Genomic DNA, 50844 nt, shown 5'->3' with positions numbered 1-50844 from the left:
CAAGCACATTGAAACATGGCAAATTATATATGGTGTCAAGCCTCAAATGTACTCCAGAAAAGCTGTTTCCAAATTCTTGTAGAAAAGAATAATGTTAGAGGCAGATTGATGATTATAAAGCTATTATAACATTCTCTTATTCTATTATTGTCTCCAAGACCCTTTGTAAATATGGATAGGCATGGCTAAATAAGCAGTGGTTCAAAAAATTAGACCAGCTGGATTCACAGCCATGCTAAATAATGTATTAACTACATGGGTTGGATTTTCAGTTGCTACTTTTTCATAACAGAATAACAGAGATGGAAAGGATCTTGGAGGTCTTCTAATCCAACCAACTCCCAGTTCAAGCAGGAGACTCAACAATGGCTGTCCAAACTCTTCTTAAAAATCTCCAGTGATGGAACACCCAGAACATTTGAAGGTAAGTTCTTCCAAGGGTTATTAGTTCTCACTGACAGGAAATTTCTTCTTATTTCTAGATTGATTCTCTCCTTGATTAGTTTTCATCCATTTCTTCTTTACCTGCCTTCAGATGTTTTGAAGAATATGTTGACCCCCTCTTCTATGTCGCTGCACAACAAATTTAGGAATACTGCTATCATGTGAACCCTAGCCCTTCTTCTCAATAGATTAGACATACCCAATTCCTGCATCTGTTCTTCATATGTTTCAGCCTCTACATCACCCCCAATCATCTTAGTTAGTCTTCTCTCCATTCTTTCCAGGGTCTCTTTTTTTTAATCCTGGTGAGTAAATCTGGATAATATATTCCAAGTGTGGTCTTACCATACATTATTAAGTGGTACTAACCCTTCACATGACCTTGATTCTCTCCCTCTGTTAATACAGCCTAGGACTCTGATGGCTATTTTGGTGGCTATAATAAAAGAAGTTCTAGTAATCTGGATGAAAGCAATGGGTTTAAATTATAAAGAAGCAGATGTTGATTTGGTATTAGGAAAAAAATTGAAAGAACTGTTCAATGATGGACTGATCCAGGAAGTAGTGGACCATCTTTTCTAGAACTGTTTAAACATGGGATGGACAGCCATCTGCTGGGGATACTGAAATAATGGATTACTTCATGGGCAGAACCACTTTGCTACAGTGGTTAATGCACCAGTCTATAAACTGAGATATTCTGAATATTAGTCCCAACTCAAACACTAAGTCAATTGGGTGACACTGGAGCAGTCTCTCTCTCATAGCCCTAGGATGTGGGCAATGGCAAACCACTTCCGAAATCTCAACAAGGAATCTGCAAAGACTTGTCCAGTCTCTCACCTGGAGTCATGATAGACTAAAGGATAGATACACCTGCTAGAGATAATAGTACAATAGATAGTTTCCAAGGCTTTCCCTATGGATTCCATTCATGATTCCATGAAATTGCTGATGGAAACACAGATTTGGGGGAGCTTTAATCTAAATTATGATTCACCACATGAAAAAAGCCACTAGAGAATTTCACAAGAAAGCCAAGACCTTGAATTAGCTTCTGGAAGTTTTCATCTTCAAGATCAAACTGATGTCCAAAACTCAAAGCACATATGACATTAGAAACTGCATTTATTACTGGAAATGAAGGGTCAAATAGTTGTCCTGCCAATGAAGATATTTCATAATCAGTTATTAAAGAACAGGATTTCTAAGGGGATGAGGAGAGATTTGGGAATCAATTGGTGCAAAATTTTAAGAAAATAAAATCATCTGCTTTTGTTCAAAATACACAAAATGGAACATTTAACAGCAGACGTGGACTTGAGCCATTACCCTAAATTACATACTTTTTGTTTGTCCAAAAATCTCCACCAACATCTGATCTCCATCTTCTATTGGATGCCCAATGTTTTGTTTCCCCAGTTCCATATTCAAATTGAAAATTCAATAACATGCAAAAATCTTTAGTGCAAATCTCAAGTTACCCTATCAAATATTTCCTCTCTTTTCCCCTTAATATCTACAGTCTCAAATTTGAACTAATAAAGTTTTTATTAGTTTTTTATTATATCAATTAAGTAAAAATAGCATTGTTACATTTATCAATAATTTTTTAGCGTATACATATCCTAGTTGCTTTAACATTCAATCTTTATAGACAATCAATGTCCTGTTGTTAGTTTGTCCCAATTTTTAGTTTCCCATTACTATTAAATTTAACATTTGATATTTATAATTTCCAAGTTTTAGGTAACCAAAGTTTCCTTTATCACAATTCATAATAAAGTCTAATATTTAAGATACACATCTTATCTATTTGAGTATATTCTGTTTTCTACCATCTTACCTCATCTAGTTAATAATACAGTATAACATCCTTATTTCCAACTAATTTCTAAATGTTTTAAATTTAATGACCACAATTTCTCCTAATTCAACATCAAATATTTCCTCTTTTTCTCTTAATATTTCTTTTATTTATTTTCCCCAATTTTTAAATTTCCCATCACTATTCAAATTTAACTTTTAAGATTTATACTTCCAAGTTTTAAGTGACCCGAATTTTCTTTATCTCAATTCATAACAAAATCTAGTATTCAAAATACATATCTTGTCTATTTGAGTATACTCTATTTTAATTAGTAATATAAAATCCTCTCTAATAAATTAAACCCTCAATTTTCTTCAGCCTTATTCTGGCTTTCTTCCTTTGGCAGCTCGCCTTCCATGTCACTGCTTTTAAGTCATCAAATAGATCTCCCTCTGTTGTTATATATATATATTATTTGAAATAAAAGAGACCATCCAGTCACCATTTTTTGGGAAGGGCTAGTGAATTGTCTCTCTATTATTCCAGATTCCCATAGTTATCCTGATATGTTTGTCTTCCCTTCAGTCTAATCTTCTTCTTCCTCCTCAAGTTTCTTCTTGAGGAGATAAAAGAAAAGTAAGACACAGAGTATTATATAGTATGGAACAAGGTGTATGTTTGGTTGGAGACTAGAAATAATGGAGGAGAATAAATATGGAAAGGTCGAAAGCGAAAATATGTTTACAGTAATGTATAATAATAATACTAATATGAATTATTCTTAGTAAGAAGTAGAACATGAAGGAAGAAAAATGTAAATAAGAAATAATGGGGCTATAAGGACAAATATTTAAAGAAGAATAAGGGGGAATGTAAATATTAGATCACCGTTACGTAATTGCTGTAAAAAAAGGAGGAGTATATATTGTGTGTGTATGTGTGTTATGTTTTGCTTTGTTCTGTTTTGTCTTGTTGGTTAAAAATAAAAATTAAAAAGAAAAAAGAAAGAAAGTCTTTTTCATTTTCAGTGTTGTCAGTCCCTTTTCTGGATTTTCCAATGACTGTATTTGTTGGTCAGTTGAATCCTCTATCATAGTATTTAATTGTTCCACTTCTTCTGTTTTCTTCTGCATAGTTGATTTTTTAACTGTAGTCAAAATTTGGGTTCGTATATCTAGGCTGACATCTTGTTATTTTTCTGTAGCATCATATTTCATCATAAGCTGAAAGAATGGTTTCATATATTGCTTTCAACATAAAAAGAATCTGTTCCTCGTCTTCATCCATATTCTCTTAATGGTGTGTTAAATTGAGGGCTTTAAAGTCAGAGAATGAAAATAATTTTATAACTGAGTGTAGAACATAGCTGAGCTTCTCACAGCTGATATTTGTCAAGGTTGAAAAAGTTGTATCTGTAGTCTGGGCTTCAAGCCAAGTTTCCTTTAGACAATAACAACTTGTAATATCAAACTTGGCCACAGGATATCACCAATGCTATTAAACGTTTTTAAGTCCATATTTTTTATAATCCTTTTTCCAATTTTATTTCTTTTTTTGTAAATAAAAACCAAAGTCTTCAGTAAAGATAATAAATTTTTGGTCCCCAAATTTTAGAAGCATATAAATCTAGTTAGATTAAGGTTATTCGTTCAGTGTTTTAACTCCCCTGGATAGTCAGTCACCGCTATTTTTAGAGGATGGGATACTTAAGGAATTCATCTCTCTTAGAATGACATATGTATTCAGAATCTTTTCTATTTCTTTAACCATATTCAAACAAATGTTTCTTTTTAAAATATTCTCTCTGATAGATCCCATTATCTATTTTCTTAATGTTCACTTTGATCTTTTTCCTTTGACCAATATCTTTCTTGATCAATGTGTTTTGCTGAATCAAAAAGTTTTTCCATATATTCATGACTGTTGCTGTAGGTATAAGAAATAAATCGAATAAAATGTCTTTATGTGAGGTTTTTGACTTTCTGTGTTTCTTGAAAATGTTTTTCTCTTTCTCCTTCTTTGCTTCTCTTATCATTTCCTTTCTCTTTGATGTTTTCAACATCTCTACATTCCATTTTATCCAATCTGTTTTTTTGTCCTCACATTTATTTTGTAGTCTTAAGGGATGAGTTGGTTTTTCCATTTCTTGTAAAAAATTTCCACTAGGATTAAATCATGTTTTCTTGCTTTATTAAATTCTGTCTTTGAGTCTCTAATTTCAATTTTATGTCCACTTATTTGATTTGTCTGCTCCTTTTCTGTTGTTATTTCTTGGAAGTTTTGTTGTTGTTGTTGTAAAGTTAACTTAGAGATAGATTGATTTGTATTTTCAAAGTTATTTTGGATTTCTTTGTGATTTGAACTCAGTGTTATTTGAATTAATTGCAGTATACTATATATCTCCTCTTGAGAGGTATTTATGTTTCCTTGATGTGTTCTGTCTATGTCTCTGATCCATGATAGCCAAAAGTTGGAGTTTTCCATCTTATCTACAAATAGCTTTAGAGTCCTGGTTAAACAGATATTTGTAATCCAAAGAGTTCAAAACAGATTTTTTTCTAAAGTTTATAATTCTCTCTTTCTTTCTTTTTTTTTGTCACAGCTGTTATTTATTATTAAAGCTTTGAAGGTCACAAACACAGATTAGCTTTTCCCAGGTTTTGGCAAGTTCTCTATGGAAATCAGCTGTCATAATCTTCAACCACCGCTAGGTGTCAGCATCTATTTAGTTTTCAATATGAACAATGCTCTTTAAAATGAGAGTCTTGACCATTCAACCATCTTAAACTTGTGCAAAGTTAAATTTTAGCTTTCAAGTTTATGCATTTATTTCACTACCATATATATTCACTACCATATATCCTCCATAGAAATTTTAATTTGCCGCTTCTGTTAGTATAATGATGGGACAGAAGTCCTCCGCCTTCACTTTCAGAGGCATTTTGCTTCTTGAGGATCTTTTCCAGGAAATTTAGAATAGAGAAGAGAAAATCAGATTCCTCACCCAGTTTCAAGCACGCTGTTTATTGTAGTGCTGGTTAGTTCTTTTGGACGCCAGTTGCAAGTAGCTTGGGCTGATGGATGAAATAAAGCCTTTCTCCTGTTGGGTTAGAAGGCTTTCCCCAAGACAAATGGAATGACTGCCATCATTCCAGAGTTGCTGGGGTACCCTTCTTTCTTCATCATCTCTCCGGGGCGGCTTGGATCCATTAGGGTCTTTAGGCAGGATGAAAGTTGGCCACAGGGGTGGGGCAGTCCGCAAGCCTGTGACCAGTCACTACCGCACAGGACTGGAAATCCGGGAACCTGATATATTCAGGTATACACACTGATTTATGATTTTGCTTTTCCTTAAAGACTCTACTTGCCAAAGCAGCATCCCTGGTCAATGCAACTCTATACCACATTGTCTTCCCTTTGTTGAAATGTTTCCTCTAATTTCCTTGTGAGTCTTCCCCTGGCACTCTAATGCATTGCTGTTAAGGTGGTTCATCTTAGGCTCAATACTAGAAGAGGTCTGAAGATCTTGAATATTTGATTGACTCTTCTGAGCTAGAGGTGTTGTTAGACTGTTCATGGCAGTGGGTTGATCCAAAGTTTTGTGAATTTTCTTCTGGAGTGGCGTTTAGTTACCCAGCAGTCTCTTTGGTACAACCATGGCATCAGGGGAAATGCAGTTGTTTTTTTTTAGTGATGCAAGATCAATCTTTCTTCATCTTTTAAAATTGCCAGATTGTCTTCCTTCTGTTTACTCTTCTGTTGAAAATCCTCACTTAAGTCAAAGGGTATCAGAGATTACTGAAACTGCAGTTACAATCGGGGTTGTTTTCTTTTATCTGATGCTTTAGCTTTTCTTCCTGATGGCTGTACTCCACTGATTGCACATTAATAGCAGCCCATCTTTTGGTGCTCAGTCAAATCAGTGTTGGTATTTTGTTAACAAGACATCAGCCCATTAATTCACATACCTCTGATTATGTTTCACTTACTGTAAATAGGGGAATTTTTAAATGAATGGCAAGGCCTGGGGTAGGGGCAAAAGCAGTTAGGGAAAGAAATCCATGTAATTGCATATCACCTACAGTCACCTTGGTGAATAGCAATAGCAATAAAATTTAGATTAATATATTACTTTACTGTGTTTTACAGCCCTGTCTAAGCAGTTCACTGAGTCAGCATATTGTCCCCAACAATCTAGGTTTTCATTTGATCAACCTCAAAATAATGGAAGGCCGAGTCAACCTTGAGCCACTCACAATTGAACTGCTGGCAGTGGGCATAGTCAGCCTGCAATACTGTAGTCCTCAAAACACTGCAACACCATGGCTCTGAATGAGATAATTTATACATTGAGTAAATAAGTAAATTAAAAACAAGCAAGGAGGTGATTCAAGGAGAGAACTGGGGGATCCCTTTCCTTGAGGCATGGCCTGGCACCCAATTACCATAAAGGAGGTCCTATGAAAGAATAATTATGGAATGACTCTAGAAATCAAGTGAAACACGAGTCATTCTGAGTTCTGCTGTGTTCCCACGGAGAAAAAGTAAACACCTGGAGCTCAGGAACAAGGGCAGATGTGAACTTCAAAAAAACTTCCAAAGATTCAGTCTGTGCTCAGAATGAGATACATCATGACAATCAGTTATATAGTTGTAAGGAATAAAAAGGATAACAAAAATATTGGACCATAAAGCAAAACAAAATATCACAAAGGATAGCTAGGGCCTACTCAAGCCGTGTGGTCTCTATTGAGTCTAATATTACTTCAGTTAGGTAAATTTTTGCTGCTAAAACTTTAGCATGTATCATATTCAGATGTGCTAATGGGTTAGGCAGCTGATTGGTGACATAGTTTTTAGGTAAGTATTTCTAAACACTTATAGCTCTTGATCTATAATTAGATGCTTGGATTAAGGGCACCTTTCAATCAATAACAGATGTTGCAGAATCTATTACAACAGCCCTCCTTATTAGCACAAGGATTACACTTAGTTTAGTTGCAAAAGGCTTACTCTGTTCCAATATCTCAGGGGCTGCCACAAAGAAGAGGGAGTCAAGCTATTCTCCAAAACCCATGAAGGCAGGACAAGAAGCAATGGATGGAAACTAATCAAGGAGAGAATCAACCTAGAACTAAGGAGAAACTTCTTGACCAGTGGAAGAACCTGCCTCCAGAAGCAGTGAATGCTCCAACACTGGAGGTTGGAGAAGAAGAGACTGGACAGCCATTTGTCTGAAATGGTGTAGGGTTTCCTGCCTGAGCAGGGGGTTGGACTCAATAACCTCCAAGGTGCCTTCCAACTTTATTATTATTGTTGTTGTTGTTGTTGTTATTAAACTTCCCATGAGTTGACCTGAAAAAACAAGTTGTTTAAAGAACTGGCCACTGAATCTCATGAGTTATTTTTGTGGCATGTGATCAGAGGCAACTTCATTAACCTGAATTAATGTGATAGTATCTTCTTGACAAAGTTCCAGCACAAATGAGGCAGAACATCAGCATCATGTTGCTATTTGTATCTCATCAATGGAGTATATAAAACAGGAAGAAAAAAAAGCATCAGACAAAAGGATACAACCACCTTCAGATCCACAAGTGAGGATCAAAGAAACAAAAACCAGAAAAATGATGGCTGTAGGGACAATTTTGTTTGTTTTGCTGCTTGCTCTGCTGATTCTCTTCTTCCTGAGACAACTTTGGATCCAAAGACATTTGCCTCCTGGTCCTTTGGCTCTACCTCTCATTGGGACCTTGTGGGCTTATGGGTTTTGGTTTCGTGAAGATTATTTTCGTAAGGTATTTCATTCTCAATAATTAACCAACTATATATAAAATCATTCTCAATTATTTTCTCTGTAACATAACTGTAGAAAAATGTATTAACCTAATAAATATTCTTGCATGATGAGGAATGTAATTAATTAAATGATAGTGATGACACTTGATTATTTTCCTCTTCATGTCAGAATATCTAAGCCAAGATCTGCTCATCACCGTTTCACAGAGTAGGATGTGAAATAAATGGGGCTGAGTTTTTAGGCAGCAGATTCTAGTTCAGTCTTACCAAGAAATGTTTGAAAATGGAACCAGTTCTTCAGAGAGGAGAGGTTTCTCCTTCATTCTGCCTAAATGAAGCTAGACATTTTATAATGATTTCAAAAGCTCTATGGATCTTTGTTGTAGACTAACATCTATTTCTACTATCTGCATGAGTCATAATATTACAAGGAAGTATTTTCTCTTTAAGTTGGCTATTGAATGGTAGGAATTTTTCATTTTTCTGCCTACGATCTGCTGATTTTGCTTCCAAAGCTGGTTCTCTGGCAGTGCTGCTCCCTGGATTTGAATGAGAGCACTTAGAAATGAGCCAAGATAGCTCATGAAGGGGAGTTGTGAAGATTCCAGGTCCCCGTGGAAGTAGTCAGAATGTTACCAATCATTTATCTTCCTCTCATTAGTTCGTTTTTTCTTAAGCATGCCTGGGTTTTACCTTCACTTTTTGAATCTTTTGTTTTACTTTGCCTTTTATCTTTAAAAGTAGACTGGCTGGCAGAATGCTGATTTATTTTAACCCCTTGTTGGACTTTATCTTTTTTTCTTTTTCCCTTTGATTTATGTGGTTGTTTTGAATAAGGTTTGCTTTTCTGTAAGGAAATATAGCATGTTCTTGGATAGTGAAAATATTTTCATCTGATTTACATCTATATTGGACTCTCACCCTAGGGTTTTTGCATCTTATTAATTTTGCAAAAATATTTGGAGCTTATTTTTTTTTTAATTTTAACTTTTATTTTATTTTAACAAACAGCCCAAAAGAGAAAAAGACTCCAGCACCTCTCCACCAGGAATCAGCACTCAGATCAGCATAGATTAACTCCAAGGTCAACTTCAGATTAACAATGCAGTAAGGAAAACCCCAATCAAGAAACTGCCACAAAGCCATTAGTAAACAGCCCCACCAAAGAATCCTAAGACTGCGGTTCCCACCCAGATATGAAAGACATCAGAACATAAACTGACAGCAAACAGCACTCCTTACTAGCACTGATGATCTCACCTAGTTAGGGTAATGAAACGAAAGAAAAGAATACAAGCAAGCTCAGAGAGCACCAAGGACCCCTTATAAATAATCTGTTTTATTTGATTATAACATTTCTTAACTTTGATTCTCTTGGCAGCCTGTAAAACGATATGGAAATATATACACCATGAGTGCTGGACCTCAGCTTCTAGTAGTGCTGTCTGGATTCAAAACTGTGAAAGAAGTAATGACCAGCTTCCCAGAGGAATTCGCTGATAGATCAGAGGATGCTTTCATGATCGCTGTGGGGAAAAAAAGGGGTAAGTGCAAATAGTAAGGAATTGTATCCAAATAACCACTGTTACCATTTGTGTGAATAATGGTATGTCGTGAGAATGGCTGATGGTCGGATTCCAAAAGATGAGCCAATGATTTGTTGAAGCTGACAAAAAAGCCAATGTAGTTCTAGGCTGCATCAACCAAAGTGTACCATCAAGATATTGAGAACTGATTGCACTGCTTTACATCACTCTGGTGAGACCACATTTAAAATACTGCATCCAGTTTTGGTCACCACGAAACAAAAAAGATATTGAAACCCTTGAACATGTGCAGAGAAGAGAACAAAAATGATAAAGGATCTGGAGGTTAACAGGTATGTCTAGCCCAGGGGTAGGCAACCTTGGCTCTTTTATGACTTGTTTACTTCAAGTCCAAGAATTCCTGAGCCAGGTATGCATGGTTTAAGTCCACGAGTCATAAAAGAGCCAAGGTTGCCTACCCCTGGGCTAGCTATCGAAGAGAAGGATTAGGGAGAAAGTTGTCTTCTAGCACTTGAGGCTGTCAGAAAGAAGAAGGACAAGAAGTACAGGTTGACATTTTTGAATTTCTTTTTAAGTCTAATTCTGGGTTTCTTTTTATGCCACACAGGCATCCATAAAAGTGCTTCCTTTTCAACCAATAAATCCATTCTTGTTGCTTGTAGTAATCTTTGAAGGAATATAAGTCCCTTCCTTTGAAGTAAATTTCTTTTTTCCCTTTCAACCAATAAATCCATTAGTTAGATGATTTTTTTTGAAAGGCTATTAAGGATAGCAATTATATAATCATATACATACATATATATATATATATATATATATATATATATATATATATATGTTCAGGAATTGAAAAAATGTTCAGTTATGGAAATGGATTTTGAAATGCTTAAACTGTTTAGGTGATTTTTGATAATAATATAATCTGATAAAGTATGATAGTTAATTTTTTTTTCTCTCTTTCTTAATTAAGTTAGTTACAATTATACACATATATGTTTTTTTGTTGTTATTGTATGGAAATTTTTTTGGAAAAAGATCCTTGGCTTTATGGTTGATAAGGTATGATAATTAATTGAAAGGAATTTGAAATTTGTGTAATGAAATGAAAGCAATTAAGGTTTAACATTGTTTTTTTTAATTAAGTTAGTTATTATTGGAAGAAGAAATGAATGAGATTGATGATAAAAAGAGGGTTGAGAGAGATTAAGAACTTTAATATACTTGGTAGAGATATTTGAAGTGATAATTTGTTGATGTAAAACAATATTTGATTATGGTAATTCCAAATTGATAAAGCTTTAAAACAAGCTGAGTAGTAATAGAAACTTAAGCTAGAAACAGAATATATTAAATCTATTATGTTATCTGTGAGAAATAGAGAGATGATAGTGAATGTATTAAGTTGAGCTGTTTTTGTATGTTTTTTCCCCCTTGGAATGTTTGTTTACCCAAACACCACAAGGTGTCTTAAATACTTTTTGTTAAAATTAAAAAAACAATAAAATATATTCAAGAAGAAGAAGAAGAAGAAGAAGAGGAAGAGGAAGAGGAAGAGGAAGAGGAAGAGGAAGAGGAAGAGGAAGAAGAAGAAGAAGAAGAAGAAGAAGAAGAAGAAGAAGAAGAAGAAGAAGAAGAAGAAGAAGAAGAAGAAGTGGAGGAGGAGGAGGAGGAGGAGGAGGAGGAGGAGGAGGAGGAGGAGAAGGAGGAGGAGGAGAAGAAGAAGAAGAAGAAGAAGAAGAAGAAGAAGAAGAAGAAGAAGAAGAAGAAGAAGAAGAAGAAGAAGAAGAAGAAGAAGAAGAAGAAGAAGAAGAAGACGAAGAAGAAGAAGAAGAAGAAGAAGAAGAAGAAGAAGAAGAAGAAGAAGAAGAAGTAGTAGTAGTAGTAGTAGTAGTAGTAGTAGTAGTACAGGTTGACATACAACCACAGTTGAGCCCAAAATCTATGTTGCTAAGAGAGACATTTGTTAAGTGAATTTTGCCCTATTTTACAGCCTTTCTTGCTACAGTTGTTAAGGGAATCATTAGTAACACGTTTGTTAAGCGCAACTGGCTTCCCCATTGACTTTGCTTGTCAGAAAGTTTCAAAAATGGATCATGTGATCTCATGACACTCTACATAAATATGAATGAGTTGCAAAGCATCTAAATTTGTTTAAAGAACATGAGAATGGGAATGCTGCATGGCTGTAAGTGTGAAAATGGTTATAAGTCACTTTTTAAAATGGCAATGTAACTTCAACTGGTCACTAAACAAACTGGTGTTAGTCAAGGACTACCTGTAATGGATGGAAACTTGTCAAAGAGACAACTGATGATGTTACCTAGTTCGTTGAATGAAAAGTCTGCAAATGACTATGGAGATTCTCAGTAATCCAGGGATTCCGTTTGAGATGAAGACATCACAGACTCATCCCCAACAGCCCACACCTGTCTTCAAAAGTGAAGGGACACAGGGCAGAAAACATCCTACAGCCAAGAAGGCTTCACACACATTTGCACTACTCAGGTGACCCTGAGGACACAGCTAAACCTCCAAATGGCCTCAATGACTCTCTACAAGAATGCAAATGACCGGACTTCCGGTGGCTGTGCCGGTGAAGATGGCAGCTATTTAACAGCTGTCCGTCACAGGGAAGCGTAAAAGCCAGCAAAACAGCGCCGATCAGCTGTTTTGCAGCTTGAAACCTTCCTCCTGGGCGAAGGGAGGAAGGCGAGCTTTTGCCTGGATAGAGGTAGAGCCTCACAAGTCTCCCAGTCTTTTCCTGGGAGACGAACAGTGAGAGCTCCCTCGGAGTCTGGGTGCTGCTTCGTTTTCCTGGATGCCTTTGTTCTCCAGTGGGAGAACGAAGCTAGACGCTGCCTCCACTGCTGCTGTTTAAATTAAAACAGTAAGTCAACTTAAAAGCAGACAGAGCGGTCAGGAAGACAAGAATTGGATGATTTTATTTTAAACTTAACTCAGTGTGAATTAACATCTTCTCCTATTATTGTTTCAATTGGAGTGAAGAAATATGGTGGAGGAATCCTGCTTCTTTGTTACTTTCTTTGTCTGAAAACTTTCACTTTTTACTTTCCATTCACTATCTTTAACTGACAACAAAGTCTTAACAATGTAACAGACTTGGTTTACTTAAAGAAAAAAAATTCCTTTTAAAGGGGGGATTGCTTTTTCTTCTCCTTTATTCTTATTTAGGGGGGAAATCCTTTCTTTTTTTCTTTTTTAAAATGGCTTCAAAACGTCCTGGACCTTTTTCTCTTCCTAAAACTTCAACTGCCTCTCCAGTAACTCAGACTGTACAACAACCTAAACCTAAGGATTTACAAGATGCTTTAGATAAGACTCTAGAAAAAACAGCAGAGCTCCTGGCTCAAAAAAATAATGAGCTGAGGAAAGATATTATGTTTGCACTCCAAGGGCTTGCTGGCCTTGTGGAAAACATTTACGACCGGGTGGACAAGGTGGTTGGTAATGTTGAAATATTACAAGATAGAATTGAAAAAATAGAAGATAATGTGGATGTTGCACAGAATGAAATTATAATGTCACAATATAGAGAAATGGAGTATGCTTTGAGAATAAGAGGCTTGAAGGAAAATGTTCAAGAGAATTTGAAAGAAGAAATTGCAGTAGAACTGGCTTCTATTTTGGAATTTGATCCTGAAGTAATGTTGAGAGATATAGAAAAGATCTTCAGAGTTAATTCGTGGGTTGCAAAACAGAGAAAATTACCAAGAGATGTGGTGGTTTACTTTGCGAGAAAATCACTTCGTAATGAAATTATACAGGCCTTCTATAAGCAAAGATTTCAGATTGCAGCTCAGGATGTGATAGTTTTAAAGGAAATACCTTCCAAAATTCTCAGAAAAAGAAAAGACTTTGCTTTTTTGACTGAAGAATTTAAGAAATGATAAATTCAATTTAGATGAGATATACCTGTGGGGATAGTGGTGACCTATGTTGGCACATGATATCGTCTTAATACAATTTCAAAAGCAAGAGATTTTTGTGTTACTATTTTAAAAGGAAGTCCACCACCATCTCCAAGATCAAAAAAAGATGAGAGCGAGGCAGAAGCACAGTTGGCTGTAGGTTCAATGCCATCTTCGGGAGAAGAATTATTGGTTGAATCTATGCAACAAAATTTGCAAATAATGGAAGACCCAAGGAAACAGAGAATTACACATGCTGCTCATAAACACAGAGAAAGACAACAACAACAACAACAATAACAACAAAAGGTACATGATGGAGTCTCATCACAGTCTACTTCAGAGCCAGTGGGAGGAGCAAGGCCAAAGAGGTCATCGACTGCAAATCTAGAGGTTTTGTTCCAAAGGCTTCAACCTGCCAAGAATGGCAAAGCTTCTAATTTGGAATGTTAATGATCTTAATTCACCACAAAAAAGAAAGAAAATCTTTCATTATTTGAAACAACGCAGAAATGATATTATTTGTTTACAAGAGACTCATATTATTTCTAAAGATCAAAAATATTTGTTTAACCCCTGGCTGGGGGTACATTTCATATCTCCTGCTTTGCAGAAAAAAGGAGGTGTAGTTATTTCTGTGAGAAAGGAGCTTTCACCGAAGTTAATTGATTCTGATCCACAAGGAAGATATGTTATTATTGACTTATTAATAAATGATAAGAGAACTCTTCTTGTCGGATTATATGCTCCCAATCAACAACAAAAATATTTTTATGATTCACCAGAAATTAACTTCTTTGGATTACAAGTCAGTTATTATGATGGGAGATTGGAATGGTGTTTTAGACTCAAGTAAAGATAAGAAGGGTTCTTCTAAAGTTTCTAATCATGCAAGACTTCCTAAAGTTTTTTTTTTATTTAAAGGATGATTTGGAACTTAGAGACATTTGGAGAGAACGGAACATTGAGGAAAAAGATTTTACCTTTTTTTCAGATAGGCAGCAATCTTATTCTAGAATTGACTTCTTTTTGGTTACTAATGATTACTTTTCTAAGGTGAAGAATATCAAGATATTTCCTAGAATAATTTCAGATCATAGTCCTGTATGGTTGGAAATCTTGTTGGAAGAAAGGACTAGAAGGTCTTGGAGGTTGAATGAGAACTTATTTAGATATGAAGAGAATATACAGAGATGTAGAGGTTATTTAAAGGAATTTTTTGCTTGGAATATGAATAAGGGTACGTCGATGCCAATGGTATGGGATTCTAGTAAAGCATATATAAGAGGGATTTTGATTTCTATGAACAACGCTCATGGACATAAACAGACTCAGAAACGTAAAGATCTTGAAGATGAGATTAAATGTAAGGAAAAGATTTTAATATGAAACCCAATGGATAATAATTTAAAGGTTTCTATTACTCTGCTGAAGGAGCAATTTAATATGTTATTAGTGGATCAGATGGCAACTAATTTGAGGTATGTGAAACATAATACATTTTGTAATGCAAATAAACCTGGTAGATGGTTGGCTTATCAATTATGTAAGAAACAGAAATAGAGGATTATAGATAAAATAATTTATAAAGGTAAAGAAGTCTATCAACAAAAATTGATTAAAAAGTCTTTTTTAAATTTTTATTCAAAGTTATATGTTAGTGAAATTATACAAACTTCAGATATAGAAAAATATCTACAGGAAGCACATTTTCCTAGACTTACGAGTGACCAACATGATGGGATTAATGGTTTAATTACCTCTGAAGAGATTATTTCTGCAATTAAACAATTGAAGATTGGTAAGACTCCAGGTACTGATGGGCTAACAGCAATTTATTATAAGATGCTATCTGAAGAAATGATAGAACCATTAAAGGAACTTTTTAATGATATTTTGTCCGGAGCAGAGTTACCTCCATCTTGGAGAATGGCCTTCATATCATTGATTCCAAAGGAAGACCAGGATCTGTCCCAACCTAGAAATTACAGGCCTATATCTCTTTTAAATACAGATTACAAGATTTTTGCAAAGATATTGGCAAACAGATTAATGCAGGTTTTGAAACAATTGATTCATACTGACCAATCTGGATTTATAATGGGAGATGTATGAAAAATAATGTAAGACAAATTGTTAATTTAATAGAGTATTTGGATAAGAACAACCAAATCCCTGCTGCTTTAATATTCATAGATGCTGAGAAAGCTTTTGATCAATTAGACTGGAAATTTTTATTGAAAGTCGTAGAGGAAATGAACTTTGGAGATAAATTTTTGTGTGCTCTCAAGGCCATATATCAGCAACAATCGGCACAAATTATAATTAATGGGGATTAACAGACATATTTAAAATAGGAAAAGGTACAAGACAGGGTTGTCCTTTATCCCCCTTGCTATTTGTATTAACAATGGAGATTTTACTTATTAAAATTCAAGATTCATCTAGATTAAAAGGAATAAAAATAAGTAAGATTGATTACAGGCTGAGAGCTTTTGCTGATGATTTGGTTGTGACGTTATCCCATCCAACCGATTCGGTCAAAGATTTGGTTGAAATCTTAGCACAGTATGGACAGGTCTCTGGTTTTAAGATAAATAAGAATAAAACTAAAATATTATTGAAAAATATGTCTATGAAGGGAAAAGATCTTATAGCTGAAGCAACAGGTTATGAAGTAGTTAATAAGGTTAAGTATTTAGGAGTATATATTACAACATCTAATGGAAAATTGTATAAGAACAATTATGAACGCTTATGGGTTAAAGTTCAAAAAAATTTAAATGATTGGCAAAAACTGCAACTATCGTTACTGGGGAGAATTTCAGTAGTAAAAATGAATGTTTCTTTTTTTGTTTCAGATGATATCTATTTTAAAGAAGGATGCTAATTTGGATGAGTGGCAGAAGGGTATCAATAAATTTATTTGGGGGGGGGAAGAAATCAAGGGTAAAGTTTAAGATTTTACAAGATGCTCAAGAAAGAGGTGGACTTAAAGCACCTCATTTGAAATTATATTATGATGCGGCCACTTTAACTTTAGTAAGTGACTGGCTTAATTTAACAAATAAAAATATTCTTGTTCTTGAAGGGTGGGATTTATTATATGGTTGGCATGCATACTTAATTTTTGATAAGAAAGTAGATTGGGTCTTTAAGTCACACATTTTAAGAAATGCTCTACTTCGAGTTTGGAAGAAATATTATTATAAGTTAAATTATAAAATACTATTTGGGGGATTCCTGGACAAGCAATTCAGGGGGTCTCTAAGGGGGTGAATTTTGACAACATTTCGTACAAAGAATTACTTATTTGGTTGGGTACTGATTGGCAGCTAAAGTCTTCAGATGTGTTAAGGCAAGAAAATATTTTACAATCGTGGTTTCAATATTTGCAAATAGTGCAGAGGTGGACTTTAGATAAGAAAGTGGGAATTACTTTAGTAGATGAAAATTTGGTAATTTACAATGAGCTAATAAAATTGGATTCAGAAACAGAGTTAGTAAAAGATTGTATGATTAAATGGGCCCAGAATATTCAGGAACTGATTTCATTGGACCTATGGGAGGTAATTTGGATTAGAAATGTTAAATTTACGCAGGCTCAAAATTTGAGGGAAAATTTTTATAAAATGTTTTATAGATGGCATCTGGATCCTAAAAAGTTGTTTTGTATGTACCCGAACCTGCAACCTAAATGTTGGAGATGCAGTTGCTTGGATGCAACCTATTTTCATGTTTGGTGGACTTGTAAAAATATTAAAGCTTTCTGGATTATGATTTGGTGGCACATTCAAAAGGTTTTTAAAAGGAAGATTAAGTTTACTCCCCAGTTGTTTCTTTTGGGTATTTTTATGGATTTTGATGCTAAAGAAACTATCTTAATGTTGAATTTAATAACAGCAGCAAGATTATTGGTGGGTCAATATTGGAAGAAGGATACTCTGCCTTCTTTGGAAGAAAGGGTATTTAAGGTTTCTAATTTAGCAGAAATGGCTAAAATTTCTGCTTATTTAAAGGACCATTCACAAGAGAGATATTTTAATGTATGGAGAAGATGGATAGAATATGTTCAGAAGAAGTATGGAACTACAAAGCTTCACTTATTTTATGAGTAATGAATTTGTTTATAAACTTATGATGTTAAAGTTTGAAGAAAGTTAAGGGTTAGTATGATTTTGGTTATTGTATAATTAGTAAACTTAAATAGATTATGTTTAATATGTTTGTATAACCCTGTACTTGGCTCTGGGAAGTCGGGGGGGGGGGAGGGGGGTGGGGGGAGGATGGGTTGAAGTTTAAATAGCTCAGATAAGTAGAAATAGTTTTATTGTATATAATATTGATGTTTTAATTTGGAGAGAGGAATTGCTCGGGCATTTCCCCTGGACCACATCCACAGCGAGAAGATAGGAAGAAGGGGAGAAGCAAGTAGGAAGGTTGAGGAGAAGGAGGAGAGGGGGAGAGTGAAGAAGAGGAAGAAGAGGGAAAGAGGCAAGTTGGTTAGAGGGTGGATACGGTTTGGAGGGAAATGGTGAGCAATATCGAAAGTTGGTGTATCAATTTGTTTTATTTTTTATTTGAAGTATTTTTATGAATGTAATGCATTGTAAAATTGAAAATAAAATTTTTTTACAAAAAATAAAGAATGCAAATGACTAGCAGTCTTCAAGGAGTATAAATCCTTCCATTCCCCACCACTCAGTCAGAGCTGAAGAAGCTTCTTGGATGAGAAGCTAAATGTCTTCAAAGAAAAACAAGAAAGTCCAGTTGCCTCCTGAAAAAGCACATTTGGGACAACCGTGACCTGGATGATTGAGAATCTCCATAGATCTTGTAGGAGGAAGTTACAAATGGATTCTATTACCAATGAGAAGTTCCTGTCCCTTGTGCTTATAACATGTTCTCGCACGTGAACCTTTACATCATCCTAGAAGCTTTTGATGTCCATCATAGAAGCTGGCAAGCACTGCAACTGTGTTCACTATACCGCACATGTCTCTCAGTGTCCATGTGACTCCCTACATGAATAAATGTTTTTATAATAAAACTTAACATGGCCGAAATTTTACAAAATGGCAAAATTGCACAAAGGTTTTCTACCTGAAATTCAGAGCAATGTTTGGGAAGAACTAGATCTGTTTTATTTTTTAACATGGAATGTCCTCAGGAATCACTTATCATTCCCTGCTGATGCCCTCAGGTATTGCTTTCTCCAATGGCCACGTCTGGAAAGAGCAGCGACACATCGGCATCACTTCTCTGAGGAAGCTGGGCCTGGGGAAGAAGAGCATTGAGCATCAGATAGAAGACGCAGCTCAGACGTTGGTGGAAACATTTAAAAAAACAAAAGGTATGCAATTTGGGCTAATCACTCAAGTCTCTGTCTGCAGAATGTTTTTCCATTCTCTCTATTTCTAACAAGAACAGGTGTATTTGCTATGATGTTTTAAAATTTTTGAAACAATTGACAGAGTTCCCAATAATGTTATTCATTGCCTAGAAATCCTGTTCTTTAATAATTCATTGTGAAATATCTTCATTTGCAGGACAGCCATTTGACCCTTCAATTCCAGTAATAAATGCAGTTTGTAATATCATATGTGCTTTGAGTTTTGGTCATCAGTTTGAACCTGAAGATGAAAGCCTCCAGAAGCTAATTCAAGCCCTTGAAATTGTTGTGAAATTCACTGGAAGCTTTTTTCATACGGTGAGTCATGTTTTCTGTTAAAGAGACAAAACTATTTCCATGAATATTTTCATGTAATCATGAATGGAACTCATGGAGGAAGCCTTGGAAATCATCTATTGTACAATTATCCCCAGTGGCCAAGACAAGTCTTTGCAGTTTCCTTGTCAAGATTTTGGAAGTGGTTTGCCATTGCCCACTTTCTAGGGCTGAGAGAGAGGGACTTGTCTAGTGTCACCCAATTGACTGAGTGCTTTAGTTGGGACAAATACTCAGAATATCTCAATAAAAGATGGTCCACCACTTTCTGGGTCAATCTGATATTGAACAGTTCTTTCAATTTTTTCTTAATAGCAAACCAATGTCTGCTTCATTATGATTTAAGTCTATTGCTTGCATGCAGAAATTCTTTTGCTGCAGCTACCAGAAAAGCCAATGCAGTCCTAGGCTGCATTAACAGAGGGATAGAATAAAGATCACATGAAGGCTTAGTACTGATTTATAAGGCCTTGATAAGACCACACTTGGAATATTGCATTCAGTTTTGGTTGCCACAATATAAAAAAGATCTTGAGACTCTGGAACCAGTGCAGAGAAGAGCAACAAAGATGATTAGGGGGCACGAGACTAAAACATATAAAGAACAACTGCAGGAATTGGGTATATCTAATCTAGTGAAAAGAAGGACTAGTGGTGCCGTGGTAGCAGTACAATATCTAAAGGGTTGCCTCAAAAATTCTCAAAAGCCCCTTAAGACAAGACAAGAAGCAATGGATGGAAACTAATCAAGGAGTGAACCAAGCTAGAACTAAGGAGAAATTTCCTGACAGGGAGAACAATTAACCAATGGAATGGCTTTCCTCCAGATGTTGTGGGTGCTCCACCACTGGAGATTTTAAAGAAGAGATAGGCCAGCCATTGTCTGAAATGATATAGAGTCTCTTGATTGAACTGGGGGTTAGCCTAGAAGACTTCCAAGGTCCCTTCCAACCTGTTATTCTGTTATGAAAAGCTAGCAGACCGAAAATCCAACCCATGTAGTTAATTCATTATTTAGCCTGCCATGTGTTGAAAGAAAAGTTTTCATCAGGGTCCAGTCTAAGCCAGGAATAAACAAAATGGAGACTGCTTTAGAAAGAATGTTGTAGTTTATTGAAGAGGAGAGCCAGGCAGAAAGATGGCTCTGGGAAATCTGACCACTTGTAGCTGGGAGTGGTGGGTTTTTAGATTCCTGGCTCCAACCTTCCTGAATGGATTATTACATCTGCATTTTTAAAAGCTGATTTCTGCTGAGTTTCTGCTTGGGGCTATTAAGAAAAACTGGGCTTGCTTTTCTGCCTTTAAGATCCTTTGAGGAAATATATTCTGCCTATTTAATATCCCCCAAAATATTTCTTACTCTGGATTCTTCCCACACGTATGAATCCAGTTGGTCTAATTTATTAAATCAGTTAACCATAGATTACCATAATTACAAAGGCTCCTGGAGAGAATGAGAGAATAAGAGAATTTTATATTAGCTTTAAAATAACCTATCTGCCTCTAACACGATTCTTTTCTGGAAGAATTTGGAAACAGCTTTTCTGGAGGACCTTTGGGACCTGACACCATGTAAAGTTTGCCATCTTTCAATGTGTTTGCAATGTTTTTCTTTGGTTATTAAGTGCTGTCTATTATTGTGAGCTGCTGAGAGTCTTCTTTAGTTGTAGTAGGAAATAAATAAACAACCTTTCCTTTTCCATTTCTATTAGATGTTTGTTGTCTTCCCACGATTAATGAGCTACTTCCCAGGTCCTCACAAGAAGGCCCTGGTTGCTGTGGATTTGGTTCTGTCATTTGCAAAGCTGGAAATAGAGAAACACAAAGAATCCAGCTCTCTGCATGAGCCACAAGATTTCACTGATCACTATCTTCTTCAGATGGAGAAGGTATGGGTTTATTGTAGTTCAATACATGGGCAAGAAATTATTACATTCCTGGCTATAAGTAAGAAGAGGCGATACTGGTATTGTTTTCTTTTTCATTCAACTCCCATTCTGAATTTCACCCATTCTAAATTCCGGTTGCTTCTAAATAAGGACTATATTGTACATCTGTAATATTAGACTCTTGTTATACATGGGAGGTTCCTTGGGGAAGTTAGAAATGTTTGTTTGTCATCCTGTAATGTTTGCCTACCATTCCTTTACTCCTTTTATAAAGACGTTCCATTAAGAAGGAAAAGAATTAACAAGGTAGAGACGTCTGATTGATTCATACTTAAATAAATATTACCCTGAAATGGTTGGAAAGGGACAGATGTGCTCGCAGCTTTGGCCATAAGTAAAAATGTAAAACAATTTGAAACAAGCAATAAAGGTCCTCCTCTCCATTGTTTTCAGAAACAGATTGATTTTTTTAGAACAACCTTTATCCGTCTGAAGTTACGTTGCCCTTGGTCACTTTATTTATAATTTGATACCATCAGTCTTGAGTGTACAAATGGTTCAAGGGTAGTGCAGTGCTTCAGTTCATTTTTCACTCTCTATCATGCTACTATCAGTACATAATAACATCCATGGGTGTTATAATTGTAGGTTTCTGGTTACAGTGTCCACACTAATTATAAAGAACATCCATGGGTGTTATAATTGTAGGTTTCTGGATACAGTGTCCACACTAATTATAAAGAGCATCCATGGGTGTTATAATTGTAGGTTTCTGGTTACAGGGTCCACACTAATTATAAAGAGCATCCATGGGTGTTATAATTGTAGGTTTCTGGATACAGTGTCCACACTAATTATAAAGAGCGATGGTGAGTGGTTGGACCATTTGTAGTTGGGAAAGGAATAGGTCATGTGGTACTTGCTCAAACACCTCTCTATCTCAGTGATTGTCATATCTGTGGTTTGTTTCACAAGATGCTTCTCCATCAATAGGCAGATAGACTGGATTGTCTCATTTGTCCCATAATTCTTCAGGACATTACACTAGTTTGATGAAAGGTTATTGAAGTCTCACAAGAATCCAGTACAGGTATTATTCGATGTACAACTGGGCCCAAAATTCCTATTGCTAAGCAAGACAGTGAATTCTACCCCCTTTTATAACCTTTCTTGCTATAGTTGTTAAGTGAACCATGGGATCGTTAAGTGAATCTGGCTTCTCCACTCACTTTGCTTTTCAGAAGCCAGCTAGGAAGGTTACGAATGGTGATCACATGACCCCAGGACAGTACAACTGTCATTAATACATGCCCGTTGCCAAGCACCTGACTTTTGATCATGTAACCATGGGGATGAAATTAGGTCATACAGTAAGTCATGTTTTTCAGTGCTGTTGAAACTTTGAACGATCACCAAATGAATGGTTGTAAGTTGAGGTTTTCCTCCACTCTAAAAAATGCATGAATTGTCATAGTGTGGCATAGTAGCCACAAAAGCTGGCAGTGAGATCAGTCATGTACATCACCTTTGGCCATAACGTTAAATTAGAATGCATGCAGATACTCCTGCTGTTGATGTTTTGTGATTCACTCTAGTAGGTGCACATTAATCACTGTTCCACATGCAAGCATTTACTGAGGTAACCAATCATAAAATAAAAGGAAATGAATTCACGTTCTTCCAAAGCCAAATCTCTCTTTGATCTTAGCTACTTCAACATAGTATCTTACTCAATGTGAACCTACCAGGTTTATATTTATTCTCATGGCTTGCTACACAGAGATAAAAATAACTATAAAAAACTTGCATATTATTAAAATTCAGGAGTCATCTCATAGAAAGGGAATAAAAATAAATAAGAATGATTATAGGTTGAGAGCTTTTGCTGATGATTTGGTGGTGACATTATCTCAGCCGACAGATTCGGTTAGGGATTTGGTTGAAATTCTAATTCAGTATGAGAAGCTTTCTGGTTTTAAGGTAAATAATAATAAGACTAAAATATTAGTGAAAAATATGTCTATGAAGGAAAAGGATATTATGGTTAATTTAACAGGTTTTGAAATTATGAGAAAGGTTAAATATTTAGGAGTATACATAACTGCTTCTAACGTTAAATTGTATAAAAATAATTATGAGACATTATGGGCAAAAGTGCAAAAGGACTTAAATGATTGGAAAAAATTACAATTATCTTTGTTGGGGAGAATATCAGCAGTTAAAATTAATATACTTCCAAAGTTTCTCTTTTTATTTCAAATGATACCTATTTTGAAAAAAGATGCTAATTTTGAGGAATGGCAGAAGGGGATTAACAAATTTATTTGGGCAGGGAAAAAGCCGAGAGTTAAATTCAAAATTATTCAGGCTACATGGGAAAGAGGAGGATTAAAGGCGCCTAATTTAAAATTGTACTATGATGCGGTGGCTTTGACACTGATTAGTGATTGGCTCAACTTAACAAATAAAAATATTCTTTTTCTTGAGGGATGGGATTTATTATATGGATGGCACGCCTATTTAATTTATGATAAAAAAAAGTTGATCAGGTTTTTAAAACCCATATTTTGAGAAGTGCCTTGTTATGTGTCTGGAAGAAATATTATAGGTTAAATTATAAAATCCCAATTTGGGGGATTCCTGGACATGTGATAGAGGGAGTATCTAGGGGAGTAAATTTGGATAAGATTTCTTATAAGGTATTACTTAGTTTGGTTGGGCAGCATTGGCAATTAAAGCCCTTAACTGAGTTGATGCAAGAAAACGTTGTATATTCTTGGTTTTATTATAATCAATTGTTAGTGAGGTGCAGTATAAATCAAAAGGTTGATATTACTTTAGAGGATGTGAATTTGGTAAAATAGATTAAAGATCAAAGTCGAGCTCATATCAAAAGAATTTATAGTGCTTTAATAGAATTGGACTCTGAAACGGAGTTAGTTAAAGATTGTATGGTTAAATGGGCTCAAAATATTCAAGATCTGATTTTATTGGATACATGGGAGACAATCTGGGTTAGAAATGTAAAATTTACTCAAGTGCAAAATTTAAGAGAAATTTTTTTATAAAATGTTTTATAGATGGTGTTTGGATCCCCAAAAGTTGTCTTGCATGTATCCGAATTTACAGCCCAAATGTTGGAGATGTGGAAATTTAGATGCAACTTATTTTCATATCTGGTGGACCTGTAGAGATATTAAAGCCTTTTGGATTAAGATTTGGTGGAATATTCAAAAGATTTTTAAGAGAAAGATAAAGTTTACTCCACAATTATTTTTGTTGGGTATTATTGTAGATTTTGATGTTAAAGAAATTAACAGAAAGAGAAGGAGTTAAAGTGTGTTATGGTTTTGATTGATAGTATAGTTGGTTTATGTTAGTTAGATTATGTTTGTTTATTTGTTAACCTGTAATCAGCTCTGGGAAGTGGGGGAGGGGGGAAGGGGGGAGGGGTGGGGGTTTATATTGTAATAAATTTGAAAAACTTTTAATAAAAAAAATTAAAAAAAAAACTTGCATAGAATTCATTGTAATTTTTATTTTCCATTTTAAACACCAGAGCAGGAATGATCCCAACTCTACCTACAATGAAGAGAACCTGGCTCAGTGTATTGTTGATTTTTTTGGTGCTGGGACAGAGACAACCTTGGCTACTCTGATGTGGGCACTGCTCCTCTTGACCAATCATCCTGACATCCAAGGTGAGAGAAATCTGGGCTGTGGGAACAAGGGCCAGTCTTAAGTTCTATAATATGCAGAAATTATTTGAAATTCTAAGCTATTGAATGAGCAACTGAATCTATTCTTCATAATAATTTTCCTATGTAGATTCTTGACCTTATAAGCAGGGGCATGAATTTAGCAGGATTAAAGGAAAGCCAGGAATGTACAGAGAGCCTTCTTTGAATTTTCAATAAAATGTTGAGTGAGGAACTGAAAACTTGAATCAGTACATTTAATACATTCAGTGTAGAAATCTACCATGTTTTTCAGATTTGCTACTTGTTTGGCCTAAATTGGATATAGAGGACCAAATTTCAGCATGATAATAAATATAGAAAAAAGTCAAGATGGAGGCAGCAAGCAAATGCGTAACACAAGGCTTCCTGACATGAAGGGAAGGAATGGGGAAATTGTGGGGGAGGAGGCGGTTACCACTTGGAGCAGCAAATGAAGCCCTCAGTCTTCTTAATCCTACTTTCTTCCTACCCTGCTACTGCTAGGTCTGCTCCATAATTGGAAGAAGCTGAAGAGACCAAGCTGGAATGGTGTGGCAAAGAGAGGGGATTGGTCTGAAGCTGGGAGCCCACTGAGGCTTGCATTTTCATCCTGCCAACCAGGAAAGACCCCTGGCCACAGATTTGGGGTGGAGGGGTGGGGAGTCAATCTAGGGCCATTGTCTGCAGCACTGAGGGACACAACTAGGAGAACAGACTGTTCATCATTGTAAAATGTCTGCCAGCACAGTGGGGAGTCAGGTTTAGGGGTAGAAGAGCATCTCGTAGGGTTTAGGAAAAGCAATTCAAATAGTGATGGGTAGGAATATAAATAGGTGCCGGGGGAAAGCCCCAGAAGCAGCTTAAGTGTTCATGGCCATCACGGCAGCTTTTTAAGGTTATCCATGGCCTAACCCAGGACAGTGGACACCCTTGAAGACATGATCTACTTGTCAAAACAGTGGCAAATGTGATCTGCTCTGGGAGTTATCATTATTCCCTCTATCATGGTCAGACTACACAGTTCTCAATACGGTTTAGGTCAGATGACAATGGGGGCCAGTCATTGTTATTTCATCTTTAAGGCGTTTACTGGCTAGCCATGCAATAGAGTGCTTTGATGCATGTGATGGAGCATTGTCCTGCATAAAAATCATGGTCTTCTTGAATGATGCAGACTTTTTCCTGTACCACTGCATGAGAAATTGTCTTCTAAAAACTGGCAGTAGTTTTGGGAGTTGATTTTGAGTCCATCTTCAACCTGAAAAAGTCCAACTAGCTCATCTTTAATAATAACAGCTCATACCAGTATCCCACCTCCACCTTTCTGGTGTCTGAATCAAAGTGGAGCTCTGTGCGCATAACTGATCCAGCCATGGGGCCATCCATCTGCTCCATCAAAAGTCATTCACATCTCATCAGCCCATAAAACCTTTGAAAATTCTGTCTTCAGAGATTTCCTGGCATAATCTTACCATTTCATCTTCCATGTCTTGTTCAGTGTGGGTTTCAGTCTTCCTTACCTTGGCCACGTCTCTGAGCATGGAGAACCTTGTACTTCAAGATACTTCAGGTAGATTGCAAATCTGGACTATGTCAGCACTGGAGGATAATGGGTTCCTGGGTAGCTTCACGTTTGATTCTTCTCATATCTTTGGCAGTTAATGTGTGTCTCTTTTTCTCAACACATTTCTTCTGATCCTGTTGAGAATTTCCAACAAAACTTTTGATGGTTCTGTGGAAAATTCAAGAGTGCTGCATCCCTCTGAAAGACTTTTTACAATATTTGACTTTTCAGAGTCAGTTGAATGTCTTTTTTGCCTGAGGAAAAGAAGCTGCATAATAATTATGTATCCCTTGATAAAGGATGTTGATCTCCTTAGGCCAAACCCTCCCTCATTACACAACTACACATCACCTGATAATCTTATATCCACTAAGCATTCATGTTTATACAGCTTGGAGGTGGAAAATATACATAAAAATGATGATACAGTCCAAATATTCACTTGCCTAATAATTGTGCACACAGTGTAGATTGAAAAAGATTCCATGGAATATTTAAACTGAATCAACAGTTTGCATCAATATTCTGAACCTGTTTGGATTGGATATGATCAGAGTACAGGAAATGCATTTTCAATCTGCTCTCCTTCATAATATTTTTTAAAAAGGATGGGATTACATTTAATGCCCTAAAGGCTATTCTATGTCCTAAAGTTCTGTTAAGAATTAAAATTTGGAAACGAGTAAATGAAACATAATAATGAAAAAGAGGCTTCTATTTCTATTGTTTTTTTCTAGACAAAGTCCAGAAGGAGATTGAAGAAGCCTTTAGTTCCTCGGCCTCAATTTCCTATCAGGATCGGAAGAAGCTGCCCTACACCAATGCCGTGATTCATGAAATGCAGCGTTTAAAATATGTTTTTCTAGTTGGGTTTCCCAGGCAAAGTACAAAAGATGTGACGATGAAGGGTTACCACATTCCAAAGGTGAGAATTGCTAAGAACAGCCACTGCTCTTAGAAACTGCTTTGGAAATGAACAAATATGGGTCTATCAAGACAAGCTAAAACCAAACATGTCATTAATATTCTTGTGTCCTGTACCTGCAAAGGCAGGCTCGGGATGTTGCAATGGTCCCGGGCTGTTGCAAGCGTCCCGGGACCAGACTGAGTGGTGCCAGCCTGCGCGCATGCGCAAGGCATGAAAGCGTGCCATTCTTTGTTACCTTTTTGCCCAGGGATTCTATTTAGAGGCAGAGAGGCCTGTGAGTCTCTGAGTTGTGTCGGAGAGAGCTGAAGAGAATAAAAGCTGTTATAACCATCAGAATGTGTGCTCTTCTTTCGCCGTTGACTCGAGGACTCGACGAGGATGGGATCACTTACAAGGTAAAGAAAGAAGACTTGTAAGGCTTACCCAAGGAGTCCTGGAGAGAGGAAGACAGCATTAAACTCAGCACCTGGCCTGCCAGTACAGTGTCACTGGAGGTAAGCTGGCTGATAGACCCCTTCCTAGAATAAGAAGTAAGGATGGCGAAGATAGGAAGATTGTCTGAAGTTGACGTTACTCACCCAGAAAGATGGGAGTCTTATGTCGCTAGAGTAGAAAATTACTTTAGAGTGAATCAAGTTAGAGAAGATGGCTTGAAGGCCGCTACTTTGCTGTGTGTCTGTGGTCAAGATGCATTTGAGATTGCAGAAAATTTGGCAGCCCCTGCTCCTCTTGAATCTGTCACTTATACAGACTGAAAGAAGTTATTGAAGGAACATTTTCAGCCCAAGTTGTCTTTTATTTCGTGGACGCACACATTTGAACAGAGGGATCAAAGAGTTGGTGAATCAGCCAAAGAATACATTGCAGCCTTGAGAAGAGCAGATAAGCCTTGTGACTTTAATGATTTAGAAGAAAGGCTGAGAGACCGTTTTGTATGTGGGCTAAGAAACAGAGACTCTTTGCAAAAGAAGATATTTCCTACCAAGATGCCTTGAGAGAGGTCACTGGAGAGGAGGCTGCAGGTGGGGCAGTCAAGAACATGAGGCCCATCAGGAACAACCCAGAAGCAGTCTCCGTGTACCATGAGGGAGTCCAAGAGAGCTTGGAGGAAGATCCTGAAGACGAGGTGGATCATCTCTACCCATCCAAAGAAAGGAAGCAGAGAGAAGGCAATGAAAAGGCTCCAGCTGTGTCCAAGTGCTTCGGGTGTGGAGGTCGCCACAAGAGGGCCAAGTGTAGGTTCCATTCTGCAATCTGTAGAGCATGTGGAAGGCAAGGCCACATAGCATCTGTTTGTCTGGGCCGTCAGAAGGCACAACCTCGAGAAGAATTTGTCTGAAAGGTACCAAGGTCCCCAGCCAAAACAGGGTGGGTTTCTGCGCATCACGCAGAAGTATTTGTAGAACAGGCACACACAAACCACTTAAAAAGAAACTGTCACTTAAGGTGAGGTTACAAGGAGTTCCATTGGTTATGGAACTGGACACTGGGTCTGCTCTTTCAATCATTTCTATTCACACTTTCAGGAAGATTTGTAATAGCTGTGGGTTCCTGCGGTAGTATGCAAGGTCACTGGTCCATTGTCCTACGAGGTTTCCCTGTACGACGGTCATGTCCTTCGGTGGCATATCGATCAGCTGCGTACGAGACTGGACTCTCCCTCTTCAACTCCTGGGTTTTCTCCAGGGGGGGGAGGGGAACCACTGTGGGCAAAGGGAAGGGTGTTGGCAGCAATCAGGGGCAAATGGAGAGGCAGAGGAAGGCCTTTCCCAAGGTTCCGCAAGTGTCCCTAACAGGAATTCAGGGGAACAAGGAACAATACAGGCACCAGTACTTACTCCAGCCAGGGAGTCACCCAGGGGGCATACTCATTATTCACAACCCCACTACAGCACTCCAAGCAGGGAGAATAACCGGGAGCATCCAAATAACTCAAATAACACAAGAGAACTGGCATCCAAACAAACAAGATGGCCCAATGCTGCTACTGTTCCCAAAAGGAAGTCTGCATACAGGGAGGTAGTCAGAGAGGCAAATCCTGATTCTGGTACCTCTGGCATAGATTGGGGGGCAACTGAGTATTGGGGCACTGCAGAAACCCCAGACAACCCAGTTAGGGGGCTAGGGAGTGAAGGGATGCATTCCTTTGATAGGTCCATTGTGGACTTGGAGAGTACCACAGAATCGCCAAGTACTAGTGGGAACATAGAGGGGCCCAAGATCCTACAGTTAGGCAGATCAACCATGTACAGTAGGGAGCAAAGTCTTGGTCTGACGAGCCCGGTGGGCAAGCAAGCAGAGCAGGCAACAGAACCCAGCTCACGAAGACCACCAGGGTTTAAAAGAGGGGGCAACTCTACTACAGTCACTGCACAGGATAGTCAAGGAAGTTCTCAAAATCTGAGGAGGTCACAGAGGGTTAGGTTTTGGAAGGTTTTGTAACATTGCTGTCAAAGCAAGGGAGGTGAAGAGGGTGCCTGATGTTGGGTGAATTTGAAATTGTGAGACTTTGGGCACTTAATTCCAAAATAATAGCATGGTACCATGTTATAGAGTGGCTAGTAAAGTAGCTGCAACAGTTGTGCAGTTCCATAAGGGATAGCACACCACGTCCATTTGAAGGCCGCGTATACCTATCTATATAGGTTCATTAAGTTTCATCCGGGGGGGGAAGGCGTGTTGTGTCCTGAGCCTGCAAAGGCAGGATCAGGATGTTGCAATGGTCCCAGGCTGTTTCAAGCTGCCCGGGACCAGACTGAGTGGCGCCAGCCTGCGCGCATGCGCAAGGCGCGAAAGCACGCCATTCTTTGTTACCTTTTTACCCGGGGATTCTATTTAGAGGCAGAGAGGCCTGCGAGCCTCTGAGTTGTGTCGGAGAGAGCTGAAGAGAATAAAAGCTGTTATAACCATCAGAATGTGTGCTCTTCTTTCGCCGTTGACTCGAGGACTCAAAAAATATTGTTTGAATTTTTTTGCAGAGGACCATTATTTTGCCAGACTTGCGTTCTGTTCTTCTTGACCCTGAACAATGGGAGACACCTGACGAATTCAACCCAAATCACTTTTTAGATAAGGATGGAAAGTTCATTGAACGAGAAGAGTTTCTGCCCTTCGGAATAGGTACGTCCATGAGCCCAAAGCAGTTTATCACATATAGATTCTGACCACCCCCATCACTGTGTTATTCTGAAGTCATCATGGACTGAATAGAAAATCCATGAATCTCTATTCCTTCTACTTTCAAAACCATGAGAATCTGAAGTTCCTCTTAGGCTATAAAGTTTAAACTACAAAGAAATACTAATTATATTTATATTGTAATCAGTAGAGCTTTGCACAATTATCTCTGTTGTTTGGGGGGAGAATTATTAGCTAAAGCCAAAGAAAACAAGCCTACTTTTAGCTTCTTTTTTTAAAAACAAATTTTATTAGTTTTTTAATTCTTAAGACATAAGTGTTCAAGGAACACCGTGATGCTAGGGTAATCAAACATCCAAAAACAAAACATATATACATAAAGCCATCAATACACCAAGTATTCCCTCTCTTTTTCCCTTAAATAGCATAATTTATTTAAAATAATACAATTCTAGCTTAAATTTATTCAACCTGGACCTGTTTTTAAAGCTTTATAAATTTACAATACCATAATCAAATTAACTTTAAATAAAAACATTATCAATTCAGGTATCCCTTCCAAATATGTTCTAGTTCCTTAATTTTATCATAAATCTTATTTATTTCTTCTTCCGCTAATATCCCTTATTTAAAATAAAATATTAATCCATCCTATACATATCTAATCCATCCATCAATCGATCTCTTTAAGCTGACAGAATAAAATCAAACCTTAAATCATTTCAATCCATTAGACAGAATTCAAATTTCATCCAATTAATTATCATAACTAATAACATCCATATTATCAAACAAACAAATCATCTTATTAGATTAACTCAACATTACATAATAATTTTCTTATAAATAAACTTATTCTTCTAAAAGACACTCTCTTAATCAATTTAAAATGTATATTCCATTAATCACCCATTTTTCCTCTTACTTCTAACTCACAATCTTAGTCCTTAAATCAGTCCATAATTCTAGATTGCCTTTAATCCATTGCATAAAAATATCTCTTTTAAGCTAAAATATTGATCTATCCTAAACATATGTAATCCATCAATCAAACAATCTCTTTAAGCTGACAAAATAATATCAAACCTTAGATCATTCCAATCCATTCGGCATCAAACAAACAAATCATCTTATTAGATTAACATTCCATTAGTTATTAAATCAATCCAGATCTAAAACATCTCTTCAATTTTCTTCCTTCCATTACATAATAATTTTCATATAGTTAATATAGTCACCCATTTTTCTCTTACTTCTAGCTCATAATCTTAGTCCTTAAATCAATCCATAATTCTAGATTGCCTTTAGTCCATTACATAAAATTTTAAATTTCATTTCTTTTCACTCTTATTCTAGCCTTCTTCTTATGCCAAGCAGGTTTCCATAGCAGAGCTTCCCTTTCACCTGATAAGTCTCTCTTTGTTGCTTGCAATATCATTTGAATCAATGAAAACCATCTTGGACTCTGCATTGGCCGTCTGTTTCTCTTAATCATAATCAGTCTTTGCTTTTTCTGGTCCTCAAAGTCATAAGTGAACTGCTTATAAGGCAAAATAAATTTCTCTTTATTTTCAGTTAAATCCTCTTCTTGTGTAATCTGTTTTATAGAATAGTCAGGTATAGTGTGAGAGTCAGTTTTGAAGTTTAAGGGAGAGATTCAAACTCTTAATTCTGTAGTAAACTCTTTCATTGTAGCACATATTTCTTCTTTAGCCTCATAAATCTTTTCAAGTATAAGTTTACAATTTAAATAAAAGTGAGGCTCCATTTTAAAAATAGTTGAAGAGAAATCCTTTTTCTCTTGGTTGAGACTGTTCCTAATAGCAGTAGAAAAATATCCACCCCCAGAAATCCCACAGCTGCATCAAGTTATCTTTCTCTTAAAAAACAATTTGAAGGCCAAAACCATCTCATCTCCAAACAGTCAACAATTATAATATTAACTTTTGACCAGTAGATGTCCTCAGTCAGCTAAAAAATATTTTTCAAATGCCATTTTTTCCCTTTTTTTCTATTTTTAAGGAAAAAGTGGAGAAAGAAATACTCTTCCAATATAAGATGATAATACCACTCCAAACAAACAAACAAACAAACAAACAGCATAAGATGATAGTACAGCTCTTAGGAAAGAATTTTTTCAGTACCCCAAAACATGTAAAAATAAAATGTAGTCTTTAAGATTTTGTTCTATTCTTTTGTTCAACACCTTTCTTTCCAAACAGGTAGAAGCTTCTTTTCCAAGCCAGAGAAATAATTTCAACAGGACTCTTACAGGCAAAAAAAAAAAAAAAACCAAAATAGAATGAAGAGAGGAGCAAAAAAAAAAAAAAGTCTCACCCGGATTCACCATGATGGTTTTTAAAGCTTAGATATTCTTTGACTTGCAGTTTGAAGCGGCTAGGTGATCGGTCATTTACTGGCCGATCTTCTCTGTCGGCCCCTCAGAGTTGGCCCGGACAGCCTGAGGAGCCGCTGCTCTTCTGAAGCCGAGCAAAGCCTCTTTGACAGACCTCGCATCCTCCAGGGTGAATTTTGACCTGCATAAGGGTCTACCGGCAGAAGGAAACTAGCCGATGAGGAGATGAGTCTCTTTGTGAGACTAGAGGCGCCGCGATCTGGAACTAGAAATCACTTTTAGCTTCTTTTTGATGGATCTGCATCACAGAGTTTTGGTTCTAGATGCATTAAGCTCAGTCTTTTTAATGGCTTCAGAGCTCCCCCTACAACAGCGTTTTCATCCTGTCTGGTACTGCTTGTACACCAATGAATCTTTCTCTATTGCTGGTGCTGATAACAAAGGGAATAAAAGTCACAGCTTCAGTTATGACAGATATGAAAAACTATTGTTGTCCCCCAAAACTCCTGTCCTCCTACCTAAACATACAGGCCCAATGACCCACACCAGTCAGGTGGAAAAGAAAAAAAAACCCTTTTATATGTAAATAAAAGATCTACCCGGAAGCAAGTTCTGAATGGGCACACCTCTGCTTTGAGTGGACCCCCTTTGATGCAATTTTGAAAAGCATACATTGCCATGATGCCAATCATGGAAATACATATCATTATAAAATAATCATTAAAAGCAGTATACATCTTGCTTACATCTTCAGGGTCATAGTAAGACAGTTTTAATTAATCCACATGTCATCCACCTTATAATAAAATGAGTGTGGGTTGCTTAGTTCAGCTAAAGCTTGAACTGCCCATAGCCAGCTGTTCAATCCTGACCGGTTCATGTTTCACTCAGCCTTCCATCCTTCTGAGGTCAGTAAAATGAGAACCCTGATTGTTGGGGGTAATATGCTGACAGTGTAAATTGCTGAGAAGAGTACGGTAAAGCCCAATGGAGTGGTATATAACTCTAACCGCTATTGTTATTGTTATTGCTGTTGCTAAAGGTTACATGTTAAAGGTTACAAGGTAGTCTAAGACTTTGCCAATACCACCAATAGTGTTCCTCCTTACTAAAAACCTTCCTATGCAATTTGGTATCCTGGTCCTGCCCATCACCTTTACTGTAAGGGACTTATATACCGCTTCATAGTGCTTTTATAGCCCTCTCTAAGTGGTTTACAGAATCAGCATATTGCCCCCAGCAAACTGGGTCCTTGTTTTACCAACCTTGAAAGGATGGAAGGATGAATCAAGCTTGAGTCTGTCATTATCAAATTCCTGGTAGTGACCTGAGTTAGCTTGCAATACTGCATTCTAACCACTGCCCCACCAGGGCTCATAAACTACTTTAATAAAGCAGTTTGACCAATGGCTAACCACATCAATAGATTCAAAGCATTATCTTCAAAAGCTGTTCCTGTGTACTAAATAATAATGTGCTAATCAATAAGTAATACTAGAAGATAGGAAGATTCAATCTTCTTTCACGTTTCCTTGCTGATGGGATATATTCTGGAGAATTAATTATTATCCCCTTTATGCATGCTTTTATATCTACAGGTGAACGCATATGTGTGGGAGAGCAGCTGGCGAGAATTGAGATCTTCATCTTTCTGACCAATCTGTTGAGGGCCTTCAGCTTCCGGTTGCCTGAAGGAGTGAAAGAACTCAATGAAGCCCCTATTGTAAATGTGACAATGCATACACACCCTTACAAACTGTGTGCTATTCCTACAAAGGCTTAAAATTAAACCCCATAAAAAGCATTAAATTATTACAGAATAGGTATTCAGTGTGACAAATGTTTCCTATGTACCTATTCAATTAATATTGTGCTTTGCTTCTATTTACTCAATACTGAAACTTCTGTAACCTACTGCTGGGGTCACACAACATACCTAACAAGGTCAACCAATGACTATGTTTGAAAAATGTGCTAAGTAAGCTTATCATGTTTTATCTTTCTTTCCTTTTGGGCGTCAATAAAACATATTACTTTCCATTTATCTTTTTTATTTTTACTAAATTTCTCCTATGGACCATGTTCCGCACTCAGGGCAAAATTCATAGATAGACCAAAAGGATGCCATGCTTGAAGGGTTGAAACGATGCTGAGAGAACTAACAGGAGAAGAAAGAGTGTGACTCCCATCCACACCCCAAGACAGAACATCCACTGAAGCAACCAATCCATTTTTCATCCGACACTTAGAGCTGAACTTAGACTGGATCTAATTCTATGCTTGATCTGAAGCCCTCTACAGCCTAATCACTTTCTCTACAACCTTCCCCTAATATGTTTGAAAGTACAGGTAGTCCTCGACTTACAACAGTTCATTTAGTGACCTTTCAAAGTTACAACAGCCATGAAAAATGACCACTTTTCACAGTGACGACTTTACAGCATCCCCATGTTCATGTGATCTAAATTCAGATGCTTGGCAAATGGACAATATTTATGACCATTGCTGTGTCCCAAAATCATGTGTTCACCGTTTGCAACCTTTGATAAGTAAAATCAATGGGGAAGTCAAATTCGCTTACATCCTGGTCACTAAGTTATCAACTGCAGTGATTCACTTAAAAACCAAGTCAAGAAAAGTTATAAAATGGGGCAAAACTCACTTAACCAATGTCTCATTTAACAAGAGAAACTTTGGGATCAATTGTGGTCATAAATTGAGGACTACCTGTATTGCTCCAGTTCTTCCAGTTTCTGGCAATTCCTCTCCCAGAATTCTTATTCAAAATTTTCCTCTGAATCAATGCAAAGAAAGAGGCCCCTTGGGGTTAATCCTGCCTGGTCCCTTTGTTATCCACGTATTCTGGAGACTGAGTAGATTGCAAGTAGAAGGACCTGCCAGGCTTGTGGGACATTTCCTCAAGTGCCTCTTGGAAACCAGTTGGATGTGAATGATGCAATCGAAACAGGGAGCTGGATCCTAGAAGTGAGCTTCCTGGAATATGGAAAGTAATCTGACCACAAGTGACGTGAATGTCCTAGATCTTCAGATCGCATGTTAGCTAGGAAACAAACCAGAGCAAGGGTGTATTGCTCTCAGTGTGAGTGAGTATCATGATAACCTCTTGGTTTTGTCTTGGTAGCCATGAATTTGTGAGCCACTCAGACCCTGCACTGATGGCCTAGAGATTGTCATTTTAGAGTATAATAAGCCTGGATGAATTTACCAACATCAGGGCAATGAGGTCATGAATCACAACATTGGTGTAGGGGAACTTTCTCTGATCCTGATAGGAAATTGTCCCTGAGAAGCCAAACACGTCTTCAATCTCTTTCTGGACTTTCTTTAGAAAAAATGATTCAACATTCAACCAATGTTCTTCAGAGGATCTGGCCTTCTCCTTCAAGTTATTGCCAGCTTCTGGGTTCCAATTGCAGATTTGTAGCCCCAGTCGGACTTCCAGTGCCAGTTGCCAGCTCATTGAACTTCATGCCACTACTTGCACCAAACCAACTTACAGAGGGCCCCAAATCCATCTCTGATCTCTGAGCACTGCACTGCTCCCTCTGGCCTTGATCTCTGATCTGGGCCACATATTCACCGCCAAGGCCCCTGTTGACTCTCTGGGCCAGTTCCTGCTTCCACTCCCCCCCCCCAGCTTGTCATCTTTCTATGCTGCAGCTCTGGCACCGAGTCGGCTCTTCACTATGGCTCAGCCAGCCTTTCGCCCTCAGCACACACTCTTCACTTTGTCCTCCCATGCCTGCAACCCCTTCAAACTGGCACTGGATTAGGATCAGGCTCAGCTCTCCACCTCCTACCAGGCCCTCATTGTGCTGCCCCACTCATGCACACATGCTCACAATGGAAAGTTCAAAGTTTTTTATTCAAAACCCTCAATAGTTTCAGTAATAAACTAAATGACGAGATGGCCAGGTTACAAACCCCACACGAGATGAACTCTTGACAAGATTCAATCCAAGAAATGCCAAACAAAGTCCAAAGCCAGCCCTAAATCAATACACAGAGCCAGAGGTCAAGATGAAAACAGGAACACAAGAAACTGGACATGTTGTTCCATTACTTTGATTCAGTCCAAGAAACGCCAAACAAAGTCCAAAGTCAGTCCTCAATCAATACACAGCTGCATTAAGCTCCAGGTCAAAGGCCTGGGGAGTGAGAAGGCAGTACAACAACAGTACTCACAGCTGCCTCCTGGGCAGCCACAGCTGCCTCCTGGGCAGCCACATCAATGACTTGTTGACAGCTTCTTTGGCCTTTAGATCAGATTGAACTGGGATTTGGATGGAGAATCCACATTGTGAAGACATTTGAAAATTGGTTAGCCCAATTGCAAGGTAGCATGCTCAGGTAATCTGTCTGAGTCCATAGATCGGATCTTCAGCCACAGTATTTTGCATGTTTTCTACTTGAATATTTTAATTACTAGATGGCTTTATATAAGTGGTAGAGCCAACTAGATCCGTATTGTTGGAAGTAGTGTAGAGGAATCCACCCCGAGGATACATTTGAGAAAATTAGACTGCATCATTTCCACTAAAAGGGCAGTTATATAGTCCTACAAATCTGCACCATTTGTGATCATTGGGATGATTTTGCTGTTATGTACAATATCTGTATGAAATAAAGGTGTACATTCCCTATCTAAGTTCCAACTATACATACTCCGCCTCTCCTCAAAACAATTACTTTAGGTTTCAATTTATTGACCTTCAGGTCACTGAGTGCACAATATGAATAATCCCTACCTGGATACATGACATCAATACTACCTCATCTGCATAGAGCTCAATGTTTACGTGTTTAATTCTGGGGATATGCATATTGGTTAAATGGAGGGACCTTGGGATTTCATTCATTCAGCTAGTCCATTGCTAAGCACAATAGTTTTTAAGTAAATTTTGCCCCAGTTTATGATCTTTCTTGCCATTGTTGTTAAATGAATCAGTGCAGTTGTTAAATTAGTTACACAATTGTTAAGTAAATCTGGCTTCCCTATTGATTTTGCTTGTCAGAAGATTGCAAAAGATGATCACATGATTCATAAATAGATTTCAGTTGGCAAGCACCCAAATTTTGATCAAATGACCTTGAGGTTGCTGTATTGCTTGTAAGTGTGGAAACAGTCGTTAAGTCTCTTTTTCCGTGTCATTGTAACTTTCAGTAGTTACTAAATGAATGGTTGTGAGTCAAGGATTACCTGTATCCAGATTAGAGAAAATGGGAGCCAGTATACATCCTTGACTGACTCCCTTACTGGTATTAAGTACTATGCATTCCTGTATGTACTTTAGGCATAAATTTGTGTTTAATGCCTTGAATAAAGAGAGGAATGTAGGATCCATGCTTAGGTCCATAGGTTTCTTCCATAGGCGGTCCCTGTTTATTAAATCATATATTGCACTGTCTATAAAAGTTGTTTTATTATAATTTTTTATTAATAATACAAAATTAAAAACACAATGGACCTAGATATAATGTCACTGGTTCCATACATCTTCCAACATTTTACAGTAGTATTAGTACTTATAGAGACATATAGTTCTTGAGCTTTGCTCACTATTTATAATATAATATTGACACTTTTCCCCTTATTTCTGTATATCTATTTGTCTTTTAAATATACATTTGTCTATAATCTATATTTTATTCTAACACTATACATTTGTCTTGGCTACCCTCTTATTGTCTATCCAATCATAAAATTGTTCCCAGATTTTATAGTACTTGGTTTCACTTTTATCCTTGAGTTCCCATGTAAGTCTATCCATTTCAGCGCAATTGAAAATTTTCAGTAATATTTCCTCTTCGATTGGAGTACTCTTCTCTTTCCATTTTTGAGCAAAGGCTATTCGTGCCGCTGTTACTATATGCAATAGTAAATGATTTGCATCTTTCTTATATTTTCTTTCTATAATTCGCAATTTAAAAAATTCTGGTTTGGCCTCTATATCTATTAACAAAATTTCTTCCAGCCTTTTCTTTAATAAGTTTCAAAATGTTTGTGCCTTTGGGCATTGCCACCACATGTGGTAGTAATTCCCAACGGTCTCTCCACACTTCCAGCATATCAAGGATTTTCCCTTGTTCATTTGTGCTAATCTTATGGGAGGGAGGTGCCACCTATACAACATCTTATAGAGGTTTTCCTTATAGGAGGTTGCTAGAGATTGCTAGGGTTTTTTCCATAAACATTGCCAATTATCCAAATCAATATTGTGCCCAAAATATTTACACCAAATTATCATCCTTTCTTTCACCTGTTCCTCAATTGTATCTTGCTCTAATAAATGTCAATATAGTTTACTTATAGTCTTGCCTTCCCTACTAAATAAGATTTTATCTAATTTTGAAGAGTCTTGCTTTATACCCCGTTCCTTTTTGATATTATTAAATTTGGATTGGATCTGAAGATACACCCACCATTCCAGATCAATTTCTTCTTCCTTTAAGGTATTTCTCGCTTTTAATTCTCCTCTCTCATTCAAAATATCTTTATAGGTGACGGCAGCCCCAAATTTTATCAAATTTGGATGTGTGTACATTTTTCTAATGTAGACACCCAGTTGGGGATTTTCATATAATTATTTCTTTTTATTTTTTTCCAGATATCCTATAGAGCTCTCCTAATATAATGCTTCCGGAAGTATTGCTGGGCTAAATATCTTTCTTCTCACAAAATAGCATGCCACCCTGTCTGTAGGTCATGACCTCCTAGTGCTAATAAGCTTGTATTTTTGAGATGCATTCACTTGCTTAGCCAGACCAATGCCGCTGCCTGATAATACTTTGTCCAGTCTGGTAGGCCAAATCCTCCTCTTTCTCTAGCGTTTTGTAATAGTTTTAACCTGATTCTCGGTCGTTTCCCTTGCCATATGAATTTTGAAATGAGTCTATCCAAATTTGTAAAAAAAATCCTTTTTAAGCCGAATTGGTATGCATTGAAATAGAAACAACATTTTCAGAAGAACATTCATTTAAAAATTTTAAAACAACTATAAAAGTTGTAAACACCTCTCTCTCCCTAATGGTATATATTTCTATTAGATGACATAAAATGAAACACTTATCAATGGTGAGGTGACCAGACTTAAAACCAGTTTACTCTTTGGGTAGAAAGCCTTTTTCAATTACCCAGTCCTCATTCTTGTATCAAAGACATTTGGCCTATGATTTAGCTACAATATCCATGAGACTAATTAATCTATAACTGAAGGGTCATCCTTATCACACTTTTGCTAAATGGGGACCACAGTAGAAATTTTGACAGGAGTTATGGATATGGGTCAATAAATTTGCAGATAAAGAAGCTCACCAATCAAAGGGACATTTCAATAATTTAGGGTGTAGAAAACGTTTTTTAGGAGACCTGCTGGACTTCAGAATCTGAATGACTCCGCTAGTCTCTCATTCAGTTTCTGGAGTCCAGGGTGGAGTAGTACAGGAGTACAGGCTGTCTGTAGAACATATTTTGGGACCCTGTAGTCCAATATAACTTGGGGCAGTGAAGAATTGGAGGTAATATTCCTCTCACATGGAGGCAGGTATAGAGATATCCAAGGAGAGCCTACGTTTTCTCAATATGCAACCGAATACAAAATCAAAAGGTGAGACACCAGGACTAGTTTACCTATACTCTTGTCTAAAAAGAGTTTTTTAGGGGTGGGTTGTAATATATCCCATTCTCTCAATCATCAGCAGATGTGAGATTAATGGAACCTGGTATATTCAGGTATACACACTGATTGGTGATTTTGCTTTTCCTTGAAGACTCTACTTGCCAAAGCAGCATCCTTGGCCAATGCAACTCTATACCACATTGTCTTCCCTTTGTTGAAATGTTTCCTCTAATTTCCTTGTGAGTTTTCCCCTGGCACTCCAATGCATTGGTGTTAAGGTTGTTCATCTTAGGCTCAATGCTAGAAGAGTTCTGAAGATCTCAAATATTTGATTGAGTCTGCTGAGCTAGAGGCGTTGTTCTTGGTAGACTGTTCTTGGCAGTGGGTTGATCCAAAGTTTTGTGAATTTTCTTCTGGAGTGGGGTTTAGTTACCCAGCAGTCCTTTTGGTAAAAACATGGCATCAGGGGAAATGAAGTTGTTGTTTTTAATGGTGCAAGATCAACCTTTCTTCATCTTTTAAAATTGCCAGATTGTCCTCCTTCTGGTTGCTCTTCTGTTGAAAATCCTCACTTAAGTCAAAGTGTATCAGAGGTGTTTGTAGATGGCTATCACTGTTCCTGCAACTCTTTTGGGGAGGATTTTACCACCAATTCAGTCAGAGATTCTGCTGCTGTATGAGTTGATAACAGTGTCCATTGTAACTACATTAATTTCATCTGGCTCACTATTTGGTGGGGCTCCAAAAGAATGAATGAGCTGTTTCTAGAAATTTATGAGAGATCTTTTTGTCACCAGGTGACTTGAGTCAAGGCTAAACTCCGAAAGCTCTTTGTGGTAGACACTTACCAATCCCAGAACCTAGAGGGCGATCTTCAGCTTATATACAAGGATGAAAATGTGACCATATTTTATTATCATGAAAGACATCTAGTGGGAGTATTTCTGTACCCAGAAAAGATTTTATTTTAAAACAGCATAGTCGGTATTATTGAGCATTTAAATGTCAGCAAAACTTTTTTACTTTCCTTTTTAGTGGGTAGCCATTCTGCTCCCTTTGGGCCTATTAGAAGATATTGACAGCAGAGATGTGGACCTAAGGATAACACAATCTCTCTTTTTGATATTCCAATGACTCATGTTAACTCTCTTAAGAGATATATGTAGGGCAGCCTAGTTTGAAGGATTCAGGTATTCCAAATTTTCCTCTTTCTTTTCTCATCACATAGTGATTGGGGATACTCTTTCCTGTCACTGTTACAGTTTTTATTGCTTTAGCTTTTCTTCCTGATGGCTGTACTCTGCTGATTGCACATTAATAGCAGCCCATCTTTTGATGCTCTGTCAAATCAGTGCTGGTATTTTCTTAGCAAGACATTAGCCCATTGATTTCCTTACCACTGATCATGTTTCACTTACTGTAAATAGGAGGGGAATTTTTTTGATGAATGGCAAGGACTGGGGTAGGGACAAGAGCAGTTAGTTAGGGAAAAAAGTCACGTATTGCATATCACACAGAGTCACTGTGGTGAATTAGCAATAGCAAAAGCAAACTTAGACCTATATAGGCTTCACAGTGCTTTACAGCCCTCTCTAAGCAGTTCACAGAGTCAGCATATTGGCCCCAAAAATTTGGTCCTCTTTTTACCAACCTCGAAATAATGAAAGCCTGAGTCAATGTTGAGCCAGTCAGGATTGAACTGCTGGCAGTGGGAAGAGTCAGCCTGAAATATGGTAGTACTAAATTTACTGTACCACCACGGTTCTGAATGAGATAATTTGTACACTGAGTAAATAAGTAAATTAACAACAAGCAAGAAAGTGGTTCAAGGATAGAACTGGAAGATCCCTATCTTTGAGGCATGGGCCTGATACCCAATTACCATAAAGGTGGTCCTATGAAGGGATAATTATAGAATGACTGAAGGAATGAAGTGAAACATGAGTCATTCTGCTGTGTTCCCAAGGAGAAAAAGAAAGCACCTGGACTCAGGAACAAATGTGAGCTTCAAAAAAACTTCAGAAGTTTCAGACTGTGCTCAGAATGAGATACATCATAGCAATCAGTAATATAGTTAGTGGTAAGGAATAAAAAGAACAATAAAAATATTGGCTCATAAGGCAAAACAAAATATCACAAAGGATGGCTAGGTCCTACTCAAGCCATGTGGTCTCTACTGGGTTTAATGTTACTTCAGAGTTAGATAAATTGTCCCTGGTAAACCTTTAGCATGGATCATATTCAGATGTGCTAATGGGTTAGGCAGTTGGAGTTGTGACATTGTTTTCAGATAGCTATTTCTAAACACTTATAGCTCTACCTATAATTAGATGCTTGGATTAAGGGCATCTTTCATTCAATAATAGTTGTTGCAGAATCTATTACAACAGCCCTCCTTATTAGCACTATGATTATGCTTATTTTAATTGCAAATCCTTTATGAAGATCCTAGAAAATATAATAAAAAAACAGATCTGCAAACAACTAGAAGCAAACAAAGTCATAACTAGCAGCCAGCACGGGTTTTTTTTTTCAATTTTTATTATTTTATTTTCATTACAATCATAAGAAAAAAAATTCAGATACATAAGAAGTTAAAATAGAACACAAATTCCGACATTGCTCACCCATTTCCCCCCAGACCGCATCCCCCTCTCATCTTGTTTGTTAAAAACAGATCATGCCAGACCAATCTGATCTCATTCTTCAATAAAGTGACTAAACTAGTAGACTAAACTAGTAGACTGCGAAAAGCAGTGGACATAGTATACCTAGATTTCAGTAAGGCATTTGACAAAGTAAACCACAACCTACTCCTCCGTAAGTAGAAAAAGGTGGAATAGACAACATCACCACCAGATGGATCTGTATCTGGCTGACAAACTGTACTCAATGAGTAGTCCTCAATGGCACTACATTCATATGGCGAGAAGTAAGAGTGGGGTACCACAAGATTCCTTCTTAGGCTCAGTACTCTTGAATATCTTCATTAATGACTTAGATGAAGGAATTGAAGGGAAACTCATCAAATTTGCAGATGACACCAAGCTGTCAGGAGTACACCCCAGAAGACAAACTCAGGATCCAAAAAGATTGTGACAAACTCAAACAACGGGCCCTATCCAACAAAATGAGTTTCAGCATGGAGAAAAGCAAAGTCTTACACTTAGGCAGGAAAAACCAAAGGCACAAAGACAGATTGGGTGAGACCTGGCTTAAAAAATGTATCTGCGAGAGGGACCTTGGACTCCTAGTGGACGATCACTTGACTATGAGCCAGCAGTGTGCAGCAGCAACCATAAAAGCTAATATAATCCTAGGTTGTATAAACAGAGGCATAGAATCAAGATCACATGAAGTACTATTACCACTTTACAAAACCCTAGTAAGACCACACCTGGAATAGTGCAGCCAATTTTGGTCACCATATCACCAAAAGATGTTGAGAGTTTGGAAAAAATTCAGAGAAGAGCAATAAGATGATCAAAGACCTGGAGGCTAAAACATAGGAAGAACAGCTACGGAACTTGGGTCTGGATAATCTAAAGAAAAGAAGAAATAGGGGAGACATGATAGCAGTGTTACAGTATCTGAGGGGCTGCCACAAGGCACAAGGGGTCAGGTTGTTCACTAGAGCACCAGAGGGAAGGATGAGAAACAATGGTTGGAAACTGATCAAGCAGAGAAGCAACCTGGAATTATGGAGAAACTTCCCTGACAGTGAGAACAATTAATCAGTGGAACAGCTTGCCTCCAGAAGCAGTAAATGCTCCAACACTGGAAGTTTTTAAGAAGAGACTGGACAGCCATTTGTCTGAAATGGTGTAGGGTTTCCTGCCCGAGCAGGGGGTTGGACTAGATGACCTCCAAGGTCCCTTCCAACTTTATTACTATTATTATTATTATAACCAGTGGAACATCTTGCCTGCAGAAGTTGTGAGTGCTTCATCACTGGAGGTTTTTCAGAAAAGACTGGACAGCCACCAATCTGAAAAGATACAGGATCTCCTGCTTGAGCAGGGGGTTGGACTTGAAGACATCCAAGGTCCCAGATATGTTCTGATTGAAATGGCCCAGGAGTCAGCTGTGATTGCTGTGGATCTCTCCTATCTACTATTGGATGCCAGATTCTGGCTTTGATATTCTATTTCTATCTGAATAAGAAACAACATAAACTTTATTGCTATGGATGGATATGTCAGATGGAAACCAATCTCTGCAATAATTGGAGATTACCTTCTGCAGACCATGTTCTGCAGGGACGAAGGGCTACTAAAATACTGTGGTTGAGGTACTAGATAGGTCTGGACGGAATACACCAAGACAATCTTATGCCTTGTGCTTTGTGGAGTCTTTGCTGATTTGAAAAAATATGGAGATGGCCCAACATCACTTATAAGGGTCTCTTTTTACTGGTAGAGTTAAATCACATTTTGGTTTATGAATATAGATCATTCTCAAATATTTCAAGCAATGAAGAAAGCAATGTCTCATAAGTACAGATGCATTTGGATGAAACTGGGCATTTCAACTGGTATTTTATTTACTTATGCTACTCAACATGTTTTGGTTCTCTTGAGAAAAAAAATTGCCAGAATATTGATGTGGGGAGAGATAATTCTCCTGCCTCCATCAATTACTTTCAATCCATTGACCATGCATGTCTCTGGGCCATCGGTTGGAGTTGGGCTTTGGGGGCAGAGTAGTTCCAGTCCTTCCTTTGGCCTATACCTAAAAAGTGATTCCGCAGGATTATGTACCAAAGGTGATTTTCAGGGATTTCTATGTACTTTGATCATTGATGCTGGGTGAGCAGAGCATGGGAGTGGAGTAACATAAGTAGGGCATGACTCCTATGTTTAATACTGCCTACTATCCAATGTAAGTAGATAGAAACTCAGTTTCCTGCAAGGAATATAATAACTCTGTGGTCCAGATCCATCAGTAAGAAGCTACAATTAAGCAAGTGTTCTTTGGATTTAGCTAATATTTTCCCCCAAACACTAGAGATAACCGTACAATCTTGTCCATATATTACAAAGCTGCAATAGTAAAATTACAGTCTAACTATTCCTTCATAGCTCAAAGTTGATAGCCTAAGGGAAATTCAGGCTCTTCCTTTTGAAACTAGAAGGAATTTCGATTCCTTGGTTTCCTGTTCAGACCATGATGATCTCAGAATGTCAGGATAATAATTTAACAGCTTATTTCAGGCATGTCAAACTACTGGACCATAGGCCGGATGCGTCACGCTGAAACTGCACCCACCCAATTGCCGGCAAAGGGGGAAAAGTCCCAATATGTTGCACGATGTCACATGACATCACGGGTTTGACATGCCTGTAATGCAGTGGTTCTCAACCTTTTTAATGCCGCAACCCCAACCGGTCGTAAGTCAAGGACTACTCAACCAGTCGTAAGTCAAGGACTACTCAACTGGTGCAGCACCGTTTGCAGAATGGGACTTTTGGCGGGCTCAGCAGGGCAGAGACAGCCTGGACAATTCCTATTGGCTTTTGAAAGCCAATAGAATTAGACTCTATTCAAGAGAGTCTATTCTATTGGCTTTCAAAAGCCAATAGAATAAAAGGGAGTAGCACAGCTAAGAAAAAGGGGGAAAAAATGTCGGACTGCGTTGTTTGGCGATCCCCGTGAAATGGTCGTTTGACACCAAATGGTGTCCCGACCCACTGGTTGAGAACCACTGCCGTAATGGAATGTGGCCGATGCAATGATAAGATGATGCAGCAAGGTCTGTGTCTGTGCCTTTAAGAGGCTGAGTATAAAAGGAGTTTTTACTGGAGTTTTTTCTCTCTCTTCCATCACATTCCTCCCCCTCCCCCAGTATCATCTAAATCTAAACATGTAATATGAAACTCCATAATATATGTTGTATGGAACAAAATCTTCATTAGCTCACTTAAGTAAGACACACACACCTTCAGCAGCCTCTGGCTGCAAGTAGTTTCATATGTTTTTAACTCTTTAGGCAGGGAAAGTGTGTGTATGGAACAAGCCATCCTCCTTCAGGTTTCGACTCACACACAGTTAGATTAGAAGAGTAATTTACTCAAGGCCACATAGATAACAAGGAAAAAAACATATATCAGAAATCTAAGGAGGCTGTGGAAATACAAGCTTGCCTGAGCAGTTTCAGAAAAGAAGCCAAAATCCAATCCGAGGTCTTTGAACACCAAATCAAGTTTGTCAGCCAGTCCAATGGTCAGAGTTTCGGGGTTTCCAAGCAAAATTCACAACACAGAACAGGAGATCAGAGAGTTGTTTCCAAGGTCAGCAATGGCACACAAAACTCCAAGCATTCAGCATTTGTAAGAGAATCAATGGGCTAATGTCTTGCTAAGAAAATACCAGCACTGATTTGCACTATTAATGTGCAATCAGAGGAATACAGCCATCAGGAAGAAAAGCTGAAGCAATAGAAACTGTAACAGTGACAGGAATGAGTACCCGCAATCACTATGTGATGAGAAAAGGAAGAGGAAAATTTGGAATACCTGAATCCTTCAAACTAGGCTGCCCTACATATATCTCTTAATAGAGTTAACATGAGTCATTGGAATATCAAAAAGAGAGATTGTGTTATTCTTAAGTCCACATCTCTGTTGTCAATATCTTCTAATAGGCCCAAAGGGAGCAGAATGGCTACCCACTAAAAAGGAAAGTAAAAAAGTTTTGCTGACATTTAAATGCTCAATAATACCGACTATGCTGCTTTAAAATAAAATCTTTTCTGGGTACAGAATTATTCCCACTAGATGTGTTTTATGATAATAAAATATGGTCATTTCCCCATCGTTCTAAATAAGTTGAATATCTCCCTCTAGGCCAATGTTTCTCAACCTTGACAATTTTAAGGCATGTGGACTTCAACTCCCAGAATTCCACAGCCAGCAATTCCACATTGCTGGCTGTGGAATTCTGGGAGTTGAAGTCCACATGTCTTAAAATTGTCAAGGTTGAGAAACACTGCTCTAGGCTCTAGGAATAATAAACTGTCTACTACAGGCAGCCTTGAGTTTGGCCTTGACTCAAGTCATGTGCTGACAAAAAAGATTTCCCATACATTGCTAGAAACAGCTCATTCATTCTTTTGGAGCCCCACCAAATAGTGAGCCAGATGAAATTAATGTAGTTACAATGGACACTGTTATCAACTCATACAGTAGCAGAATCTCTGACTGAATTTGTAGTAACATCCTCCCCAAAAGAGTTGCAGGAACAGTGATAACTATCTACAAACACCTCTGATACACTTTGACTTAAGTGAGGATTTTCAACAGAAGAGCAACCAGAAGGAGGACAATCTGGCAATTTTAAAAGATGAAGAAAGGTTGATCTTGCACCATTAAAAACAACAACTTCATTTCCCCTGATGCCATGTTTTTACCAAAAGGACTGCTGGGTAACTAAACCCCACTCCAGAAGAAAATTCACAAAACTTTGGATCAACCCACTGCCAAGAACAGTCTACCAAGAACAACGCCTCTAGCTCAGCAGACTCAATCAAATATTCGAGATCTTCAGAACTCTTCTAGCATTGAGACTAAGATGAACAACCTTATGTTCTACAGACAGCCTGTACTCCTGTACTACTCCACCCTGGACTCCAGGAACTGAATGAGAGACTAGCGGAGTCATTCAGATTCTGAAGTCCAGCAGGTCTCCTAAGAAACGTTTTCTACACCCTAAATTATTGAAATGTCCCTTTGATTGGTGAGCTCCTTTATATGCAAGTTTATGGACCCATATCCATAATTCCTGTCAAAATTTCTCTTCTGCTCCCCATTTAGCAAAAGTGTGATAAGTATGACCCTTCAATTATTAGACTCATGGATATCAAAGCTAAATCATAAGCCTAATGTCTTTGATACAAGAATGAGGACTGGGTAATTGAAAAGGGCTTTCTACCCAAAGAGTAAACTGGTTTTAAGTCTGGTCACCTCACCATTGATAATTGTTTCATTTTACAGGTATGTCATCTAATAGAAATATATACCATTAAGGAGAGACAGGCATTTACAACTTTTATAGTTGTTTTAAAATTTTTAAATGAATGTTCTTCTGAAAATGTTGTTTCTATTTCAATGCATACCAATTCGGCTTAAAAAGGATTTTTTTACAAATTTGGATAGACTCATTTCAAAATTCACATGGCAAGGGAAACGACCGAGAATCAGATTAAAACTATTACAAAACGCTAGAGAAAGAGGAGGATTTGGCCTACCAGACTGGACAAAGTATTATCAGGCAGCGGCGTTGGTCTGGCTAAGTGAGTAGATGCATCTCAAAAATACAAGATTATTAGCAATAGAAGGTCATGACCTACAGACAGGGTGGCATGCTATTTTGTGAGAAGAAAGACATTTAGCCCAGCAATACTTCCCGAAGCATTATATTAGGAGAGCACTATTGGATATCTGGAAAAAAATAAAAAGAAATAATTATATGAAAATCCCCAACTGGGTGTCTACATTAGAAAAATGTACACACATCCAAATTTGATAAAATGTGGGGGTTCTGTCATCTATAAAGATATTTTGAATGAGAGAGGAGAATTAAAAGCGAGAAATACCTTAAAGGAAGAAGGAATTGATCTGGAATGGTGGGTGTATCTTCAGATCCAATCCAAATTTAATAAAGACAAAAAGGAAAGGGATATAAAGCAAGACTCTTCAGAATTAGATAAAATTTTATTTAGTAGGGAAGGCAAGACTATAAGTAAACTATATCAACATTTATTAGAGCACCATATATTTGAGGAACAGGTGAAAGAAATGATGATAATTTGGTGTAAATATTTCGGCACAATATTGATTTGGATAATTGGCAATGTTTATGGAAAAAAACCTAAAAATTACTCTAGCAACCTCCTATAAGGAAAACCTCTATAAGATGTTGTATAGGTGGCACCTCCCTCCCATAAGATTAGCACAAATGAACAAGGGAAAATCCTCGATATGCTGGAAGTGTGGAGAGACCGTTGGGAATTACTACCACATGTGGTGGCAATGCCCAAAGGCACAAACATTTTGAAACTTATTAAAGAAAAGGCTGGAAGAAATTTTGTTAATAGATATAGAGGCCAAACCGAAATTTTTTTATTGGGAATTATGGAAAAAAAATATAAGAAAGATGCAAATTATTTACTACTGCATATAGTAACAGCGGCACGAATAGCCTTCGCTCAAAAATGGAAAGAGAAAGATACTCCAATAGAAGAGGAAATATTACTGAAAATTTTCAGTTGAGCTGAAATGGATAGACTTACATGGGAACTCAAGGATAAAAGTGAAACCAAGTACTATAAAATCTGGGAACAATTTTATGATTGGATAGACAATAAGAGGGTAGCCAAGACAAATGTATAGTGTTAGAATAAAATATAGATTATAGACAAATGTATATTTAAAAGATAAATAGATATACAGAAATAAGGGGGAAAGTATTAATATTATTTTATAAATAGTGAACAAAGCTCAAGAACTATATGTCTCTATAAGTACTAATACTACTGTAAAATGTTGGAAGATGTATGGAACCAGTGACATTATATCTAGGTCCATTGTGTTCTCAATTTTTTATTATTAATAAAAAATTATAATAAAACAACTTTTATAGACAGTGCAACATTTGATTTAATAAACAGGGGCCGCCTATGGAAGAAACCTATGGACATAAGCATGGATCCTACACTCCTCTCTTTATTCAAGGCATTAAACACAAATTTATGCCTAAGGTACATACAGGAATGCATAGTACTTAATACCAGTAAGGGAGTCAGTCAGGGGTTTATACTGGTTCCCATTTTCTCTAATCTGGATACAGGTAATCCTAGACCATTCATTTAGTAACTACTGAAAGTTACAATGGCACTGAAAAAGAGACTTAACGACTCTTTCCACACTTACAACCATTACAGCAACCTCAAGGTCATTTGATCAAAATTTGGGTGCTTGCCAACTGACATCTATTTATGAATCATGTGATCATCTTTTGCAATCTTCTGACAAGCAAAATCAATAGGGAAGCCAGATTTACTTAACAATTGTGTAACTAATTTAACAACTGCACTGATTCATTTAACAACAATGGCAAGAAAGATCATAAACTGGGGCAAAATTTACTTAAAAACTATTGTGCTTAGCAATGGACTAGCTGAATGAATGAAATCCCAAGGTCCCTCCATTTAACCAATATGCATATCCCCAGAATTAGACACGTAAACATTGAGCTCTATGCAGATGAGGTAGTATTAATATCATGTATCCAGGTAGGGATAATTCATATTGTGCACTCAGTGACCTGAAGGGCAATAAATTCAAACCTAAAGTA

General features: G+C 37.4%; 1 protein-coding gene across 4 annotated transcripts; it reads left to right on the top strand.

Annotated features, from left to right (window-relative positions):
- The first annotated feature begins 366 nt into the window (after positions 1–366).
- LOC120306746 (cytochrome P450 2J2-like) lies at positions 367–34895 on the top strand. Of its 4 annotated transcripts, none has more exons than XM_039340521.1 (10): positions 367–424; positions 9435–9597; positions 18733–18882; positions 19079–19239; positions 20970–21146; positions 24706–24847; positions 26364–26435; positions 27167–27354; positions 30336–30477; positions 34450–34895. In XM_039340521.1, the coding sequence occupies exons 1-10, from the start codon at positions 401–403 to the stop codon at positions 34632–34634; spliced, it is 1404 nt and encodes a 467-aa protein (XP_039196455.1). In that variant the 5' UTR covers positions 367–400; the 3' UTR covers positions 34635–34895. The 4 variants fall into 4 exon arrangements, with proteins under 4 accessions (XP_039196455.1, XP_039196453.1, XP_039196454.1 ...); XM_039340519.1 differs by lacking the exon at positions 367–424 and adding an exon at positions 7506–8052; XM_039340523.1 differs by lacking the exon at positions 367–424 and adding an exon at positions 9161–9322.
- Positions 34896–50844: the final 15949 nt, after the last annotated feature.

The sequence above is a fragment of the Crotalus tigris genome, unplaced genomic scaffold, assembly GCF_016545835.1.
Source record: "Crotalus tigris isolate CLP2741 ecotype Arizona unplaced genomic scaffold, ASM1654583v1 scf7180000017752.986373038:1224578, whole genome shotgun sequence".
NCBI lineage: Eukaryota > Metazoa > Chordata > Lepidosauria > Squamata > Viperidae > Crotalus > Crotalus tigris.
Note: the sequence above shows the minus strand (reverse complement) of the source record. Positions and strands in the feature narration are given on the sequence as shown.

Excerpts from the sequence above, each read along its gene's own strand:
- LOC120306746 (XM_039340519.1), top strand. The coding sequence starts at position 7,783 with ATGGAGTATATAAAACAGGAAGAAAAAAAAGCATCAGACAAAAGGATA. Across the intron at positions 9,598-18,732 it reads CGCTGTGGGGAAAAAAAGGG|GTATTGCTTTCTCCAATGGC; the intron begins GTAAGTGCAAAT and ends TGATGCCCTCAG. Across the intron at positions 26,436-27,166 it reads TGTACTTCAAGATACTTCAG|ACAAAGTCCAGAAGGAGATT; the intron begins GTAGATTGCAAA and ends GTTTTTTTCTAG.